This window comes from Parus major, chromosome 15 (genome assembly GCF_001522545.3).
Source record: "Parus major isolate Abel chromosome 15, Parus_major1.1, whole genome shotgun sequence".
Lineage (NCBI taxonomy): Eukaryota > Metazoa > Chordata > Aves > Passeriformes > Paridae > Parus > Parus major.
This window is the reverse complement of record NC_031784.1, coordinates 9,367,600-9,437,934: the sequence shown is the minus strand read 5'-3', so window position 1 is coordinate 9,437,934 and position 70,335 is coordinate 9,367,600. Positions and strand designations below refer to the sequence as shown.

Here is a 70,335-nt window from a genome sequence, read left to right as displayed (position 1 = left end):
GTGATAGTCTTTCACAAAAACAAGTCAAGATATAATCCAAGGATGCTCCTTGTCCGTCCTCCTTGGCTTTTCCCAGTCTCCAGAGGCTCCTGAAGAGCGCTCTCAGTGCTGGGATGTGCTGGGACATCCCTGTGGCAGCACCTGAGCTGTCCCAGCCAGGGTCACAGAGCCCTCTGGGCACAGAGGCCACTTCCCAGTGACATTTGAACACAGCCAGGGACCTTCTCCAGGGCTGCACGAGGTTCCCAGGCAGAGCCAGGCACTTCCCAAATTCCTGCACTGAGCTGGGACCAGCCACGTCCCTGCCCAGCCGTGTAAAGCACAGTAAATGGCACAGGTCAGGGGGGAAAATCCCTTTTCTGTGTTGGACCTATTGAAAACCAAATGTTTGGGTCAAAAGTTGGAAAATTGGTGTTTTTCAACTTGACTATTTTGTTTTCTGGCTGATAAGAAAACCCTGCTGTGCACAAAGCCCCATCCCACACCCCTTCTGTCACAAGACCCCTGCTCTGAACCATCACTGCAGCTGCCTGAAACCCCAACCATTTGTTTAGGATGTTTGAACAAAGAGGATTTCCTAGAGGGGAAAAAAAAAAAACCCAATAAATCCTATTTCTAAGCAGCTTTAATAGAGAGCCCAGCCCCTGTGCAACTGAGCCTGTTGTGTCTGAAGTATCAGGCACTTGAGATAGCCCAGGGAAGTCGTGGTCCCTGCCCTTTTTATATCTATTGCCTAGTTCTGGAAAGCATCCTGTGAGGAGCCACTTGGACTTTAATAGGATGAATCATTGTTAAAACCAGCATGTGCTTCCAAATGTTTACATGAGGGGGCCTGAAATGGAGATACCACGAGGAGAAAAAAAATAAATTCAGCCAAAAGCTGTGGGCAGAGCTGAAAGACACTTGTGTGGAAGGTTTCAGATCTGCTGGCTCCTTGTTTGAAATCAAAGTGTCACCTGAGGTAAAGAATTACAAAAAGCCAGCATTTGGGGGATGTCCAGAAGTTCTTTCACCTGCTGATAAATGACCCCAGGACCAGCAGTGCCTGATACAGAGGGAGGTAATTCAAAAGAATCTCCTGACACTGAGAACCATGGGATTATTCACCTGGTGGGAATGGCTCATGGAAGAGGCAAACCTGCAATGTGAAGCCCCCAGAAATCACTGAAAAGCAGCAAAGAGCAGAAATAGAGCAGCCTGGCAGTGCCTCCCTCCTGAAGAGCACCCAAAGCAGAACTATAACACAAATCTCACTCCAGGGAGTGATACTTTCCTCTGCCACCCGCCTTTAGGAGAAATTCCTATCATCCCCAGCCATCAATCCACGTTTTTCTTGCTTTATCTTTCACTCAAGGCATCACACTGGGTATCTGAGATCAATCCTAGCCTCAGACCAAAGTTTAGGAAACATTTTGAGGCTGTTCCTTGCAGCCACACGTGTTATTTTTAAACACCACGCGCACCCAGGGTACTGCCAGATAGGCTGGGTATGTTCGAGGGCACGGAAAAAAAAAGTTTCTGGGGGTTGGGGGTGAGATTCCCACCAAGTCCAGAAGCTTTCAGACCAAACCCTCCAGGAGATAAACCTTAGGCCCCTTGCAGACTGCTCTGGGATCTGGGAGCTTTGCCCTTGGCTTTGAGACTTTGAACCAGGGCCAAGCGATTGCAGCTCCTGGTTTAGGGGAAAAGGAAACAGAAAGGAACTACAGGCTTAAAGGATTAGAAGGAAGAGCTAAAAATAAAGTACCAGCAATGCCAGACCCCCAAATTTACTGCTTTCCTGCAAAGAGGATGGGTTTTCCTGTTGTTTTAGCAAGGGGAATCAGCTTTCTGCATGACTTGGAAGAGCAGGACACCGATGGAAAGCTGAGTGCTGTTACTCTCCAGTGTTCTTCCTTCTTCCTGGAACTCATCCTCTGGCTAAACATGAAGAGCAAATGGGTCTTGGGAAGCATTTCTCAGCTACTTCAGCTGATTCCAGTGAAGGGTTGCAGCCCACCGGTGCCAAAAGATGACACAATTAAAGATATTGGGCATTTCTGCTTGTGCAGCCTGGGATGGGGGCTCAACACCAGAGGAATATCCCTGCCTTGACTTTTCCTGCCCTGCTGTCCATCTCCTCCTGCCTTTTCCTTCAGCTCTGCATTGTCCTTCCAATCGGGTTGATCCTGTCTTGGGGCCTGGATGACCTTTTTGGGGTCCTCCAGATCCTATCTCCCCCCCAGTCCTTCTCCAGGGACCACAGCTCAAGGAGAACAGGAGCAGGTGCCACTGGGGCAGGCAATTGAGGCTCAACAAGGAATTTTCTGGGAATGAAAAGTTTGAGTGTGGCTCTGCTCTGTTCTGAGCAGACAGTTGGCTCTTGAGAGGAAGCCCAACACTCAGCCCTAAAAACTATACACACACAGATATGTTACATATTTATCTGAGGCAGAAATTGGCCAGGAAATGGCTATAAAACACACATTTTGAATAAAAGGAGGGAGATTTATGGTTCTTTTGTGAATCTGAGTCATATCTTTCTGCATCCCCCAGGCAGGAATACTCTAATCACTAACATACCCCAAACATGGACGCACAGTGGGCCGGGAATTGCTTCCTTCTGGCCACAGCTCCAGCTAAAGACGTGATAGGGATTGAGCTACTTTATCTGACAGTTGGTAAATGAATTGCCAATTCATTCTGAGCTCGGAGGGGGAGTTTTTCCCCTTGAAAAAAAAGGGTCCTTTTATATATGTCTTTGATCAGGCAGGGCCTTGACAAATTATTTTCCAAGGAATTTCTTGAGCCCTAATGCCATGAGAAGGAGAAGGGGGGGGTGAAAAATAAAAAAAAAAAAGTATTTGCTCTCTGAGAGAAGCTTTTATGTCTCCAAAAATCACAGCCATGTAAGGGATTTTCTGCCATTTCCCCTCATCCCCTCGGCTCCGAGGAAGGGAGGCAGGTAGCTTGAGGGTTTTTCCATCCCATGGAAAGCCAGAGGTGGATGGGGAGGAAGCAGTGCCAGGTCTCCCAGGCTGATTCCTCCCCGGAGAGGGGGAGCTCGGTGAACTCCGGCACAGACTGAACATAAAGGTCACGGCCATCAGTGACACTGAGAAAGAGCCCCTTCAGCACCAGCAGAGCCATGGGAGCAGGGGACAGCTCAGGGTCGTGGCACCACTGAGCTGCTCCTTGCCACGAGTGCTTTGGAAAGGTTGGGATTCAAGGGAGCATCTCCCTGCCAGGGTCACTCCCAAGTGTGAGGAGAGAGCAGCCTTTGCTTGTCTCTTACTGGAGTCTGGGGGGGCTTTTCCTGGCTTTGCCATTTTATTCCTTCCATCCTACTGTTTAATCCCTCTCCTCCAGGCAAGGATCATGTCCTTGATGGGAATCCCAAGTGAGTTGCACAAGCCAGGTCTGGACAATGGCTGAGCTTTCTATTATCCCTTATGTACAAATCACTTATTCCCCCGCTGTCCCACGCTTCTGTCCTGAAGGACAACAGATCCCTACAGCATTCAATTAACACATTTCTGCTACACTGAACTTACTCAGGATGGATTAAGCAAAAAAAAATAAATTAAAAAAACCTCACATGACTTTTTTTTCTCCAATCTAACTCTGCATGGGCCCATCTATAACCTGTGTAAAAGAATATTCCTGTTGGAATTCCCAGTAGCAGCCCTGCTGTGGACAAGGCTAAAACCTTCTGGTTAAGGAATAGTTGGTGCAGAGAGTTAGGAGTAGCTTAATTTCCTAAAGAAATGTGCCACTGCAGCTGTCTTTTGGGACTTTCATGAGCAAAATTCAACCACCTTCAACAAAAATCCCAGAGGAAATTCAGGTTGAATGTTGAGGGTCCTCAGTGAAATGCCATTGAGCTTGGAGAGCTTCTCCAGCCAATTCATTCTTTAAATAGTGCCTGGTGAACTTTTCCTGGCTCCCAAACTCTCCAGCTTTGGCTCTAGATGAAACCCTAATTTAGGTTATATTTAGCTACTGTCCCATCTCAGCCTGCTGCACCTCTCAGGCAAAGTTACCTGTCCTGAAATTCTCCTGGAATTTTGTCCCCCTGGGAAGAGCAGGATTCAGCTAATGATCCAAGGGGTTTCTGCCCCCATCCATCAATAACTGAACAAGTTGTTTATAAACCCTAAAAGCTGCCACAAACAGGTGAGAAAGGACATCTCAGTTTCCTGTACTTTATTAACAGCTTTGTTAACTGAACAAAAATCCAAGCAAACCAACCTTTAAAATAATCCCCAAATCAGGCTCAGGAATGCCCTGGGATGGTGATAACCCTGCTCAGACCCAGAGCTCCCTTCCTTATGGGTAAAAATCTTCAAGTAATGACATAGCCTGAACCCCAGTGTCTGAAAGAAAGTGGGGAAATACACGAGATTTCTTTTTTATTATTATTTCATATTATAACACAGCTAAAAATGTGTTGACCCTTTTTGGTTCCTGACTTCCCTGTGGTTTACTCCTTCTTTGAGTACTTTTTACAGCTGAGCAAAAGTTGGGATGCTGGGGTTGCCAGCAGCAATATTTTATGCCAAAAACGAAGAAGCTCTGATGCTTCCTCTTCTAGGAGATGCTTCACATAAAAATCAATTTATTGTTTCAGGTGATTGGCTTAAAAATGGAGGGAAAATTATAACTGGTCCCTTGTAAGTGAAGAAATTATGTCATGTAACCCTAAAAGCAGTGTTTTAGTGCTGGTTAAACACACCCAAAAAACTCAGATACCCACATGGGTCCAACAGTGGTATTTACTCTCCTTTGCAAGAGTTTTTGGAGGCTTTGAAGGTCACCCAGCAGTGCAAGGTTGCCTCAACCTGGAACTACGAGGTGGTTCTGCCTCCCTGCTTTGCTCCACAACCCCAGCACAGGACACTTGGAAATGTCCCAGACCAGTTTTATTATTTGCTCCCCATGTAGGCAAGGGCTGCAGTCAGGGCCAGCCTGGGTTTGTCATCACCACCCCAATATCAATACTGGTGCCTGTCTCTCACTCAGGCTGTGAAGTGTCTGTGCAGAGCCCCCCTCTCTCTCCCTGAGCAGCTCCAGAGTGTCCCAGCAGCACAGATCCACATCCCCAGAATCCCCTGCCTTCAATGAAAAGCTCTCCAAGTCCAGATTTACCTCTCCTTCCCTGCCCAGGCAGCACCTCCAACACTACTGGAACAGCCCCAAATTCATCATTCTACTCATCTTTGCAACCAGCCTTCAGCTGGGCTTGCTTTCTCCAGGTTGTGCCCCACAGAAGCCATCCTGGGTGGTTTTGGGACACTTTTTCCCTAATTAGAAGCTCTGATGAAGAAGTTGCACCCAGACATCTCAGATTTGCAGTGATCCAGAGATGGGAAATTCTGGGGCACTCCCCAGTCTGAATTTCTGATGAACATCAGGACCTGAAACTGCCTTTAATGGTGATCTCCAAGTCCAAACTGATGAGGTAGGGACTGGGTAAAGAGACAACAGAAAGTTGGCTGGGCCAGCAGGTGCCAAGGGGGATCTGCAGCAGCCAAAATTCCAGGTAGTGGTTGGCTCCAAGCAGCATCCCCCATGGCACCAATGGTTTGGAATAATTTCATTTATTAAACACTGGGATGATGGGACAGGATCCCCAGCTCAGGGAGCAAAAGACTGGAAGGCAGAGCTGCTGCTCAGATGGATCCCAAAAAACTGGAGAACTCCCCAAAGCTCAGAGGCAAAGCCCTACCTCTGGCATGGCCAATCCCATAAACCAGCTCAGGCTGGGGCTGGAGAGAAGCTCCTGGGGGATCTGGGGGTCCTGGAGAACACGTGGAGCAGAAGCCAACCATGGAGCAGAGATCCTGAGCTGGAGGAACACAATCCCAGCCAGGACTGGGATTTTAAAGGAGGCATTCAAATTCCTCACACCAAGAGCAGGAAAAGAGGAACTGGGATTCCATCTCAGTGATTTTTCAGGAGAATGGGAAGACCCAGGAGCAGCAAACAAATTCCTGATTCATAGTGCTGCGGGTCTGAGGAGCAGCTGAAGTGAAATGCTGATGCATTTAGGAGTTGGTGACAGGGACATCACCACAGCACACAGCTCCACGGGACACGAGGCATTCTCCACATGGCACCTCCCACAAGGCAGAGGAGCAGCAGCAGATTATTACAACAACAACAGTAATGATAATTAATAATAATCTGGTTTGATCTGACATGACAAAACCACGTTTATGGACACAGGTACCCCCCGAGCCCTCAGTCCCTTGCTGTTACAGGGTTCACTGTGCACTGCTGCAGGTGTTTGCCTCTTCCCCCCTCCCAGTTTAGGGCTGTACTTTCTGTCCATAACTCAAGAAACATTTTTTTTACCCTGGGGCAGATCACAACTCATTTCTTCAGTCTCTAGTAGAAGCAAACAGCCCTGAGAGCAGTGCACAGGTGACATCCACAGTGACCAATTCCCATTTTCTCACCACATCCCTTTTTTATCCTTTTACTCACTTGTGCTCCAATGTGCTCCCACTACAAGAAGGTGACACAAAACCTCCTCAAACCCCCACCCTCCTCTGCCCTCAATCCCTGTGGTGGGAGGGCTCATCCAGGTGCAAGTGGTGCTGGTGGGAAACCTTGGGACTGTCTCCAAGGCAGTGAGGGCTTTTCCCAGGTGTTCCCAGGAGAAGTTTGAGCCAGGATGTTCAAACCAACCCTTCTGATTGACTGTGGGAGCTGTTGAACCTTTATTTCTTGCCTTTATTTGTGTCAGGAACACTTTTAAATCCACTCCTCTGTAGCTGAGTCCTTACAGGTGCAGGGCAAAATCTCCAAACCCTACAGCCAGAACCAGGCACTGAGTCTGAAGGACTTTCTTCAACCAAAAAAAGGAGGTAGGAGATATTGGAGCCCCAGGGTGTGATGGGTTCAAGAGATGGTTCAAGTTTCAAGACGTGAAACACGTCCCTCTGAAGTGACCTCAGGTTGAAAAATTTCCTTGGAAATTTTGAAGGAGTAAAATCTACATGTGAATGAAGTATCACTCCTCTTTGGGGGTGGGAATTTATTCAAACCACTCTCTGAACATTTGCCATTCACTTCAGACTTTGTCGTTTTTATCACCCAAAAATTATGCAGCAAAGGCATTGACTTTAACAGGGAAAAATAATTTTAAAAAGAAAACAAACAAATTTTTAAAAAACCCAAAACTAAATATTTTTTGACCCATGATGACTTCTAGCCCCACCTCCCCAAGTCATATTTTCTTTGCTTCACTTTTCTCTCCAGTAAAATTTCCAGCTTTACAGTATGTTCTAAAATCAAACAAAAAAATCAAAAACAGGGCAGTGGGGGAAAGGCTCAGAATCCTTTGAGAGCCTCATATATTCACTGGTCTCCAGGAGCTGGAAATTTTAAGAGAAAAAACTAAACCACACTTTTGCAAATCACATGAGACCCATCATAAAATTGTCAGAGTTGGCAGCACTGTGAAATCTATGATATTGTGGGCTGGATTTATGGGCAAGAATCCTGAGGCTTTGGGATGTTTTTTCCCCTCAGCCCTCGAGTGCAGTTTTTGGGAGGTTGGCTCTGCCGTGGGAGCAGCCTGAGCAGCAGAGGGGGTGACTTTGCCCCTTCCAACATCCCTGCCTGTAGGAAAAGCTTCACCAGAGCAGGTTTGGGGGCTGCTGGAGGGGAAAAGTAATCTCCCAAACCCACCCAGCATCGTGGCTTGATGGGTTTTTCATCGAAACTTGAAATGTGGAGCGATTGATAGGGGCAGACAAAGAGCTCTCTGTGCCTCTCAGGGCATCAAAACCCTCCCCAGGTAGCAGGCACGGAGTGCAGGGAGTGTTTCAGCCCAGGGAGGCAGCTGGAAAAACAGCATTGTGACCACAGCCTGGGAATTGCTGCTTGCTCTTTCAAAGGTGTTCTCAGCACAGGTTGGGTTTCCTTGGGCTCTGAGGAATTGCTCAGCCTGCTCTTGTTTATTCTGCTTTATCCCTAAAGGCCTGTTTGCCTCCTGCCTGGTGATGTTCTGTGGCTCCTTTCCTCACCAGATTCCCTGTTTGTGGGGAGGATGGGCCTCCACTGCCTTCTCTGGACTCTCCTGGACTCTCGTTCCACCAGTGCTGTCCCAGACCTGGGGCAGGAGCAGCCCAGGTCCAGCCCACCCCCAACACCCCCAGTGGGGTTTATGGAACAGCACCAGAGGATGTTTTGGAATGGACTTCCTCAGGTTTCAAGGCTTCTTATTAAAGAATCATGGAATGGTTTGGACTGGAAGGGAACTTCAAGATCATGTTTTTCCAGCCCCTGCCATGGCCAGGAACACTTTCCACCATCCCAGGCTGCTCCAAGCCCCATCCAACCTTGGACACTTCCAGGGATCCAGGGACAGCTGCAGCTTCTCTGGGCACCCTGTGCCAGGGCCTCACCACCCTCACAGGGAACAGTTGCCAGTTAAGCTGTGAATAAGGTGAATTTTGCACCTCTTTTGTCCAGTTCCTCCACTGACAAATGTAATTTCCCCCCTAATTTTGCTGTTTGTTGTTATTGTCAGCATTATTATTCTTGGCTAAGAAATAAATTCATAAGAAAAGAAATCAAAGAAATAACATCAGGCTCTTTGAAACATAAAGTCACAATCAGAGGGAGAGGATGGCTTCTTCTTGACAGCTCCTGGTGTTGTTTTGGACCACTTGGGGAAAACTAGAAGCTCAGAACAGGCACACCCACATCCAGGCTGGGATCACCTCTTCCCTTCACATCCTGATTCCTCCCAGTCCTACCCATGGAAATGGAATTGCCATATGGAAATGCCACATTGACAAACTCCTCCAAAAGAGGAGGAAAAGGCTGGACTGGATCCTCCCACCACCTTTTCTTTGCATTCATCCCAGATTTCACTGCTGTGGCAAGTGATGATTCTGCCACTGATGGCCTCCCTGCTCCTCATACCAGTGTGGCTCCACAAGGCTGTGTCCTCAGGGATCTGCTGGCTTTTCAAGCCCCAAAACCCATCACAGAATCTCAACATAACCCCAAAGAGCCGAAAACCAAACCTGAGGAGCTCTGAGGAAATGAGGGGAGTTGGAAGCTTGAGGCTTTCCTCCCAACGCTTAAGAAGTAATTTTCCAAGGGATTTAGTTTTCCTTAATCCTCTTTGAGATGCCTGGCAGGCATTTCTGGGGAGACCTCTTTACTTACAGGGTAACCACTGCCCATCTAATGACATGGGAATCACCCCATGGGGATTAGATGATTACATGATCAGCAGTGGGATAACGAAGCTGGGAAAGCACAGTGTAGATGACAGCTAAATACAGCATAATTGTTGTGTTCCTTAACTCAAAATGTGATTTACCCAGCAGTCCTGGAGCACTGCATGCTCTGTGTGATTTAATGCAACGTTTGGGTGATTTCCTGGGGGTGGCTCCATGCAGACAAAAGGCTTTGCAAGAATTGAGGTCCCAGCCGTGCCCCACATGTGCTGCCCACGTCTCCCGCCCACAAATGTTGTTGATACCCAGAGTGAGCTCCAGCATCACACTTTGGCTGTGTCTAAGCCAACAATCATGAAAGGTTTTGAAGCAAAAAAATCAAGTAAAACCAGCCCAGTCCCAAAAATACATTAAAAATAGGTGGGCACTCCCTTGCCATGGAGAGTGTGTGGTATTTATTAGCCAAAAATTGGCACACAAAAATGGGAGATCAGAGCTGGGTAGGGCTTGTTTTTTCTCCTTTGCTCCATGGCTTTGGATACTTGTTTATATTCCCTCCCACATCAGAATTCCCACACATTCCCACCCACCTTCCCAATGGCTGACACACAGGTATACCTCTTTAGTTAATTAGAATTACTTTTAATTAAAAATATATGTAAATTATATAGAGTGTGCACAGCTTGGAGAGGAAAAAAAAAAAAAAAAGAAGAAAAGAAAGCAAACTTCCATTTCAATAAAAATTTTAACCTCTTGGAATCAGCTGCTTTTGTGACATCCTTGGAGTTATTGGAACTCCCACGTATAAATAAATAGGACCAGGAAATTTTACACCTGAAATATTCTGCAATAGACATTTTTCCTTGCACATATTTGCTTTTCCTTCTCTTTTTGACTCCACCACTCCCAGCTTCTCATGATGACTTTCTGCCCCTTTTAAACACATTTATTTAATATCTCACTTCACACGCCCAGACTGATATCCCTTTTTTATTTTTTCTTTTTCTTTTGGAGAGGGAGCAAAGGAACACGGGAGAAAATGAAAGCCTGGGATTGCAAACAAGCGTCATCATCATTTTGGTGAGCAAACTTTTTCCTCTCAGTGTCTGCATCCTCTCCCCCCGTGGCTGCTGGCTCAGAGCCTGGCTTTCCACACGCTGCTAAAAATCCAGCAGGACTCAAGCTGGAGATGTTTTCAAGCTTGGAAATAACCCCACGCTGCCGTCAGAGACGGCTGAAGAACCAGGAAAGACCAAGAGATGGGAAGGGAAGAGGAGTGAGAGAATTACAAGTGCGAAAGGAGAAGAGGGGACGGTTTATGGAATGGTTACTGGAGAGAATTTTTGGGTATTTGTAAGGAAACATAGCTCCCTGTGGGAGTAATTTCACTCTTGGTACAATGCCTAGGTGAGGAAGGTACTGGATTTATTCATTTGGGGGTTCTCAGTACCTCTTTCTGTTGAAAAGTAAAGATAATGCTAATTAAAAAAAAACAAAAAACACCACTCCAAAATCCACCCCTGGTAAAAAGGGCCGGTGTCTTTTTTTTTTTTTTTCTGAGAAAATGGAAAGAAAAAAAATATATATTATTATTTATTATATAACATTGTCAACATCAACACCACAAAAAAAAAAAAAGTAACATCCTAATTGTTCTCGTTCAAGCATTCTGACTGTGGTGAGAAAGGCAGCAGGAGTTCGGTGTCCCTTGGAGAACAAAAAGAGCAGAAGGCCGGGGGGGGGATGAGGGTGGTGGCAGCAACACAAACTGGGTGGGACCGTGGAGGGACAGAAGTGTGCTGGGCTGTTGGCTTTTCTTTTGAGACAAAAGAAAACGAAAGGGGGGTCAGGACAAGTCACACCGAGGCCGATGACTTCCAGCCGTGCTTTCAGTCAGTGTCCGTCCCTCTCGAGTGCTAGCGGTGAACATTCACTTCAAGGAGTCTTGCAAAACGCTTTGTTATCAACAGGGGGATTCTTTTCCTTTTCCTTCTCCCGTTTTCTCGGATTTCCCCGTGGCTCTGGCACTTCCCTGCCCCCCTGGTTAGCTGTTCTCGCTCCACTCTGGCACCATCCCCACGCCGTGCACAGAGTGGTACTGGTGGGGCGACAGGGTTCGAGGCACGCCGTGGGAATACAGGAATTCCGCGGGCTGGAGGCTGCTGGGAGGGGACTGGATGCCCGTTTGAGGTCCACACTGCCTCACGATGGGCTGGTGGGAGCTTTGGTGCTGGAACATGCTGTGGGTGTCTGCGATTTGGGGCGACGTGTGGTTGGTCACGCTGCCCAGGCGAGGCATGAGCGGCCCCGAGGTGAAGTGGGCAGAGAAATGCTGGTAGGGTAACCTGTCCATGGGCTGCATGGCAGACACTGTGCAACTGCTGTACGAGGGCACGCTGGGCCACGTGTTACAGCTGATGTCCTCCAGGCTGGGCACGGGCTCCGTGGGCGGCGCCGAGCTGGCGTACATGCAGGCCTGGCGCTGCGCCGACTCAGTCCTGTACGACGTGTTCAGTCCCTGCTGCTGAGGGTAACTGGACCTGTAGAAAGGGTCCTCGTCTGCTGGAGAGGTTTCCATGTAGGGCTTCTTGTAGGGATGCTCGGTGGTGGAACATTCCTCATCTGTGGGGAGAGAAAAGTGCTGGTAGGCACCAAGGAGAGTGAGGCCGCAGCTGAGCCTCCCTCTCGGCAGCCCTGGTGTTACCGAGGACAATCTGACACTTCCCTGGAAATGATCTCGGTCTATCCCATGGAAACCAAGCCTTGAGCTTGGCCCTCTCTGCTGGAGTGGGGAAGGGATTAGCCAGGAGCTCTGGGAGGAAAATCGAGATGCTGGAGGGATCCTGAAGTTTATCTTACTTGGTGATCCCCCCATATGCTCCCCATCTCCTTCCTGCTGCCACTTTTACCTGAGGAAAAACATCTACCTGTGACCTCTGCACCTACCAGGGTCTCCATTTCCCCCCAGGAGGCTCAGAGCTGATGCTGTCAACTCAAATCCATTACTACAAAACATTTCCATGATAAAAAGAGACAAAAAAAAGGAGATCACAATAAAAATCCTCCCAAGAGAGCACCAGGGATGGCACGGTTGGGACAATCAGATTTGGAGTTTGACAGCCCCAGCCTTCAGCTGTGCCAAGGCAGCTGAGCACTTAAATCCACACAGGGCTGTGGGCACATAAATCCACACAGGGCTGTGGGCACATAAATCCACACAGGGCTGTGGGCACATAAATCCACACAGGGCCGTGTGCTGGAGCCAAGGGGAACAAAGGAGAAAAGTAAATTTCACAGCTAGTAACAACAAGGCACATCTTGCAGAGCCCTTTGTTTCCTGCAGCATCCCAGGCCAGCAGAGGGAAGGAGATAAACAATTTAGGTGAATTCTCCAGGGTGAGGCCAAATGAATAAATGAATGTGCATTTATTTATTCATTCACAGGGTCATCAAATGAAATCCAGCTCTGCTGGAATGGATGGCAAAATTCCCAGGGATGAGCACTTCACCAAGAGATTTTAAGGACAGCGTGGCAAGGGAAGGGGAGCTGCTCTGACATGGATTAATTTTGCTGCTGCCTCAAAAACAAGATTTCTGGTGCAGGCAGGAAAACATCCCACTTGGTTAGAACTCTCCTGGCTGCACCCTTTGAACAGGGGTCAGATTTGAAAGAAATTTGGAACAAGTTGCCCTTTACTATTTTTCTCAACCAGGATGTTTTGAGTCCCCAAAATACAGTGGGGAAACAAACCCCAAAGAGTTGCACAGAAAGGAGGAATATCAGAGTATCTGCCCCACAAGAGGCACAGAGGTGTTGCTGCCAGGCTGCTCCGAGGGGAATGCTCATGTCACACCTTCAGGAGGGGCAGGTGGGCAGTGCAGGCATCTTTTGTTTCTTCTAAACACACACATGCACATAACTCTTATTGCTGTAAACAGCCATGAGGGCACTCCTGGAAGCTGCACCCTCTCCCTGCATGTAAAATAACCTGTTATTCCCACCCAGGGGGCTTCCAAGTCCAGCTGGAACAACTGCTGCTGTGCATCCTGGTCCAACAATCCCACAAAGAGCAGGTACTGAGGGTACTGAATGTGGGGACATTCCCCACAGTGGCCTTTGGCTCTGTAATAGCATAAATTCAGCTGCAAAGCCACAGGCCCATATCTTTCTTCCTGACAACATCAAAGCCTGGCTCCTTCACCTCAGCAATGCAGAGCCCTGATAACCAAGTTTCTCCTCTGCCTTCCCTGTAAATTGGGGTGGGAAGCAGGATGAGATAAATGAGCAATTCCATCCCATTTTTAAAACCAGCTGAAACAATGAGCAGGGAGATGCAGGAATGTGTCACCCTCCGTAATCCAGCTCAGGTCCAGTGTACATAGGAGCAGGGGAAGGATGGAGTCCCCTGAAAGCCAAAAGCTGTAGGCACAGGTCTAACCTCTCTCCTGATCTCAGCTCCATGACAGGAGGTACATCTGGAACAACAGCCTGAGCTTTTATGGACAGTGTAAAAAGTTTGGATTCCTGACCCACCGCTGAGTAATAAGAACACTGGGGTGGAAAAACAATGTCTTGTAAAATGCAGCATTGTTCTGCTAATAAAGTTTTCAGCATTAAACCGCATCACTCTGCTGGCACCAGAAATCATTGGCTTGGGGTTTGACTGTTTATTTTATTTTGATTTTTTTAAATATACAACACAAACCAGTCAAACTCTGTTTTTCCATGGTGTAAAACTGCCTGACTTACAACCTGAGCTTGCTGATTTTTCCATTTAGCTGAGACATTTCACTGCCCTCCACAGCCCAGCTGGGCAGAGCTGCAGTGTCACAGAACCACTTCCAGAATCCATCACAGGTGAAGAGGAAAAAACAAAGTCAACCATGATTTCAGTGGAAACCCCAGAAGTGCCCTCTGTCCTTCTGTAAGCTCTCAGGATCACTCTGCTGGTCCCTCTAGAGCCAGGTTCGCTGATGTTTTATATGGAAAGGGATTTTAAGGTGTCTAAGGACCTTCTTTCCATCTCCAAACAGGACCTAGGCACTAACAAAGGATTCCAGCCCGCCCTAACAGCTTCTGCCTGCCCTCCTGCCCCTCTTCCCAGTGATTGTCCCATCTGTGGAGCCTCAAAGTGCTAGAGAGGGAAGAGAAGGGTCCATGTACACCCTGAGGTGGGATGGTGCAGACCAGAGAGCCTCAGCTGGTGCTGCCTGAGGAATTTACAGCAGTCTAGGCTCTCTGGTCTTGTCCCACCACTCCTCCCAGAGGAGATCAGAGCCAGCACAGAGCAGCTGGAGGGCATCCCCAGGTTTGTCTAGAGCAGCTTTAGGGTGGACAGGGGACATCTTCAATGACAAAAGGAGCACAAGACAGACAGGTCTCTCATGCAAGGCCAAAGGCTGAGGTTTCAGTTCATCCTCACGGGCTCTGGAGCCTGGACAGTGCAGCTCAGGGCCATAATCCTGTCCCTGAAGGACCTCTTACCTTCTCCTAGCAATGTAAGCAGGAGATATGTAACTGCCTGCTCAGGGTTTGATTCCTAATGCTGATTCCTGATCACAGCTCCTTGTCCTTTTCCAGGTGCCACTGAGCCCTCAGAGGAGTTGTTGGCTATCCTGGGAGATATCCTGACCATCCCCCACTGCTGGTGCTATTCTTGGAGGCCAAGGGTGGTGCCCAGCTCTAGGGAGCAGCCCCTCCATGCTGCACAAGCCTCAAAAATCAGGAGGTGTTGCCAAGCAGGGGGAGCTGCCAGCACCAGGGAGAAGCTGCTCCGACGTGAATCCAAGGAAAACGGAGCCTGAAGAATGGGGTGGAAACTGGCTCCCTCACAAGGAATTTGATGATCTATCTAACGAAGGAGCTTGAGCGGGAGCATGAGCGCTTCCAAGATTGCCGGTATTTACTACTTCCAGCTGGGCTGTAAATACCACGCAAATGACTTTTAAAATGGAATTTTCCCAATTCCAAGATCCAGGCCATGTAGAATGAAATGCAAACATGGAAAGCCTCTGGACTTCAGGGTGCACAGGGCCTCCCTCTCCCCCCTGGTGTAAATCAGGAGAGCTCCTTTCCCACACATGACACTCAGCTCCCCAGGATGGAAGACAATGAAGACTGGGACACGACTTGTTTGGTTTTTAGAGCTCACCCACACTTCCAGGGCATTACAGGAGGTTCAGCCTGACTCTGTGAGGGAGACACAATGGGTGATTATCACTAACTCTGTTGTTTTATCCAGCATGGATTCCAGCATGAATCAGGCACGAGCCTGAAGAGCCACTACCAGGGTGCAAGAGTGACAAAGGTTGTCCAAGAAGAAAAGAACAAGGCAGATTCCATCAAGATGAACATCTCTAAAGGACAAATAAGCCCTAAATCCTAGGACATGGAACCTAAGACACACCAGCCATTCCAGCTATTGTACTGTTTGTGATATGGCTGTGTTGCATTGAACACGACAGGGCTGTGGGACAGGGACAATCCAAAAAAAATTCCCCAAAAGCTGGAATCTTTTCCACAGGCAGCAAATTGCCTGCACTCCCTGCAGAGGCTCAGGAGGCACCTCTGACAGGAGGTGGGGGATCAGAGAATGGATCAGGTCAGAAGGGACCACAGTGGGTTATCTCTCCAACCTCCCTGCTCCAGCAGGGTCAGCCCACAGCACATGGCACAGGATTGTGTCCAGAAAATTCTGGAATATCTCCAGTGAGGAGACTCCACACCCTCCTGGGCAGACACACTGATGCTTGGCCACAGGAAAGAAGTCCTTCCTCATGTTCAGGTGGGATTTCCCAGGAATTTCCTGCCTGTTGTCCTGTTGCTGGACACCATGGAGCAGAGCCTGGTCCATCCCCTGGCACCTCCCTGCAGACACTGACAGACACTGATGGGGTCCCCTCTTAGCCAAGGCTCACCAGCTCCCTCAGCCTTTCTTCATTAGGGGTATGAAACTACAGTGCCACAGGGGTGTGGCTGCACAGCAAGAGCTCTCTGAACACCTCCTGCCCACGCAGAGAGTCCCTTCCTCACCCTCAGTGTCCCACAGCCACCCTGCTCTGGGCTCCACTGGGTCTCTCCAGCTGCAGCACAGCCCAAGCCTTGGCCAGCTCATCACATCTCAAACATCAGCAGCATGAGCAGTGTGTCCTCCAGGGAGACATCCCATGCCTGAATTTTGTCCTGCAGATTCTTCAAGTGAAAAAACAAAGCTGGGTGAGATGTGGGAGAAGTTGGTTCAGTCAATAAAGAGGTCTGCCCAACCTGACAGTGCCTGTTCTTGAGGAGAAGGTGGAAAGGCATTGCTGTGTCAGCACTGAACTCATCAGAGCAGGAAGGAGATGAAAGATAAATCCTTCCCCAGGATTATGTCCAAGTTAGGGGGCTGAAGGACACGGTCCTCGCTGGTTGGAGCCAGTGGATTCTGCCACATCCCTCTACTCCCTCAGAGTGCCAACTTGACAACTTTTATAACCTCCCCAGGGAGAGGCTGTTCCAGTTGCCTCCTGTTCAGGATCACAAGCATCCCAGAAATCTGCCAAGTGGTTGGGATTGTGTAAGGCTGGGAGGGAGCAGAGGTTTAGAGGGATGACTATTTAGTCCACAGGATATCTGAGAGAGAAGATAATACAAGGGAAAACAAGGCCCAGTATCCTAACTGGGATGTGGGGCTAAATGAAAGACACAAGGCAAGCTGCCTGCTGGTGAGGCCTTCCGGGCTTCTCCAAGCACAACAATGGGAGAGGGAGAAGTGGAGAGCAACCAGAAGAAAGACAAAACTCCAACTGCTCTTTGTGTCAGCCTAAAAATCCATATCAAGAGCTGAGACCACTCCTTGATGAGATCCAGGGTTAGAGGTAGTCCATCCTCTCAAGACCAGTGACTGTCACATGCCATCAGCAATCCCAGTGTGGAGCTTGCATACAAGGCAGGATGATCCTTGCCATTCCCCATTCCTGGAAGAGTGACCCCGTTGCAGCACACTGGGGTCATTCCCAATGCTGTGACCCTGCCCTCCCACCTGCACACCAGGAATTACCAGATTAGGAGCTCTGGGATGTGTCCATCCTTCCCCAGCCAGGAGAACATCACCTCCCTGAAGCAGGGGAGCCTTCAGAGATAACATCCCCTGGCAGCCCTGCTGCTCTCCCCTAATGCAATTCCATATCAGATCTCCACAGTGAATCCATCTTGCCTTGACAGCTAAGAACAACACTGCCAACCTCAGAGAATAATCCTTGTTTTAGGTCACCAGGAAAGCAGAAGTTGAACAAGGTTCCTTTGAGCTGGGTGACCACAGACCTGTCTCTAACTGAGCCTAACCCAAGGCTTGGTTCTGATTGAAGAGGATGCAGAGAAACATCAGGAGATGTCAAAGCTGGAAGGAGACTGGCTTGGAAAACAGTGGTGGAATTCACCCAGAAGATGCAGACAGCAGCTGGTCTCAAACCCAGCTGAACTGCCCTCTGCCCCCAAGAGCACTTATCCATAACCACAGCCTTGGGAAAGGAAATAATCTGCTTGAGATAAATCCTAAACTGCCTGAGGAGGAGTCAATGCTTGGGGAGCGGATAATCCAATGCAATCAATAAGATTTCCAGCCCACAAAATGGACAGAGGGACAGTAGAAACAAACAAACTCTTGCTTTTGAGTTTTCTGAGGTGGTGAGGCTTGATAACTGTAAAGCAGAAATGTAAGAAAGGAGGAGAACTATGAGGGAAAACTCAGAAATGAGAGGCTGGAGCAGCAAAAAAAAAAAAAAAGAGGAATATCATACATAGGATTATTTTCCCATGTCCAACAAAGATCCTTGCTGGTGCTGGAAGGAAGTTCCGTGCTCAGTGACATGAAACCTTGGATCACACTCTGATTTATCCGACCCGAATTGCTCATCTCTAGTGAATTATTTTTTTTTTTTAATTTTAATTAATTTCACTTTGCAAAGAGCTGCTTGGCAGCTCAGGCTGGCTCTCTGGTTCCCATTAACTTTGTGTTTCTTTCCTCTAAGCCCTGGTGGCTGTTTTCGATTTACCAAAGGCACGGGGAGGGGAGAGAAAAGGCGCAGGGAGGAAGGCAGAGGCTCGGGCTCCCGGGACAGCCAGCCCCGCGGAAGAAGCCGCTGGTATCGGGCAGGACACCGCTCCTCTTTGATTAAAGCGTTTGGCGGCTTTGATAAAAGGCCCTTAACTGCTTGTGCCACTCAGGCCGTGGCAGAGATAAGGAGAGGCCATCGGGCCTGCAGACAAGGCCGCCCTGGGCCTGTCCCTGCGCTGTGGCGAGGGCCACGCAGGCCGAGAGGGGCCGGGGAGCTTTATTCCAGGGCAGATAGCCGTGTCTTTCGTGACAATAAGAGGAAGTGAGATAATTGGGGGATTGAGGGAAACCACCCATGGAGACACCACTTAGCGGGAATCCCAAAACTGGAAGGAAACCTCTGTTGATTCCTTATCACGTTACAATGCGGAGGCGAATGATGAATTGCCCCGCGGGGCTGGGACGCGCAGCAGTCAGGGACTGTCCCGAGGGCCGGTTGCCATTTGGGCCAGCTTGTTTTGGTTAGTTTTGGATAAAGGGGAAAGAGGAGAGGTGAGAGCTCAGCTCCCAGGACAGAGGAGCTGAGAAAGGACTCGCAGGAGCTGTAGCTCCCAGTGCTGAGGAGGGACCCTCTGTCACCAGCAGTGGGATTTTGCTGCAGCCCAGCCCCTCACACCCACGGCAGCGCAGGGTAAAACACCCCACACACCTCTGAGCTGGGGACACTTCGGGCACACACTGCACCTCCTCATTCCTGCCTCACAGCCAGCTCAAGGCCAGCATCCCCACTTCCAATCCCTGCTCTGACACATTCTGTGTGAGCACAGTCACCTGCGCAGCTGGAGGGGACAGAAAATGCCACCTGTTTTTCCTTGTTTGCCTCAATCTCGGGAAAATATTAGGATTTCTCAGTTTTTGTTTTACTTTGCATACCTGTACACAACCCACGTGCTCCTACAATATCCTGAGGATTCACCAAGGATGTGGAAGAGATTTCCACTGCTGCCCTGCCTCCTCTGCCAGCACTTCCCAACCTTAGAATGTGTGTCTGCACATCCCAGTGCTCCAGGGGTTATGTTGCTAAAAATAATGACATGTCTCTGACTGATAGGGCCGTGCAGGGAAGCGGGAAGGGATCTGCTGTGGGGAGAAATTCCTGGTGCCCTCAATGCCATGGTGCTTGCTTCCTTCTGGTAGCTTTTCCATGGAGTAAATCCTGAGAAAGCCAAGGGGATTGGCAGAGACCAGCTCTTGCCCACCAGTTTGTGTATCCAGCCCTGGAAATCCCCTATTCTTTTTCCAAGTAAAACTGACCTAAAGCTTTTGCTATCTCAGTCCTACAAGTGGTGCTGCATTGAAGCATTCCCTTTGTTTTGGGTGAGGAGGGCAGAGACCACAAACCCCTTGCTCCTGCCCAGAACAATTGTCCCATTGCTATCAGAGGGCCCTTCACACCGGGACGAGCCGAGCAGTCAGTGGAAAGCCCTCAGTTTGATCCCTAAAGCTCTGTCAAAGCAGGTCAGTGGCAGCAGAAGGGAAGGAACATGGATATCATGGGTTTCAATCCCAGGCACCCTTCATTAGCCCGAGCATTTCTGCAGACAGAAAACTGTCTCCCAACTGTGAGACAGCCCCAAGCTGAAAACTGGGCAAAATGCAAACTGTCAAGGTATCTCCACTTGGAGATTAGCCCTGTCTGGGGGGCTGCAGATAAGTCATCTTTATCTTCAGCACCAGCTATCTTTCCAAATGTGGATTCACAGTGTGTGAAAGGCACTGCCAGCCCCCCAAACAGCTCATTCCCAACCCAGCAGAAATGGGATTTTAGAGTTTCCCAGCCCAACCTGGGGGAGCTGCCCACAATCCTCATGCCCTGCTCATCCTCCAGCATCACTTATTGTGTGCTATTTTTGCCCAAAAAATCAACTATTGGAGGAGGGAGAAAATTAAAGTATTTTCTCACTGAATATCTAAAATATTTTCTTTCTTTCAGTTTAATGTTTTTCTATCCACAAAGGCCGTTATCCTTGGAGCTGTCCAAGGGGGAAACATCAGGAAGCAATGCTGACAGTCATGTTAGGAGGGGATAAACACAAAGCAGGGAGCAGCCAAGCTCTGACCTTTTCTCTTGGTGCAGTGGTAGATCTGGCCATGCTCCTGGGAGATGGGGTAGGGGTTGGCAGGAGGCAGCAGGTCCTGGGAGGTGCTGGACACCCCATTCTCACACTGGTACTGGGAGCCCAGGTTGGAGGAGGCTGAAAGGACCCTGGTCTCACCGCTGAAGGGGCTGTGGTTGGAGGACACTTTTTGTCTCACCGTGCTCCTGGGAACAACTGGGTACTCTTTACTACAAGTGAAGAAACAAAAGAGAGACAAGTCAGCAAAGCAATCAATTAATAAATAGATCAGAGGATTAATAAATGAAGGCAGCACATTAGTGTCATGGAGTTTGTTTAGGCTTTCAGGGAAATGGAGATATCCATCCCAGGAGGCTGCAGCCCTGTCACACTTTATACATTATTCCCTTTCCTTTTAGTCCTCTTAAATTCATGTCTTTTCCACCACCACTATTTTATACCCACACATAAAACAGATAAATGCAGTTTTAGCAAAATAAACAAGATTTCTGTTTACATATTGTAGCATTTATAAACTGTATACTGTTTGTGATGTATTTGTAATATGCACATGCATGTAAATAAAAACAATTTATGCCAAGCTGACTTGGAAATTAATTAAATATTTAGGTCTACTTTTTTCCACCCTTATAGTAGTTGTCCCCATTCCTTTTGTCTGGAGTCTGTCAGCCTGGTTGTCCTGGGTGGGGGATCCCTGCACCACAGACCAAGCTCAAAAAAGAGAAATAAATAAATCACTGAGATTTGATGTGCACCAGAGCCTCAGCAGAGCCAGAATGGGAGGGAAAGCCTGGATTGTTCCCTTGTCCCCAGATCTGGTTTGAAGTTGGGATGCTTTGCCAACAAGGCTGGAAATCCCCTCGCCTCAAAGACCCTGCGGGGTTTATTGGAGATGTTTCTCCAAACACATTGGCAGTGTGGCAACCCCAAAGGTGATTCCTGATCTGCAGGGAGAGCTGAAGCTGAATAGGGGGTCTCAGACAGTTCAGGTTGGGTAAAAGTCTTCTCCTGAACCCAAACACTTGCTAAAATGTGTAAAGATCAGGTAGTACAGCACCCCAAAGTGTCACCAAGCTCAGAGCAGCCACAAAGTGCTGATTCCAACACAAGTTTTCCCTCTGAGTCTGTAACAATTGGATCAAGCTGGCTTTGATGAGCCCCCCTCACGTGTCCGAAATCATTGTGCTGGAGCAAGGACAGCTCCTTAAACACCATCCACAGGCTCACCTGGCCACTTCCATGCAGGAGAGGAGCCCTGAACCTCCAGTGCCACCCCTCAGGGAGGACCTATCACCGTGGAACTCAAAACTTATTTACAAAATTTAACAATAGCAATCATATAAACCTACCCCAGCAGGGAGCTTTCATCCAAACCACTGCTGTGGTGGCTGCCAGAAACATCAGCAACCGAGCTGGAACAGAAGGGAAATTCATCCAGGAGCTCAAACCCAAAAAATGTGGCTCTGGTTGGGCCACAAAAGCTTTCCCAACCCCAGGAATTGGGGGCTTGCCAAGGAAAGCCTAATCCAAAGGTGGGGTTTCATCCCCTGGAAGCAGCATTTGCTCAGAACTAAAATCCAGGCTGTGCATGAGGAACAAAAGAGAGATGGACCAGGAGGAAGCAGAGATTTATCCCTCAGATATTCAGGGCAGCACTGGGTGCCAGGACATGTGGTGGGATTCAGAGGACCTGCCTGTGGACACCCAGTGCTTAATTCCACCAGGAGATTTAGCTGAAGGGCAACTTTGGTGGCTTCTGGAGAAGGTCAGACCTCAGGAATCCCTCAAATCTTCTGGGTTCTAAGGGATCTCCCAGCCCTCCCAGGTCATAGTTTTGAGCTGCCTGTTCTACCTTCACTGTGATCCACAATGAAAATGGTACCAACACGACAGCCCTAAGCTGCATCCCCACCTTGTTTCCCTTCCAAGGAGATCATCTGCGAGGAGGTGACTCCTGGATGTCTCTCCTGAGGAGAGGCTGCATGGACTGCCTGGGTTCATCTCTCTTAGCCCCACACAACCAACATCCAATTCCCAAAAAATGACAGAGCCTTGTTTTGTTTCCCAGTGGGAGCTTTGGTGGAGGAGAAAGAAGGACACCTCCAGGCATGATGCCAGGCCATGTGGCACGTCTTTTCCTGGTAGATTTGGCCATAGTGGGTAAATCTTGGATGAAATCCTAGAGGTGTTTTCCAACCTCACTGATTCTATGACCCTTTTAAAAGGATGAATCTTTGGAATGTGATCTCTGTGGGGGTTTCTTACCATAAATTCTCAGTGGGACCCCATAAAGGTCACAGCCTCGCTGTGCCAAGCCCCACACAAACACTGAGGAGCCATCCCCACCCCAGATACTCCTCACCCAAACCAACACTTTTCTCTCCTTCAACGGAGAGCTGAGAGCAGGAAAATATTACTAACCTGATTAGGGATTTTATTTCTTGATGAAAAACCATTTCCCTAGAATCATGAAGATCAGAAGAGACCTCCAAGGTCAAGTCCAACCTTTGATCAACACACTGTCAACTAAACCAGAGCACTGAGTGCCACGTCCAGCCATTCCTTGGACACCTCCGGGGATGGAGACATCACCAGCTCTGTGGGCAGCCCATCCCAATGCCTGACCACCCTTCCAGAGAAGGAATTCCTCTTGATGGCCAAAGTGAAGCTCAGCTCCTTTCTTGCCAAGAAGGAGCTGTTTGTCTGCAAGGGCAAGATTTTTACCCCAAGCGCCAGAGCACGGGGGTGTTGGGTTCCAAATTCCTTCCAGACTGCATTTCCCAGGGAACAGGACAATCTCCATGGCCAAAAGGGGGGACTGGGACAGCAGGAACTGGGAGTCACACAGGAGAGGGAACAGGTTGGAGCCACCAAGTTTCCAACCAGAAATTCCCAAGAGGTATCACAATAACTTCTTTCCAGACTGAAATATTTCCATTTCAGTCAAAACATGTTGGGTGCTATTTTTGCCAAAAAATCAGCTATTGGAGGAGGGAGACGAATGAAACTATTTTCTCACTAAATATCAAGAATATTCTCTTTCTTTGATGTTTTTCAATTCACAAAGGCTGTTATCTCTGTAATTCTACATATTCCTCCTTATAGGAGCTGAGCTGAAATAAATCTTTGGTATCTTCTAAAACAACAATCATCTCAAAATATTTCTATTTTTTCCTAAGCCCACTCAATATGTAGAGTGCACATCTCTCATTTTTAAGGACTGAAGGACAAACTAAAATGATGAAATTCTTTTTTTTTTATTTCTAAAAGTCACTATTCCCAAAGTAGAGGTTGTAATCCTGAGCTCTAGTTTAACAGAATGAAAGCTTTCTGTCATATCCAGAAATTTTGCTGTCCAAAAAAAAAAACCTACAGCAAAGTAAGAAGGGGGAAAAAAGTATTAAACTTCACTTAAGCAATGTAGGAAATTGTCCACATAGCAAGGGTGAGGTTGTTGATGCTCCTGGGCCAGAATGTTAGTTTTACCTGGGATGTTTATAATTTATCTTCACTTTTGCATTAAAAATTGCAAAACTAAAATAAGGTTTTTTAAAAAGTTGATTGGGAAAAGAATTTACAAGTAAAAACCTTTTCCAGGTCTATTTAAAGTCTGCCAGATGCTAATAATGAGTATTTAGTTACTATTCTAAAATAGCAGAGGGGGAGAGGGAGGAGTGGCATAAGGTGTTGTGTAATATTTTGATTTTTGTTAAAACCTGGGGAAAGAAATCATGGATGAGGTCCAAGATGATCAGTGTTGAGTCTGGACTCTGTTCTTGCCTCCCACCTGGCCAGAGGTTTCCCAAATCCACAGGACTGGACAGCAGCTCTGCAGAACTTTCCCGATAGCACCCACATTCCACTTCAAAATCCATCCTACAACTCCCACCCTAGAGATCAGGCCTGACAAGTGAATCCCTCCTGCAATTCCAAACCCCACCTCTGCCAGGTGGAACTGGAAACTCAGGCTCGTTTTCTCTCATGACAATTTCCCCTTTCCCTGGACAAGTGATGCTCTCACTATGACAGACTCAAGAGTTTTGTAAGGTCACTTCTGCCACAAACTCGTGGCCAGCAAAGAATTCAAAGGAGCAAATTCAAGATGGTTTTGCAATCTCAGAACCAAAACCTTGTTGGCTGCAGCAAATTAATAATAAGTGGAAAAATTATAAATACAGACCTGCACAGAGCAACATCCAGTTCACTTCTTGCTTATTACTACAGTCCAAGAGAATAATAATTTTCCATATATTTTCATGTGCAAAGCTGAAATTTCCTGATGTATCAGCCAAGGCATAGTAAATGCAGCTGCCAGACAAAAACCCAGTTAAAAAGCTCTTCAAAATACACAGTTTAGAATCAGGAAGCTCCTGCATTGAAGCACATAAATCCTACTGGCCCTAAACAAGTTATTTTAGATGTTCCTGATATTTCTGCAACAAAACATTGGATACCTCAAGGCTTTCCAGAGCTGCTGTAGCTCATGGCAATAAAGCTTCAAAAGACTCATTAAATATCAGATCCCAAGGATCTGTTGGAGGTCAAAGTGAAGCATGACATGGGAAAAGATTTCCTTTCCATGTTCTTACAGCAGCTCTGGAAAGCCTTGAGGTATCCAATGTTTTGTATCCTGAACTGTCTAAATCTTGTTCACAATATCAAACCTTAGTCTAAAACTTGACCTGAGGATGAACACAGGGAATCCCCTCCACTCTTCCCAAATTTCCAGGAGATTTTAACTCCTCCTTGGGCAGTCCCAACAAAAGGAGAAATATTTGTCACCCTATCAATGCTGTCCCCTCTGCCCAGCACAGAATCAACCCCCAGTTCCAGATGTGCAAACACAACTCAGTGGCTTTGGGGTTTATAGTTCCCAGACCACCAATTGTTGTCCTTCCTGCTGAGGCTCAAGAGCAGGGAAGAAGTGCAAGTCAGCCATAACAGACACAGCAAAAGGAAGAAGGGGAAAATAATTGTTCCTGGAATAAACAGATCATCTTCCAGGAAAAAAAATAAAAATCAAACCAAACCAAAACTTGTCAGTGTGCATTCATTTCAGCTGATTTCCAGCATATTGAAATAAAATTGAGCCACTCTCAAGAGGCTGCCTGGAAATGGATAAACTACAGCAGGAAGGGAGGTGGTAGGGGAGGAATTATTGAGTACTTCCTGCAGTCTCAGCCCCTGATTAAACACGACCCCTCTCCACGCGGAGACTGTGGATCCCAAGACTGGATGTGCAGCAGCACAAATGAAAACACCCACTGAGGAATATGGGAGGCTGTTCACTGCCCCACTCTCCTCCAACACAGCAAATGTCCTGACCTTCCTGCCAGGACCACAGAGGGTCCGAGATCCCTGGACTTGGTGTGTGCAAGGCAATCTCAGACAGCTGAACATGGCCAAGTGCTGCTGGTGCTGCTCTGGAGCAATCCCGGGATCAATCCAGGCTGGGGATGAAATGATGGAGCAGCCCTGAGGAGAAGGGATTGGGGATGCTGGTGGGGGAGAGCTGGACATGCCCCAGCACCCATAAAACCTCCCATGTGCTGGGCTGCCTCCCCAGCATCATGGGCAGGAGGAAGGGGAATTCTGCCCCCCTGCCCTGCCCAGGTGAGACCACACCTGCAGAGCCACCCCAGCCCTGGGGCCCAGCACAGGAGGGACCTGGAGCTGCTGGAACAGATCCAGAGGAGGCACCAGAGGGATGGAGCAGCTCTGATGGGAGGAAAGGAACTGGGATTGGAATTTGTCTCTGGAAAAGAGAAGGTTTCAGGGTGACCTACAAGAAAGTTGAAGAGCCACTGTTACAAGGGCCTGGAGTGACAGGTAAAGGGGAAATGGATTCACACTGACAGAATAGGTTTAGATCAGGTATCAGGGAAAAATCCACCCCTGTGAGGGTGGGCAGGCCCTGGCACAGGGTGTCCAGAGAGGCTGGGGCTGCCCCTGGATCCCTGGAGGTGTCCAAGGCCAGGCTGGAGAGGGCTTGGAGCAGCCTGGGACGGTGGAAGGTGTCCTGCCCATGGCAGGGGGTGCAATGAGATCGTCTTTAAGGTCTCTTCAACCCAAACCATTCCATGATCCTGTGGTCTGTTAGCAACCCCTCTGAGCAGTGCAGCCCAAAGCCAGCACTGCAACCAAGAAGCAGCAGTGAAAAGAACCAGGCAGAGACCAAGAGCTCTCATTAGCAGGCAAATATAAATTTCTCCAGAAAAATATGTTGGAGTAAGAGCACAAGAAGAGCTGGAGAATGGATATGAGCCAGAGGCAGCACTTCATCCCTTCTTGCTGGGCTGAGCTTCTGCTGATCAAATCCTGCTGCTCAGATCCCCCAAAGGAAGGTCAATGTCAGAAACTGCAGCTACCCTGTGTTTCTTGAGTGGCTTTCTCACTTCAAAAAAGCTGTGAATAAGTGAGGTCTGCCCAGCTTCTTTTTAAATTTCATCTGAATTCTGTCAAATTCTACAGAACACATTTCAAGCCTGCAGTTTCATCCAGGACCAGCAAGATTTCCTGGGGGATGTGTGCTGGAAGAAAACATCCTCTCCCCAGCAGATGTGATAACACCAAGTCTCACACTGAAAACGTTTCAGACAGAGGGTGACTCCTGGCAGATTTCAGTGACAGAGCTGGGAAATGGAGGTGGATTAAAGAAGCAGTGAGAGACACAAGAAGAACGAGGTCATTTGCAGCAGACCAAGACCAACAGGCACGAGTCACCTGGGTTCCTGTCAGTCCAACAGGATGATGGAATGCAGGAGCTCATCCATTCCTGCCCCAAAATGCACTCTCATCTCTGTCACTCTGGCTCTGACTCACAGATCTGGTTTTGTGTCCTCTGTGGCTGGCCCTGTTTCTGTTCTCAATGACACATGAAAATCTTTGGAATAATTCCTTTGGAGCCAAGAAGATTGCTGTGGATTAATGCCAACGGCAGCAAACTGGCTCGTGATCCTTGACAGCCACAACGTCAGACTGCGCTGTCACCCTTCCCTGTCACATGGATCATTCTGGATTTTTTGGTCACTTTTCAAGGGCTCAGAGGACCCAGCGAGGGAGCCAAGAGCCACCATCTCACAGCATCATCATCCCCCTCAAAAGCCTTCCCAATAAGAAGCTTCAAGGGCTGAACTGCATTAATTTGAACACAAAACAACGAGGGCCTTCCAGACTTCCAGAAGCCCCCATAAGAACCACCAGAGACAATGGGAGCTGCAGATGAGCAGCAAGAATTGGTCACAGGGTTGAGCAGAATTGCTCCCTCTCAGTGCTCCAGATCCACAAACTCTCCTCCCTGCTGTCCTTTGGCAGTCAAAGATGACAAAAATTAATATGATAAAAGCTGTGACTTGCATGCAACCCCCAAATCACCCCATGGTTTAGCAGCACAGCCCCATTTTGACTCATGAGTGGGGGATTTGAAGGGCAGAGCCCCACAATGCAGGTGTTGTCTCTGCATGAACTTCACCCTCTGTGGGTCCCTGGCACGTGTTTTGCTCTTGCACTGCACACCAAATTCCTCTTGGCACAGGCAGAAGCTCTCAGTGGAGACAAAATGATCCTTACAGCACAGAGGGGTAGGAGATCCAAAATGAACATTGCATCTAAAATTCCCACCATCACAACAGCATCATTTTTACCTGATTTGTGTTTTTAAACTGCAGCATTACCATGGGGTCATGCAGTACAACTCACATCCCTCATTGCATTTTCCTTTCTTTTTTAAAGTTTTTGTTTTGTTTTTTTTCCCTAATCAATAAAATAAAAAAGCTCAATCTCATGCTCAGAAACTTGAAAACTTTGAAAAACCTCTTTGTCCCAGAGGGTCCATCCTACCAAAAAAGCTGTTGAAGGCACCTCTTTTGCTTCAGGAAAGAAAGGTGGTGGGAGGAAAATGAACATTCCATGGAATATGGATTGCTCTGGAGCTCGTGACTTCTCTATTTCAATAAAATCCTCTGCTGCCAAAAGCCTTCACATCACTCCTGAATGAAGTTCTACCTGGACAGATTTAGTAACTTTTTTTCTGGGAAATTAGAGGGAAAAAACCAATATGTGAAGCCCTGAAAAGGAGAAAGCCATGGAGAGAGATGGACTCGAAGCCATGGTGAACGTCAGGTACAAAAGGCTGTGCACTGTCACAAAAATGTGGGGGTTTTCCAGCTGCTTTCTTTCATAATGAAGGAATAGCACTAAAAATGCATCCCACCACATTCTCCAAGGGCTTAAATGGACATCATTCCCCTAAAACCAGGACAGACTGTCTGGTCCATCACTGGGAAATGATGTCATAAACATACATTTATATATTAAAATATATACTATATACATTTAATTACATTTTAATACATATTTATATGTTAAATCTGTATAAACCCACAAAAGGCAGGGCATAGTTCTGCAACATTCTCAATCCTGAATGGCTCTTTATCTCATAGACACAACCTATTTTTTATAGCTACAATTTATTTACATATATGACTGATTTTATATATGGGTTTATATATTTTCATATATAATTTTGGATATATTCATATATCTACATAAAAAACCCACAAAGGTGGGCACATATTTGCAAGCTTGAATGGCTCTTTATTTTACTATAATCATCTTATCCTGCCCTCCCTTAAAAAAATGCCACCTTTGTAAAGGCACACAGCCATTCCTCTGCTAAGTTATAAAAATGAACATCAGAAATTATCCAGTAAAGGCAACGATTTTAACCCTTCCAGCCCTGCCAGGCCTGAGTGGGTGGATTGATATATTCCAAGTGTTTCTGTTCCCTGGATCATTGACCACAACCCCTGCATAAAAATGGCAATCAGTTTTTAGCAGGGGCTCAGCGTGGCTTGATGCCCTGCTCTTCACATGGCACCGAGCCCTTGCTAAGAATCCTCCCTGCTCCACCTCCTCCCTCCTGCTCCAAAAAAAAACCCCCCCATGAATCCAAACCTTCAAATCTTTCCAGTGCCTGTAGTGAAAGGCTGGTTTGGCAGCAGAGTAAGACTGGGGGGGACACATCATCACTCAAGTTCCAGCAGAAGTTGGGAGACTGGCACAGGCTGGAGGGAGTTATTTCAACTGGTAGTGCCACCATAAATAAATAAATATTGACAGATCCTGCCGGGATCTGTTGGAAAGGGCAGGCAGGGAACACAGGGCACATTCAGGAGACCACGGAGATGACTTGGATGGAGCAGATTAAGTGTTACATATACCTTTATACATCTATCTTGGCTTTGCTGGGGCTGAGCCTGAGCATGTTTGTACACAGGAGGACATTTGCCCAGTTTGAGGTGGGTTCTGGGCATGTTTGCAGGATTGTAGGAATTATTTGGTGCCTGACGGCATAATTTTCCTGGCTATGGAGAGCCACACTCAGGTCATCAGCTACAACAACCAGAAGTGACCACCTATGGCTGGCTCCTGGGTGGGCAGTGGGAAAAACCCTCCCAGCAGAAGATTCCAAAACAGGTCCCTCCAGCAGGAGCCAGAGAATAAAGGATCCCAGAGGCTCTTCCCCTCCTGGAAAACGCTCTGTTGAGAATCTCTGCCTCTCTTACTTAGAATTATGGGTATGGCACCATTCCTGCAAAACATTTGCACCAGGAAGCAGCTTGACACATGGAGAAAGTTCCAAGTGAAGGGAAAAGCACAAAGTTAATTACCAGCAGGACCTGACATTTAGAAAAGGACATTAAACAGGATTTTCAGACAAGATTTAGGCTTAGTTTTCAGCTTAAGTACTTGCAGCCAAACCCGAGATTCAAAAAGGTCTCCACAGCCACCTGGCCCTGGAGATCCCAACATTTTCTAACCTTTCCTTCTTCAACCTGAAACCACCACACCTCTGCACATCCAGAACCGAGCAGGCAAACACTCCCCTCCTGCCAAAGCCAGTAACAACAGAGCACAGGACTCTCCACCACCATCTCCAGAGGCAAGCGGAGCAGGCTTAAAAAACCTGCTCCCAAAACAAGGCTGGGAGCTTTGTCTTTAAAGCTCTGTCACCTGAGAGGAAAGAACACTCAGGAACTCTTCCACAGTGGCCTGGTGGCCAGAGCTCCTCCCAGCTGCTCCAAGTTTTTAATGGGTCCACGTGCAGCCTCAGGGGTGAGAGTTTAGTACAAAGCTAAAGGTTGTTCTGGATGGGAACTTGTCTGAAAGAAATGCGAAGTCCCACAGCTGAGGTCCTGCCTCTGCCACCTAGCAATTAAGAGCAGAAGGAGCAGAAGGTCCAGGATTTTGGCCCCACATCCTGGGAATATTCCAACAACCTGAGGGAGAACACCCATGCAGGTGTCAAGGCAGGGAGTGGCACCATGTCCTGGCTCAGGCCAAGCCTGGCAAGCAAAGCCCAGGTGTCTCTGGTGACCCTGGCAGGGTCCCCATGAGGGTGACACACATTACCTCTGCATCCTGGACATCCTGTGGAGCTCCATGTCGTCGCTGCCACGGAAGCCTTTGGCAAAGGGGTTGTTCTCAATCTTCAGCTGGGTGATCTGAAAGGGAGGAAACACAACGGGGTCATCACCAGTCCAAGGCATGGCCTGGGAGAGAGGGGAGAGTGGTTATTAAACCCAAGGCAGGTGGGATGAGAGGGAAAATGCAGCTTGCAGGAGCTCCAGCCATCCCTCAGCTCAGGCACTGACCACTCCAGAGGGCCTTTCCCTAGAATGCTCCACCAGAAAAATATCTCCTGTCAACAGCCTCTCACTTCCCCCAGGCTTGTCCCATAACTAACACGTGGGACTGCTCACACACATTTTTCTCTGGAGAAAATCTGCTTTCTGAGAGTTCTATACTTGCATTTTGCTGTTGGAACCGAAAGGGCCCCACTGTTCAGAGGACCAGGGATGGAAACTGGGACTGTGCTGCTCCAAGAGGTTCAATCCCTTCCTGCACTGCTTTTCCTGAGGGTTTTGGTGAGCAGGGTTTGTCATTTAAGCCAATATTAATTGTGGACCAGCAAAATCCTCTGCTGCCCTGTGGATTTTGTAAAAACTCACTCTGCCTTGCCAAATCTGAGGCAAATGCTTTGGTGCCTTGGCAGCACAGGACTGAGCCTGGATCAGGTGTGATAGTGCTGCAAAGCCCCAAAATTTGGGCAGAAGAGGGAAAAGTTCCCTTTTTTTCTCTTTTCTCCATCACTGCCTGGCAGTTTGAGCTCTCAGCATGGAATCAGGAGAGACACTTGTCCAGGAGGAAAGACAAAACTCCGTGTTTGCCACTTCATGCTCTCACCACGTCTTATGGAAACCCCATCCCTTCCTTCCTATCAAAAGCTGGCCAAGGGGAAGGGAAGAGCTCAGGATTAACAGAGGGAGAACAGAGAGAAGTTCATGTTCACCAAGTCAAGCACAAACAACTGGGCCCACCTTCCTGCCAAAATCCAAAGAGGAAAATCTGGCTCGCCCAGTGTCAATAGCAAGCCTCGCCAGGTGTATGCACAACCAGATTATTTTGCTCTTTTCTTGTATTTTTTGCATACTTTTTTCCAAGGACTGTTTGTTTATTTGCCATTTTTGCCTCGTTCAGCCCCAAATTTCTCACAGAGCCCCCCACCACACTTACACTTATCTCCACAGGCAATCCCATTAAATCAGGACCATACTTCAGCACATAAACAAGCCCTTGGCACTTTTTTTTTTTTTTGTTCCCTCATTTCAGATTTCAAAGAGACGGGTAAACAAACAATCTTTTGGGGTCAATTTGCCAGTTGAGCCATTCTCTAGCAATAAAACAGAGGTGTGTTTTGTAATTAAAAGCCCCAAATTATTACACAACCAGCTCTGTATTTTGCAAAGCCACTGCCTATCGGTTTGAAGGTGGTGACTCTTCTAGACTAATAGGCATTATTCAACATTTTGAATGTTCCTGAAGCCCTGTAAATGTAGGAGTTGTCCTCCCTCACCGACCCCAATGGCAATATTTGCTCACATAAGTGAAGTCCTTCAGCGAGTGAGGATTTACAGGATTGGCAGCAGCGCACAAAGGCACAAAGGGCCGGATTCATCCCAAGCTGACCGAAGGCATTTTAACCGAGGCGCCGGCACTGGGAGCCTCAGCTCCCTGCTCCAGTCCAGGGAGGGAGATGGGGACTGCCAGAGGGCTCAGGGGTGGGTGGCAGTGCCTTCACAGGTCCCCAGTGCACTCTGCTCACAGGAGGAGGAGCCAGCAGTGCTCCGGCCCCTCGTTTAAACGCCTCAGTTGAATGCCCTGTTTGATTCTTCAAGCTTTTAGTCACTCACGAAATAGCAGCCAAAATATCAAAATGGGACCCCAATATTGCAAATCTGTTGATTTAGGAGTAGAGAAGACCCCTAACCCACATGACAAACACACTTCCAAGCAAAGGCATTGATGCTGGTGGCCAAAAGCCCCAAGAGAATCACACCAACCTCAGCCTCCTTAAAATTAAGGCTCTTCTGGATTGAAAGCATCTAAAAACCAAGGATTGCAGGTTTAGAATTAATTCTCAGACCTTTGGTGTACTTCAGATGGATTGGAGCTTCCAGAACAAAGTTCCCCTAGGTGACAACTCATGGCATCAGCCACCACAAAGCCAGGAGAGCCCAAGCCAGATTTAACAGAACTGTACACAACAAACTAGAAAACAGAGAAAAAAATGGTGAATCCCTGCTTGAGCAAACAACCTGTGGAAGATATTTCGCTTGGCCACTTTTTTGCCTGACTTCCAAACTATTTCAGAGGTGGAAAAGCAAACACAGGGGTAGAAATAACCTCCTTCTGGATCAGCTTGGCCACAGCAAAACTGAGTTTAATTGACTATAACTCATGGGGGGACAGGGGGGAAGAAAAGCTGTCAGAAAGTCAAATGACAATTACCTCATGAAAAATAAAACAAAATACAACGTCCTGAGAGGTCATTAAGACAGAGTGCCCAGGGCTGAATTATACAGCAGAGCTTCAATAAAACTGAAGGGCTTTGTTTGTGTATTTGTTACTGACGGAAACCGACGGCAAAGCTTCACTGGTTCCTGAAGCTGCCACGACCCTTGGAGACCAGAGCTTTGCAGGGTGAAGCCTCCCAGATTTCCACTTTTCAGGGCTTGTCTGACCTATGGCTTCATCTTCACTTTAATGGGAAGTGACAGTTCCCAATGGAATTGGGAATCCTAAAGGAATCCCTGGGCTGCTCCCCTGCACTCCCTTCCCGTGGCTAATTGACCATGAAGTTCTTCTGCTGAGACCTTCCCAACAGCGGCTCCAGCTCCAGCATGACAAAATTAACTTTGCATTGAGTTAGGTTGAGGAAAGATGCTTTGCTTCTTTTTCCTTTTCCACAGACATGTATTTATATAGGATTTGTGCCTAAGGGCTCATGCATATCATCATGGCCAAAATCAAAACTACCATTTTGTATTATTTTCTGTCAAGAACTTGCCATTATAAGATTTTTCTCAAATGCTTCTCACTTTAGAAGTTGGAACAAAGTTAAAACATTGTTAGGGGTGATGTGCACCACGTGCTCTGGGCTCTATTTTATTTACTTATTTTGCAATCAACTGTTTTTAAGTACTTCAGCTAAGGGAAAACACTACAGCCTGATCTCTTTGGGCTCTTCTGAAAGTAAGAAAGGTTGGGCATTTTGGAAAAGGACTTCATGTTCTGCAAGGAATGTGGATCCTTAATTTCTGAGTTCTCTCTCAGATCTATGCCACTTGGACAACTTAAAACTGATGGGGGAAAAGAAAAATCACCATTTAGTGATGAAGAGATGCAGGTGATCACCCATGAGAGGTGCAGAGGTGCATGGACCTCCCCTCTCCGTGGGGATCCGTGTTCTCCCAGGCCTGCAGGTGGCTGTGGTCCTGCTCAGGGTGGCAGAGGGACCAGGACCAGCCGTGCCAGTGCTGGAGCTGGCAGTGCTGGAGCCACAGCAGGCTGGCCCTGAGGCTGGAGAGCACAGAGACTTTGTCTTTCCTGCTCTCGTGAAAGCCCAGGTGGAAACCAAGGGAGGATGGAGGAGCAGGGGAAGAATCCACTTCCCAGAGGAGTGGGAAGAAGAGAAATAGATGAAGACAAGGTGCCTGCTGAGCCCATGAACATCTGGGCCAAGCAGAGGAGCTGGATGGGAGCTGGGACTCGGAGCCCCAGGTAAAGGCCAGCAGAAGGGAGGAGAGGGGGGAGTTGTTGGCAGAAGGGAGAAGGTGCCAGACCCAAAGCCAGTGAAGGAAATGGGAGGGACTGGGAGGCTGGTTGGAGGTTCTGGGGTGACAGAGGGGCTCATTGGGGAGGCTGCTGGCTGGACTGGGACACAGGGATGAAGGATGGGAGGAGAGACTTGGCACAGTGCTTTGGGGGAAGGAAATGAGTCTGCAGGCAGGAAGGATCATGGGTCCAGAGGCTGTCCTTGCCAAGCTTGAGGACAGGGGCTGCTTTGGGGACCAAAAGGGTCCAGGGGCTCAGGGCTGGCAGGGAGCAGGGACAAGACTGGGGACAGGAGGAAACAAGGCTGGCCCAGCCACAGCTGTGAAGGGCATGAGACCTCTGGAAGGTCTTGTCCCACCAAGGCCTGGAACAGCACTGAGGATCTGAGAACAGAGATGTGAGGCACCCACAGAGGGTCAGGGACAGCTCACTGCCATCCTCAGGTGCCCGAGGGATGCACAGGAGCCACCAGATCTGGTGGTGAAGAGGAGCTACTTGGTCTCACCTTGCCTAAGCCCAGGGAGCTCTGTCTCCCTCAGCACCTGGGGGACCCCTCTTTGGAGAGGAGTCTGCCCTGGGTAAGGAGAGGGGCTGTCCCCTCTTGCCATCGAGATGGAGAAACACAGGAATGATGACCCCAGGTGGGGCAGGGAGAGCTGGGGGACTGCACAGAGGAATCCCATGAGATGCCAGCCAGGACACCACACTGGTGGCCACCTGCAACCTAAGACAAGGAAAATGGAGACACCTCACACCCAAGGACCTGCCCAGCTCCAGCCCTCAAACACAGAACAAGAAGCCACATCTCAGAGGGGACAGGCAGCTCTCCAGAATTCCCCAGAATGGAGCACCAGCTCACCCAGCAGCATGATTTTAGCCCTGGCTCTTTTTAGGGGGAGGATGAACCTCTCTATTCAGGAATCCCACCAGGTGTCTGGGAGTGAGTCCAGCCTTCAGCCATGCCCTGCCCTGCTCCTCTGCTTTGCCCTGCTGCACACTGCATTTCTGAGTGTCTGTAGCATCCCACCTAGGGCTAACGTTTCCTCAAAAGAATTTTGGCTACCAAGAGTGTTAAATAACTTAGGGTGGAGTAAAAAAAAAAAAAAAAAAAATCAGCATAAAACCGGATATCCTGAGGGGGGGAATCAATATAAAGCCCAAGTCCAACTAAGGGGGAAGGTAGGTTGTAAAAATTAATGAGAATAATTGTTGTGAATTCTTGTTTTTGAAAGAACCCTCGTGAGGGCAGAACCTTAATTATTTCTGTCTATTAGGTTCATTTCCTGGTCCTAAGCAGAGAGCTCGTACCTAATAAATACGAGCCAATGATTTAAGCTACAGAAAAACGGTGCTTAACTGCAGGAGAAGTTAATATTTGGGAATCAACCTGATTGCAAGCACCCATTGTGTAAATGGCAAGGAAATGAAATGTGCATGTGACCTTTTTTAACACCTCGATATTTCTGGGGTGTTTTTAAGGGTAGCAGAGAGGGGGGAGGTGACCAATGGAGCTGCTGACAACCGCCCTGAAAACTTCACCAAAACTCTCTTCATAGCTTAAGCCTCTTTTTGGGGAGTAGGGCTGAGGAGAGGGAGATCCCAGGGTGCTTAAATATCTTTTCAGGCTGTCTAAAATATCAGGGGAAATAAGCACAAGCCCTGCACTGGGACTGCAGCTGTGCTCTTGAAATAAATTGACCTATCTGGAAGCAGGCAGGTATTTCTATAAGCTGTGTGAGCATGGACTCAAATGCATTTTGGGGTGAGTCACACAATTAATTCTGTAATAGAATTCAGCTATAACAGAGCTCTTGAAACCTAAATCCCATGCAGGGATGGATTTGTGTGAGTAAAATACATGGGTGTATAAAACTTTGTGTAAAATATGCCAGAGGCTGGATAGGGTGGATGGGGAAGATTGCATGAGTGATGAGCTACAGGTGAGGGATGAAGGTGGGGGAGGAAAATGAGGAGAAATCAGCAGTGCACTGACACAAGAGCTGGGGATGCCCCACACACTGGGGGGCTGCCATCCTTTATGGCAGGGGGAAGTGCAGCCTGCTTTGCAAGAGGAAAATCTGGCTTTCCAAGCAACTTCTCAGCTGTGAGAGCTGAGCTCAGGTTTCTGTTGGTGGAAAAGGCTCCAACTCAGTTTCACCCACCTCAGCTGGAGGATGTTTCTCCTCAGCATTTGCATCAACCCCAATATCATTCCCCATCTGCACTAGGGCAAGCTACAAATTGTCTTCCCTCCCCTGCAGGGAGATGCCATTTAGGGAAGATCATCCCTGGTTTATTTTTATGACTCTATCTTTCCCAATTGGGATTTTATCTTGGGGCTACAGCCACTTTTCCTCCGTTCCCCCTCAATTCCAAGCAGCACAGGGAGGAATGTGTGTGTCAGGGGGCAGAGGGATGTCAGAGCCTGTAAAACGTGTCAGGGGTGTGTAAAATGTGTCCTGGTGGGTGCGAGTGTCTGCTGGGCTGGGAGTGTGTGTGGCTGTGGGGATTCCTGCCTGTGTCAGATGCACACATGTCATTTCTTATCACACAGATGTTGCTGATTTACAATCAAATATTCCTGCTCCTCCTAGCATGGCAGTTTTCCCAAACTACTGTACTTACATGTTCCTGCTTTGCTTTCATTTTATTTGCATGATCATTTCCTATAAAACAGCCCCATTTTTCTTCAAAGGAGAACAGTTCCATTCACGACTGTTTTCTCCTTGGCAAATGCCTTTAAAGCAGGCAGTGTGTCCTGTTTTATTAACTCCCACTTCTATTAATATTATATTCTTTCTCCAAATCCATCAAGCAGAAGTTAAACTTGATTTTATAGCATCCACAGTGGAGTTATAATTTAAGGCATAATTTGGCAAGGACTCAATTTGGATTCGGTTTGCTTGTCCCAGCTGTGCCAGCAGCTCCTATTTTAAAGGGCAGGGAAGTATTTTCCTTTCTCCCTAGTTATGGTGGAACACTCTTTCTTCTCCAGCCCAGCTCTGCTCTCTACATCTCGCTGGTCAGCTGGTGGATGGAGGAAATGCAATTGTTTCACACAGGTTTAGGAACCTGCATTTCCAGGAAAGCATCCAGGATTTATTTGGGGTGCTAAATGACTTTTCTCTGTCTGAGAAACAATTATTATACCGGGTACAGAGGAGCCACCCTACCTGCCTGCAAGTACAAGTTTATAGTAAGTGCTTTTTATGTGATTAAGAGAAGAATTACCTTTTTTTGCTGAAAGAAATTGAGTTTTCATGGGGCTGTGCCCCAGAGAGGGTCTGTGGGCGGTGGCAAGAGACAGTTGCTGAAAGACATCCCTGACTGATCTGAGGAGAACCACCCTGCCCTAAACCTTCAGCCTTCCTCCTCCTCCCCTGCTGGCTGGGGAAGCCCAAACCAGGCAGGGAAGGAGCGGGAGCAGCGGGCTCCTCACAGAGGGGCAGCGACAGCACACCAAGAAAACCCTTATTCCACCCAACCCTTTTCTATTCCAGCAGAAGACAAAGCCATCCCGTTATTTGCGTGCTTTGTTTGCCTGAACTCGGGAGCTGAGGCTCCCTTTCCTGCCGGGCCTCCCGGCTGCCGAGCCCGCAGCCCCCCGTGGGCAGCCGGGTTATCAGCGCCCGGCCGCCGAGGGGAGCGCCCGGCTCCCTCCTCCAGATTAGGAGCCTTTGACCCGTGGGGAGGGGGGAAGATAAAGCAAACTTCCTCGGTTGGTCGTCTCCGTGTGAGCAGAGCATCCTGGTGAGCTCATTCCCCCTTCCCCGGCTCGCCCCGAGCCGGGCTGTGGATGCTTTGTGTGGCCAGGAATAACAGAGGGGATGGGATGGGGATGTGAGGAGAGGAAAGGGAAAGGGAGAAGAGAGGAAGAAAAAGGGCAAGGGAGGGGAAAGGAAAAGGGGACAAGGATAGGAGAAAGAAGGGGACAAGGAAAAGAAAGGGGAAGAGAAAGGAGAAGGAAGGAAAGGAAAAGGATTGGGGGGGGAGGAGAGGAGAAGAAAGGACAAGAGGACAAGGAGAAGAAAAGGAAGGGGACAAGGAAGAGGAGGGGGGAAAGGAGAGGAAAAAGAAAGGGAAAAGGAGAAGTAAGGAAGGAAAGAAAAGGGGAAAAGAAAAAGAAGGAGTGAAAGGAGTAGGGAGGGAAGAGGAGCCGAGCCCCTCAGGAGGAGCAGCGGGAAGAGGGAAGGAGCGGGATGCGGTTTGCCGGGGCGGGGGCCGGCCCAGCCCCTCACCTTGTGGTTTTGGTAGGAGGTGACGGCGATGAAGGCGGTCTCCGGGAAAACGTGGGTGCAGAAGGCGGTGTTCTTGGAACCGAAGCCGTTGTTCTCGTCCGCTTTCACGATGTGAAGCCGGGGCTGGTACTTGTGCATGGAGTTCAGGATGATCTGGGCAAGGGGAGAAGGAGAGGACATGCCGTGGGAATGGAGGGGGCACAGCACGGCGCATCCCATCCCTTCCCAGGGGAGGAGAAGGACAGAGACCAGCAGGAACCCGCAGCACCTTCCCAAAGTCTTCGCCCTTTTCAGGGCTCCCTTCGGAGGGCAGGTTGAGGTGCTGGGGAAGGGGCAGGGATCCCTCCAGAACCCGCACCAGGAGCCCAGCAGGGCCGGGATGTGCTGGGAAAGGCGTTTCCTCACCTGCTCCCCCCTCCCCAGCCCTGCCCGCACAATCCCCTGAGGGCTCAGCTGCTCCCCCAACACCTGCTGGGGGCAAAGGGGCCCTGGGCATCTCAACACCCCCATCCATCCCACGGGGGGTAAAGAGAGAAGAAAGGGCGAGAGAAGAGAGCCGGAGGGATTTGGGGATTTAGGGACATCCGCCAGCAGAGGACGGTGGCGGAGCCGGGAGGGGCTGGAGCGCGGTGTTCCCGATAAAAAGCGGGTCCTACTCGGTACCGGGTTAATCTCGGGGGAAGATGGGGGGCGGTGGCGGCGGCGGGGGGCCGCTCGGGCCCGATAATGACTGCCGGACCCTGGCGACAGAGAGACGCAGCGCGTCCCGCCGCCGCCTCCCCCGTCCCGGGGGTTTAAGCAAATTGCTTTGACATCCAGGAAAGTCGTAGACATCAACGGTGAACGATCTAATGGTTTTTAATTTCATTACAGCGACTCTAATTGAGAGGCTCCTGGCGCAGCTCCTCCTCTGAAGTCCCTTATTGTCCCCTCAGCGTCTTCGGTTTGTTTAGAGGGACTTTTTCCCCAGAGCCGCCTGTTCCCAGCGGGGATGCCTGGCCCCTTCCCCCCGGGCCGGATCCCCCCCTTCTCCCCAAAAGCACCCCGGGGGTGGGATGGGTTCCCCCGGCTGCGCTGCTCCCCTCCCTCTTCCTGTCAGGAAAGGTCCTGATCCCTGGGAAGCGGCCCTTGCAAATCCCTTTGCCACCAGCTCGAGGTAGAATTAAACTAAAATTCGAATTATAAAACGAAAAAGGAAATCAACCCCCGCAAATGGAGGTGCAAAGGAGAGCTTGTAAAAGGATGCTCAGCACTGGGGTGGGCTGGGGACTCTGCCGGCTCCTCTCCCCTAAACCCCTCTCACTTCTTGGCTACCACGTGGGCGAGGATTTCATGGCACAAAATTTATCATTAAATAGCGAAGAAAAACAAACAAAAAAACTTGGAAAAAATGAAACTGAAGTGTTGAAACGAGACTGGAGAAAAAATCCGCTCTTGAAAAGGGCTGGTGGGATCTGGATTCACATATTCGTTCAATTACATATATGTATATATTACTCATACATGCACATATATATTTCCTCAGAGGAACCCGCATCTTTGGAGACCTTTGAAGGAAAACTGTTCCTGGCTGCACAACTCACACAAATTTTCCCGGCCCCACGAGCCTCGCAAAGACCTTTTTAATGCCCAAGAAGTTTTAGCGGAACTTCAGTTTTTCTAATTTTCTTTAATTATTGTTATTTTTTTTATTTCTCTTTTCCTGATCGAGGAATCCACATCGTTTTAGGTCCTATTTCCTCTGCTAATTATGCCTGATTGATTTTACCTGTTAGGCAAATTCCCGGAGGCAGCGGGCGGATTTTAACGATCCGGGACTCCCCGTGCAATTAAAATCAGGTACCAAATATTCAAGTAAACCAGGAGAGTTTCACCCACTCACGAACAACAGGCCCCGGGGGTCCGTAATCAATTCCCACCAAACAACCCGGGTATTTTTGGGGGGATGCTCGGTGGGGCTCATCCCGCTCTCTCAGGGGTGAAAACCCCACCCCACCGCCCCTGGGTTTGAGGGTGGGTGACACTCGGTAGGGGTGACACCCCTCGTGGCTGCTGGACACGCACGGAGCCCTCGTCCCAGCCCCGGTACTTACATGTCCGAAGGGATCCAGGTGGTTGTTGGTGAGTTTGAGCTTCTGGAAGGAAACCAGCTGCCTCATCCAGTGGGCACCGGTAGCCGGGGAATCGGGGTGCACGTACAGCCTGCCGGGCATGGCCGGCTCTGCCTTGCCTGTCACCGACCTGCGTGGGGACACGGGGCTCAGCTCCGGACACCTGGGGACGGCTCGGGGGCACCCGCTCCCATCCATCCGCTCCCGTCCATCCCCTCCCGGGGGCTCCCCGCTCCCGTCCATCCCCTCGCGGGGGCTCCCTCCCACTCAGGTACCCCGTGCCCGGGGAGAAAAGGCATTTCCAATGCCGCTGGCTCGCGGAATTACTGAGCTCTTTGGCACCTTTCCCCTCGGAGATGTCTCTCTCCCCTTGCCTTTAACCCCATCCTTCCCCCGATAAATAGCCATGGTGCCAGGAGCAAACAAATCCTTAAATATCTTCCTGCCCGGAGCTATTCCCTTCCTTAATACAATTAAACCATCAGCTCCACAACAACAAATAATCTCATCGTCGAACGGGATTCGTTAGTTGCGACAGAATTTCTGCGCTTTTTCCCATTTTTATTTTTGGATGCATTTCTCCCACAGGGGCTGTGGGAACATCCCACTACGCTCAGGTGATGCTCCCAACATTTTGCGTGGAAAAAGAAGGACGAGCCGCTGACTGAAGGGTTTCTGCCCAGCCCGGGCAGCCCAGGGATCTGGTCCCTCCCCTCTCTGGCTCTCCCCCACGCGTGCCTACCATTTATTATCCGCGAATTTGTATCTGTGGTCATCCGCCGGTACAATATCCATCAACAGGATGTACTTGGTTTTTGGATTGAGTCCAGTGACCTTCACTTTGTAACTGGGGAACATTCGCCTGTTGAATGAATAAATAAGTAAATAAATAGAAGTATAAAAGCAGAGAAAGTTTGCCAAGGTGGTTTCGCGTGCGGGGAGGAGACTCAGGGGAGGGGGGGGACATTTAACGAAAGGGCAGCGCAGCATTCCCAGGTAGATCGTCCCGAAACCCTGCCCTTGGCATGTGGGACAAGTTTGGGGGGTGCTGGGTCCCATCCGAGGAGAACCGGGTGATTTATCAAAGCAAAATCGGAATTTCGAGGCTGGTGGGTTTGTTTAGTCACCTCCTAGTGTGTCTGCTCGTCTATTCCTATTTTTACCTACTATTTATTTCACCGAGGTTTTGAATCTCAGTTTTTTTGAACAAATCTGAGCGTGAGAACTTCTGGAAGCAAGTTACTTCCCTCCCTCCATAAACTGCTGGAATAGGAGAGGAAATTTGCCAAAAAAAAAAAAAAGTTTTAAAATAAAAGTTATAGTATAGATACTTGTATAAAAAATATGTCTTTCTATAAATGTATATGTTTATAGAAATACTTTCTCATATATTACATATATAGAAATATAAACAGTTTAAAATACATTTATATGAACACCTTGAGGTTCTGGGGACAGATACGGAGGAAAAAAACCCTGCACGCACTCAGGTGTAAGAGAAAATCCGGGATCACCCTGAGAAAGCAGCAAACACATCTGACAAATCCTTGGAAACCCTGGGATACACACAAGGCAGGGGCTTTTCGAAATATTTTCCATTACTGCAAGGCAGGCACTTAAACCACTGCTGTTATTTTAGTTCGAGCTTTCCAAATATTTAAAAATAAAGCAGATGAAAATGGAGCCCCGGATTTAAAACAGGCATAAACAAGAAAAAAAAATCCCCAAAAATAAAACCCCCACACCTCTAAAAATATCGCGTTCTTCTGAGGCTCGGGATCTTATCTCTGCCGTGGGGCACCTGGGCTGGGCTTTAATTCGGTAGTAAAAAGGTGAAGGGGGGCGAGAAGCGCCCAACGAAGGAAGCGAGCCCTGAACTTTAAGATTTTAAGGGAGAAGAAACCAAATTCCTGGAGATTAATCTGTAACTCCATCGAAAACACCTGAGCAGCAGAACCAGGGACTTCAACAATAAACACGGGCAATGATATAAATGAGGAAACCGAGCCCGCATCTCCCCTCAAACCCCTGCCCTGTAAATGTCTCTTTTATGGCTCTCCAGATGAGATCTCTGTCCACAGCGATTTTTGTTTGGAATTTCTGCAAGGTGGTTTCTGTCTCCCTTCGAGGGTTGGATTTTTTATTATTTTTTTTTTTTTTCCCTGTGAACCGGGTTGGTTTTTTTTTTTCGGGAGATCCCAACACTGACTTCATCCCCCCCACTTCATCCCACGTCCCCTTGGCCACAAACCCCTTTGAAATCCGTTTTTGCAGGAGCGAGGTTCAAGGGGAAGGCGAGATCTATTCGCTAAAACTTTATCCAACCAGCTCGGTATTTATTTTCCCCCTCCCTCTTCAGGCAAATTTTGGAAGACCACAACAAATGCCAGATGACAGAGGCAAAATGAAAGTTGTTGCCTGTGTCCCTACAATCTAAAACTATTCCTACACTTGGAAGCTTTTTCTCCTTTTCGCCAAGGATTCTAATTGAAAATCACAACGAAAAATCCTCCCTCGGGCTGCCCCAAATTTGTTGATAGGACTGGAGAGACTCTTTTACTGCGTCTCGCTGGCCACTCTTCAATTTAACAACCCTCCACCACATTAATATCCAGGATAATGTTAAATCCCCTCAAAAATACCCGCGTCCACATATAAATATCTGCGGATCAGGTTTACACAGCCGGTCATGGAATAGATTAGAACCCCAATAAAGTTGGATTTGCAAGGCTGCATATTTTCCCGCACACCCACGCAGATAAACACCCGCATAGAAATACACCCACATGATATTGATTTGCGGACGCATCTATCTCTGCATCTAAACAGCTTTGTTATCTCTCTATAAACAGTAGCTTGAGACCGCATAGATTTTTAAAAGGGGTGAAGTGGCTGGGCTGGGAATATTCGCCCCAGAGTCAGCAAAAATAAATTTAAAACTCTGTAAAACAGCATAAAACTTGGGAGGGGGGGAGCAGAAGAGCCAAACTGTAGTAGTAGTAATAATAATAATAATAATAATAATAATAATAATAGTAGTGGCCCACCGAGCTGCTCTAAACAAAGTTTGCTTTTTGGCCAAGTGGTTGCAACTCGCGTTCGCCTGGAAAGTTTCCAAAGGCCTGAAGTCGGAATTAATGATCCAACTGTTCTGGTTTAGAAAGGAGCCAGAAGAAACACTTCGTGCCGCGTCTGTGCAGGCAGGGCGGGCTCTCCATGGCCGGGCAGTGGCACACACTCACACACACACACTCACACTCACACACACACTCACACTCACACACACACTCACACTCACTCACACTCACACACACACACACACTCACACACACACACACACACACTCACACTCACTCACACACACGAACACACACGGGACTCCAGAGCTGTGCCCGTGCCAGGGAGGTGCCCACTGCCCCCCATCCGGCCGGGTGTGTCCCCTCCGTCCCCGCAAACACGGAGGGCACCGCGGACCCCCCTGCTCTTACCTCCCGGCCTTTGTTATGATCATCTCCGTGCCCACTTCGTGGAACTTCAGCCACAGCTCGCGTTCGTGCAAAAACACCTTGATGCCCTCCATGCCCTGCGGAGCGGGGTGGCACAGAGCGTCAGCCCCGGGAGGAGCGGGGACAGCCCCGGGAGGAGCGGGGACAGCCCCGGGGGGAGCGGGGACAGCCCCGGGAGGAGCGGGGACATCCCGGCCGGGCCCCTCTCGGCCCCGCAGGGGAAAGGCCTCGCTCTGCGGGCCGGAGCTCGGGGCATTCCCGGGAAAACCCTGCCCTAAAGCCGGCCAGAGCGAGGTTCCAGGCCTGAGCGCGGGGATGCTGCTTAGGGCAGGCCTGGAGCGGGGTCCGGTGGGGCGGGGAGGTGATGGGAGGGAGCCCCCGGAGCCGGCTCCAACTGCATCCTCCCAGAGAAATCCCCGGGTGCTCCGGCCCTGCTGGTCCCAGAGCCAACCGGAGGAGATTAACACCCTCCCACGAGTGATTTACACCCCCCCGGCTGCGCTCTGCAGGCTGGAGCGGAGTGGGGTGTCACCCTGCACCCCTCGCCCCCTGATTTTCTCTTTCCCACCCAAGAGCTGCGAGCCCTGGGCTGGGGCAGATGCCACTGTGGGGACAACACATCCCTCCACCCTGGCTGGGAGGCACAGGGGACACCCCCAGCCAAACCAAGCACCTCTCCCCCTCTCTAAAACGCAGCCGAAGCGCCCCGTCAGACTTCGGGGGGCACTTTCCAAACACCTTCGGTGGCCCAGAGCCCCCCGTGCCGGTCCCAGTGCCCACCCTGGCCCTGCCGAGCCTTCTCCTCACCCCGTGGGCAGCGGGGCTCATCGGGGGGTACCTGCCAGGGGACAAGCGGGGCTCTGCGGGGGGACCCCACAGTCGGGATCGCGGTGGAAAAATCCCCTCTCCCCCCCGCATTTGTCCCCCTCCGCTGCCAGGGCTGCCCGAGCCGGCCGGGAGAAGCCGAGGGACGGCTCGGAGCGCTCGGAGCCCACGCGTGTCCCGGCACAGGCAGCGCCAGGGGGACGAGGGCTGCGGGAGGGGATGGCGGACACCCCAAACTCCCCGTATTGCCCTGGGGGTGCCCACGCGTGACAGCCCTGAGTGCCCGCTGGGGGTGTGGGGTGTAGCCGTGTCCGCCTGGGCGTGCGAGGGGCGCACACAGATGTGGGTATGTATAAAATATATACATTTATATATATATATGTAAAGGTATCTCCACTCCGTGGGTGTTCGCCCGTGCATTTGCCCACCCGGGCGCGGACACTCGTGGGTGTGGGGGTGCCGCTGCAAGGGGGGGTTCCCCTCGCTGTTTTTTCGGGTCCTGTTCCCTCTTCCACACCCCCAAAACTCTCACGGGCACATCCCTGCAGCTTTAGCGCTCGAGCACGACCTTAAATAACACTAAAGCAGGACGGAGCCCACGGCCAGGTGAGGCTTCGCCCTCGCGTGGGGCCTAAAATAAGCCAGCCACCCCGCCGAGACAGGGGCAAAACGTGGAGAAAAGGGGGAAATAACCAAAGGAAAGAGTGACGGGGTGGAAGGAGAGGAGTGTGGGTGCTTACCTGCTGGGTGAAGGCTGCTTGCGGTGAGGTGGGCGACTTGCTGGTGGCCCCCAGCTGCGTGTCCTGCTTGGCCTCAGCCTGGAGCTCCTTGGCCTCCGGATCGGCCGGCGTGCTGGGCAGCCCGAAGCCTTCCTCGCTATCCGCCATGTTACGAGCTTCCTTGGCCGAATCCCCCACTGCAGGCACACATCGGGAGAGAGCAGAGATAAGAGACGCTCGAGTCAATGCTGACGTTTAATAAAATATAGATTTTTATGCAGCGGGGTGGCTCCGAGCGAGCGCCGGCCGGGGCTGCCCCGACCATCCCAACACTCACTTCCAGCTGCCCAGGGAAGGGAGCGAGGCCCTTTAACTTCGGGAGAGGGAGAAATAAAGACTTTTATTTATTATCGCAGCCCGCAAGGGATGATAGGATTTGGGGGGGGCTCGGGGGGGTGGAGAGGGAGGGGAAGGGGGAGGCGGTATTATTGAATGCATCTTTTGCGAAAGGTAAACAGCGCGTTTTAGGGCTGCCTCCAGCACGCGGAGAGCGAGGCACCCGAGGGGCTGTGGAACACTCAGCTCATCGCACAAATGACTCTGGAGCTCGGGGGATTCGAGGTGAGGGCTCCAGAGCCTCCCCCGAGGCTTGGCCACCTCCAATTCCTCCGGGCTCGCCAAGGCCCAGGGGGTTTAAAGTCCCAGCTTTCCTCCCAGGGAAGTGGAAGCTTTCACCCCGCTCCAGTTTGGAGCAGGAAAACATCGCTGACACACGAGGCCGCTTCTAGCACCCAATTCCCAAGGAAAATTCAACTTATAACTCTTATAACAAATGAAAAAATTTAAAAGCCGGTTCTTCTCTTACTCCGTGCAGTTACAAGAAAAACAAAGGATGGACGAGAAAATTAAAATCTAAAAGTCCAAATAAATCAATCGGACAAACGCTGTGCGAGGAAACGAGGACTCAGGCTGCTGAACAGGGGCTGGAATTGGGACTGGAGCGAACTGAGCCATAACATTTAGGATAAAACTGCACCAGCAGAGAAAACGAGTTTAAAAATTACATGGTTTATATCTGATGCGAGTAACCGCAGTGAGTTTTAAAAGCTGTATTTTGACTTAGCTTTAAAGGCTCTATCAGGAATGGTAAAAGTTTCATAGCAACATAAAAAAAAAAAAACAAACCCAAAAATATAAAAGCAATTGAATTATCTGTTAGGTTTTTATTGTTCTTAAGGAGTTCAGAGTTTTAACTGCTTTAAAAAAATATTTCTTGCATGTTTCGAAGAAGGGGATTCAGTTTCGAAAGGCCAACCATATGGAGGCAATATTGGGTTTAAATACATGAGAATGTTTTTAAATGAGTTCTTCGCTCTGCAACGATATTTGAAAGCTGTTAAAAATCAAGGAGAGCGAAAAAAAAAAAAAAGCCAATTCTCCTTTAAAAGCGAAGGAAAATTGGGAGTGGAAAGGAGGGGGGAGAAAATGGTCTTCCCCGCTAGTGGTGGGTAACACACACACGGACGGATATATAATTTAAAAGTACAAAAAGCGAGGGGACTCCAGGTCCGCACCTCTGGAGCTGCAGCTCGTGCAGACACGGCCCGTGCCCGATCCCTCCCTCCTTCCCTCCCTTCCCAAAGGGTTTTTTCCCAGCGCGCAGAGCCAGGGGCGAAGCGAGAGCGCTGCGGGCGCGGAAAGTGCGCGGGGGCTGCGGGAGCCGCTGCGCCGGGCCCGGGCCCAGCCCGTGGGGGCAGAGCCGCAGCTCCAGGGACCATTTAAGGCTTTTCTCTTCCCCTCCTCCTCCTCCTCCTTTTTTTTTTTTTTTTCCCTCCCTGGACTGTTGTGGTGTCTTGTTTGTTTGGGTTTTTTTTTTTTCCTTGGGAAGTGCCGCTTATGCATTTTTTAATCGATTTCTCTCCAGCTTGGAGCTATGATTCCCCCAGAGCTGGCACTGTTAGGGGGTAGAGCGAGGGAAAATAATAATAAAAACCCCTAAAGCATGTTTATTAAAACAAAGAGAGACCCAGCCACGGCAGCCCAGCCCAGCCCAGTGAAGCCTCCTCGATGCTCTCCGCGCCCAGACATAATTAAGCAGATATAAAAATAATCATAATTTTAAAAACAGAGGGTGTGACGACAAAAAATAACCCCACAACTAAGAGCATTTGGCGGTCCGTGGCTTCTAATTTCCTTTTTTTTTTTTTTTTCCCCTTAAAAGAGCGTCTGAGAAGAAATGGAGCTTGACAGAACCAGGCCGCGGTGGCTGGATGAAAAATGCATCTCGCTTTGCTAAAGTAGCGCCGAGTGGGTTTGCGGGAGATAAAAAAAAAACACAAGGGGGGAAATTTAAGAAAAAAAAAATATATATAAAAATGAAAATCACCACCCTCTGCTTTTGTTCCGGCTTCGCCCCGGCCCCCACCCCCAGCCCGAGGGAGCGCCGGGCAGAGCAGCCCCCGCTCCCCGAGGCTCCCGAGGCCTCGCAGCTCCCCGGTACCCCCGGGCAGCGCCTCTCGCTCTGCCTCGCTCCCGCACCCGCACACAGGAAGGACAGACCCCGACGGACAGACATGGCAATGGAAGAGCCGTTACCTTGCTCGTTGAATTCCATGCAATCAATGCATCTCCACATATATAATGTGTGGCTCTATTTCCCCCGTTTGCAATGGAAATTACAATGGGATCAGGCTTCTCGTGTGCATATTTCCTTTTATTTATTTATATTTGCGGATCAGCATGTGAAAACCCAGCCTGGAAGAAAAAAGTCTATCCAATGCAAGCCTGCTTCTCTCTCTCTCTCTCTCCTGCTCTCTCCAAACACTTCCAGGTTGTCAGACGCACTAGAAAGGATCCTGAGACCAAGATAAAGCCCCCACCCCCACCCTTTTCTCAGCCTGATCTGATGCAGCTCTCCCCAGCCCACTCTTGCTGCTGCCCACCTAAAAATAACTTAAAAATTAAAAATAGTAATTTAAAAAAAAAAAAAAAAAAAAAAAAAAAAAGAGTGAGAGGGCGAAAGAGCGGAAAAAGAAAACAGCACCCTCTTGGAAAAAAAAAAAAAATTAAGAAGAGGAAAAAAGTTTCTGCCGGCTGGTAACCCCCGCTCCTCCGGGCAGGTTCGCGGCGCTGCCGCTGTGCGCGGAGCCGGGCGCGGAGCGCGGAGGAGCCGAGCGGAGCGCGGAGGTGACGTGGGCTCGTCCAGCTCCGTTCGCCAAGTGCCGGGACCCAGTGCCCAACCAGCTGGGATCCTGCTCCGGAGAGACTCCCTCTCCCACAGCCCTCCCTCCCGCCCCCTCCCCCCCAAACCTCCTTTTCCAGCCTATTTTTCTGGCCGGCAAACAAGAACAAGGCACAAAGACAATCATCAAACTCCCCAGCAACCCTCCCCCTCTCCTTTACCTCCTTCCCCGCTCCCTCCCTCCTTCCCTCCCTCCCTCCTCCATCCATCTCTCCCAACCAAAGAGAAAATTCAGCGTCTGGGAATATCCTGCCCCCCCCTCCCCGCTAAAATAAATCGCTGGCTCCGCTAACCTCGCACCACCCCCAGTTCCCCCCTCCCGCCCTCAAAGGCAGCCCAGAGGTGTGGATTTAAACCCAGCTCTAAATTTGCTGGTGCTCACAGAGGCCTTTTATTGGGGGGTGGGGGGTGTTCCCCTAAAATAGCTTTTCCTAATGAGTACAACCCCCCCAAAAAAACGCTGCGGAGCGGGACCGAAAGCCGCGGGGTGTGTGCGCGGGGCTGTGGCCTTGTCCCCGCTTGTGGCCGCATCCAGGCTCCTTCCCCTGCCCTTTCCCATCCTCTTCCTCACCCCTCGCCTCGCAGCCACGGCTCAGGGCCGCAGCCCCCCGGAGCTCAAATAATCAAGCCGTCAGCGAGGAGCGGGGCTGGGGGTTTATCTGCATCTTCCTTCGCTCTCCCTTTTTTTTTTTTTTTTTTTTAATGTATTATTGGGAGGGTAAAGTTGAATAGGTCAGCGCAGGGTAAACAGCCTCCCTGTCGCATTCTGCAGGCTGAAGAGAACCAGATTGGCGAGGCGGATTTTTGATAAGACTCGGAATAAATGGCATGGTTCAGATCTGCTCTGCCCACCCTCCTCCTCCTCCTGCTGCTGCTGCTGCTGCCCCCACCCTCTGCTCGCCGCTCTGTCCCGTCCCCCCACCCAAGAATCCTCCTCTATCTAGAAATGTGGGTCAAAAAAGAAGATGTGAAAAAAAAAAAAAAAATCAAAAAAAAAAAAAAAAAAAAAAAGAAAGAAAATATCCCTCACTCTTTTCTGCCTCTCAGACAATTTTTTTTTTTTTCGTTTCGAGGAAGTTTTCAGCAAATCCACCCTCGCTCCCAGCTCTCGCAGGGCGCGATAACACCGGAGCCCTCTGAAAGTTTGAGGTGAGGAAGGGGAAAGTCTGGGGGCGAGCGGCTCTTGGGGAGGGGGGTGAATCTGCGGGTGTAGTTTGGCATCTCCCAAACCCTTCCCATGTGCACGCCAGTCCCAACAGCTACTTGAGAAGAAACAGCCAACAGTAAACGCTTGCAAATAAGAATAATAAAATAACTGCACTTGTAGCCGCAGAGAATAAGCCAGAGAATGCTACTTAAACAAACAGAGCGAAGCTTGTCCCATATTTCATTATTTTTCGAGGGGAAAGGAGCAGTGGAGCCCTTCCAAACACAAATAAACGAGGCAGCAAAGCGGGCGCTTGTTCCCCCGCGGGGAAGGCGGCGGCCGCAGGAGCGGCCCCAGCCCCGGCCTGGGGCGAGAGGGCAGCGGCGGCTCCGAGGAGCCCTTCCCCTGGCCTGAGCTCTGCCCCGAAAGGTGCAAATCCGAGGGGAAAGTGGGGAAAGGAGATGGAGCAGGCGGGCACGGCGGTGCGGGGAAGCCGCGGAAGCACGCGGGGAGCGCGGCCGGCCCCGCTCCGCACGTGTGCTCCGAGCATCCCCGAAAGCACCGGGAGGGTTTGCCTTGAAAAAGAAGCAAAAGCAACGAGGAGAAAGGTTTCTCTCAACTGCGAGCGAGAGAGAGCTCGAGCTTCCCTCCCCTCGGCGGAAAGAAAGGGAGAAGTGAAAATCCCTGAAGTTCGGAAGAGCGAACCCGAGCGCGGCCGCTGCCTAGAAAAGCACTCACCTCTCCAGTGCCAAACTAGCTCTCAAACACCTTGAAGACAAGTTGAAAACGATGCAAATAAATCGAATTTATTTCCGTCTGCAGGTTGGGGGGGGAGGAGTGGACAAGGAGGGAAAGAAAAAAAATAATAATAAAAAAATAAAGCAGCTTGGGAAAAAAAAGGACGGCAATTTCAGGCTCCCCCAGGACTGGAAGGGCAAGGCGAGGAGCCTTCCAGCTCGAAGCCGGTTTGTGGTCTCAGACAAATTAAATATTACTGTTTATTACCAGCCATACTCCGATAAAATAAAGAGAGTTCAAGGCGATAGCTGCTATCTCACGAGCTTTGCTCCTATAGGACACGGAGACGTCACCAACCACGCAACTGGCCTATTCTGTCATGGTTGACTGCAGCAGTAATGGAAGGTTAATTTGTATTATTCTCCTTTTTTTAAAGCTCTATCAGGGAGATTCCTGCTCTTTTTTGCTTTTTTTTTTTTTTTCTTTTTTCCCCCAAAAGAAATCCATTCGGTGAAATGTAAAATACACGGTGGCTGGGTGTGCGTGACCTCTATATGATGTATACATATAAATATAGATATTCACAAGGCAGACTTCTACACGCGGGTGTTGGGGGTGGTTTGTATCGTATATGAGCAGGCACGGAGCCGCTGGAAACTTCAGGAAAACCCACTCAGCCTCGGAGCAGAAAAGGGGAAAGCAGAAGAAAAACTCCCACTTCACCACAAGTTTAATAATCCAACGGGATTGGCATTATTCGGCTGAATTTCTTTTTCTAAACAAATAATTCTGCCAGGGTGAACAGGAAACTTGTGCGATGAACGCTCAGGCGCCTCTGGAAGCAAGCACGCTGGGCTATATATAGTAAATGATAACCTGGTTATTTGCACGGATTCGAGTGTGCTTCGGGAACCAATTATTTGCTCTGATTAAATTTAAAAAAAAATAGGGGGAAAAAAGGAAAGGAAAAAAAAAGGAGTAGTAAGTCCAGGCGATTATTTGCCAATGAGATTGACAAGGGAAAAAAAAAAAAATCAAAAACGTCCAGATCCCTCCAAGTTCAGACAGTGGCAGCAGAGATGCCGCTGGTGCTGCCCCGTGTCCCAGCTCCCCCTTAATCTGGAGGAATTTTGGGATGCACATGCGGTGGCAGCAGGAAGATTTCACCAAATTTATAAAAAATAAAAAAAGAAATTTAAAAAAAGGGGAAAAAAAAAGAAAAAGGAAAACAAATATACACACACAGAGTAAAAGATGCTAAAGCGTTTTTTCCTCCAACAGAAAAAAGAGGAGGAGAAATAGGGAGCGAGGAAATAAAGACACCACCTAAAGAAGAGCGAGGAGACGGTGCAGGAGTGGAGGATGCCAAGGTGAGTGTTCCCAGCGGGCAGCCCAGCCCTGCTCGGGCCGAGGGGCCGGGGCAGCAGCCTCAGCAAGCCCTGCCCGAGCTGCCCTGGCCTCCCCAGGCTGAGCTCTGCAGGCTCCCGGGGAACCGGGACCGCAGGAAAAGCACCAGCAAGGATGGCGGAAAGAAATAAAAAGGAAGGGAGGAAAAGCCCTCCTTAACCCTGATGCGCCCCATTTGCTGGATCTGGCCGTCAGCTCGGAATCCTCCCAGGTATCCGGGATGGAGGGAAAATACCCCCAGAGAAGGGAGAAAACCCAGCGAGGATGATTCTCCGGCTGGCACCGACCGCCCAAAGTGCTGGCGCTGCCAGAGCAGGATAGGGCCTCACCCAAAGTGAGAACTAAAACATTCTCCCCCGCACACGGCAGCATCTCCTGCTGTCCCCTGAGGTCCCCCCGCAGCCCCTGAGGCCGCTGCAGCCCAGGGATGGGAATCGCTTCCCACTGCCCTCCCGGGCACCGCTCGATCTCGGCCTCCGAGCCTGGAACAGCCCGGATCCTGCCGGGAATGCGGGAACAGCCGGGAGCGGGAAGGGATGAGGGGTCAGAGAAGCAGCGCAAACAGGAATGCAGATAAAGATACACGGAAATACATCTATTTAGGTACAGATGTGCATGTATGAGTGCGGACACCCCGTTTGCAAACACGCCCCCACACACGGTGCCTCAAAACTTGGGTAAAAAAATCCTTGGGGTTTTTATACCCCATGTATTCCATATATTATTTGTTTGATATCTTTAGACTAAACGTGCAGTGTAACTGCACGAGCACTGAGATCCAAGAGATCCACGTGAATAAACGTGGCTGTTTGCACACGGAGATATCCACGGGCACAGCAGAAAAATCGCGTGTGCGTGGATGTGCAGGTGATGAGATCTCCACAAACACTTGTCCAAACAGTGGTTCTGCCAGCTCAAGCACCCCTGCCCCATCCGCTATAGGTTTTATATGGGTATTTACGTTTTACCCGGGGTTTAAAGACGGAGTTTTGGGTGCACGCAAGCCTTCATCTGCCCCCACCCTCCTCACAGCTCAGTGGGAGTGGGCGCAAATCTGCGCACATCGGCAGAAGGCGGGCGAGGGGATCAGCGTGGATGCACCGCCTATGCACCACACTCTCTCCTATATATATATTTATATGTTCTACATAAATATAACCCCCCCACACGCATTCTCCAGCAGCCACGGCCCCAAGCTCCGTGGAGCACTTACCTCCGTGGGGGTGGCGGGTGCGTGGCAGCCCCCCCCTCCCTCCCCGAGCTCTGTGCAGCCCTTCCAGGCTCGATCCCGGTTTTTCAGCTCCTCTCCGGCGGCTCCGGGAGCGCAGGACCCGGCCCGAGCAGCCCCGGCCGCAGCGCCCGGCCCCGGAGCCTCGGGCCTCGGGGAGCCCCGGCTTTGTGGCCCCGCATGGCCGGAGCCCCGCACGGCCCCTCCGCCCTCCCGCTGCCTTTGCAGGGTGTCCCGGCCCCGGAGCTTTCTCCTTGCGGGATTTCCCCGGGAGAGCCGCAGGGCGGGGATGGCCGGGGTGCCGGCTCGCAGTGGGGTCGAGGTGTCAGCAGTAAGAAATAGTGCCGAGCGTGAACTCGCTCCCCCCCCGCCCGCCCTCCACACCCCTTTAAAATCACTTTTTGGGTCGGCTTAACCAAATCGAAGAGGCTTTTGCTTTTCTCTCGCGGCTCCTCGGCAGCCACCCTGCCCAAGGACGGGGCAGCGCGGCCGCCCGGCTGGTAAAATACAGATACATCAGCACTTGTGGCTTCCCAACGCTCTTTTTTTTTTCTCCTTCCCGTATTTGCAGAGAAAATCAGCTCCCTCCTAGCAGGGATTATTATTTTTCCTTTCCATTTTTAGATAATTTACTTCCCCTCTCGGACCAGTTCTCTCTTTGCTTTTATTTCCCTTTTGTTGGCCGCTTTTCGCTTTGGTGAAATACACACCTGGGAGCAAACAAGTGTTTAAAATAATCCTCCTGTCTTGAAGCATTTTTGTCCATTCACTTATTGGGTTTTGGGGGGTTTTTGGGTTTTTTTTTTTTGTTTGTTTGTTTTTTTAATGTGCGTTAGTTTTTTTTTTTTCTCCCAATTGTTTCCTCAAAATTTTTTCTCAATACTTTTTTCCCCTCAGTCATGGGGGCAGGGACTGACTGCATTGACCTGAGAGTTGATATCAAAAAAATATTTGTATAAAACTCCCGCCAATACAGTTGTGTCATGTCATTATTTCCATTACAAAATCCTGCATTTAGTGCTGGAGAATTGCTTTAGACGAGCCTTTGGGGGTAGATACCTGCATCAGATTTATTTTTTGGTTTTTTTTTAATTACAGGTGACTGGCGTTTTTCTTTTAAACTTTGTGGTTTCGGGTGTTTTGGATTTGTTTTTTGTTGGTTTGTTGTTTGGTGTTTTTTTTTGGTTTTGGTTTTTTTTTTTTTATTCCCGCCCTTCTGGCTACCTTAAGGGGAAAAAAAAAAATAGTTTGCAATTAAAGCCCTTTTCCCCTCCCTGCAGCCCATTAATTTCCCAGGCGAGCTGCAGGCTTTAAAATAGTGACGAAAATGAGACAGAAGGAGCCGGGCAGAGGCAGGGCTTGGCGTGGAGCGGGCACCCCTGGGGATGAAGATCCCTTTTCCTCCTGCAGGCCAAGCAGAGCGTGAGGATCCCCAAATTAATCTCGGAGCACCCCTGGAGCAAAAGGGATCCATTCTCTTTTCCCTGTTCCCTCCAAAAGGCGGCTCTCAGGGAGACAGGAGTCCATCCCCTCCCCAGCTTTCCCGCAGTGCTGCCCAAGAAAAGAGGGAATTGGGCTGCATTTCGCTTTGCCATTATCAGCGGGTGATTTTTTGGCACGGGGTGCCCATGGGGTCCCCGCACCATTCCCGATGGATCCCGGTGCCCCCTTTGGAGAGGGGCGCACGGCCGGGCTCATCTGCTCTTCCCAAGTAGGGCGTCAATCAGAGCCTTATCTCGGCCCCGGGGAGAAAATCACAGCAGAAAAGGCCTTCGCTCTCTTCGCTCCCTGGGAAAAAACTAAACAGGGCAAGAGGGGGAAATCCTCAGCACCCCGCGCTCCCCCTGGGAGAGATCTCGCCATGACCTTGAGGGGGAAGCGGGGCTGCCAAAAGGAGCCCGATCCCGAAGAGTTCGAGTCAGGCACTGATAAAAGGCCTCAAAGTAGCACCTGTGAATGTTCTTCTCTTCCCTCGCCCTCCTGCTCAGCCCCGGATCTCCCCGGGAGAGGAGCACCCCGGGCATCCCCACAGTTCCCTCATCCCGGCCGACTTTCTCCCTCCCTTTCTCTCCAACTCATTTTTCTTTGCCTCTTTCCTCCTTTCCAAGCCCTCTCGCCTCTTTTCTTCCCCATTTTCCGTTTCTCCCCCCTTCTCTCGCCCCCGGTCCCTTTTCTTCCACTGCCCTAAATAACGCCGAGCGACAGCGCAGCCCGGCCGCTCTGTTTTATTCAGATTATCTTTTGTATTCCCGGCTATCCGTGAATTTTGGAAGAGGGAGACGCTCCCAGGGAGGCGGGGGGATGGCTGTGGGCCCCCAGCACGGGAACCGCATTAAACCGGCTTTGGAGTGGTGTCGTGGACATCCTAAAATCCATTTTTATCAAATCCATTTTTATCTGTGCGGGAAAAGTACAGATGACATCGATAACCCAAAGAGTTACTGAGATTTCTTTCGTTTGTGTCTTCACTAAACATTAAATACCTCAAAATTATCACAGGAGGAATAGAAAAGAAAAGAAAGTGGGAAAAAAGAGTATTTCCCGTGTTGTTCCAGGGCTGGGCGAGGTCCCAGATTGTAACTTCAGGGCCCTGAGCTACCCGAGAGCAGAAGAGAAATCGGTTTTGGAGGGGCAGAGCCCCGCGGGTTATCAGCGATATTTGGGAGCAGTGGGATGCCCTATCCTGCCTCCCGAAGTGTCAGGAAGTTAATTCTGAGGGCAGCAGGTACCTTCCCTGGAGAGTTGTTGCACACAAACAGAGGTGGGAATGGGATCTGAATATTTGGGTGGTGTCAGTACTCGCTGCAGGAAACCCCATTTTTTTATAAGCCCACGTGTGCTTCCATCCATAAATTCCTATAGATTTATACCTGTTCCACGGATATCAACAGCAAAGTTCTTCTCTGTCCTGTGGTTTGGGGCACAAAAAATCCCAGATTCACCCTACGGAGAAAATTCCAGGAGCTCGTTTTGTTCCTGCCTGGGATTTTTGGGGGGCAGCCAGGCGTGTTTACCTGCCCCGTGTGTGTCTGCCAGGCTGCCACCACAGGGGCAGTGGGTTAATGCCTTTGCCAGCTCATTTTGGGTTGAAAATCGTTCATTTCCAACGAAAAATTCTTTTCAGGGGAAAGAAGGGCTCGAATCTCTGCAGGAAAAAGCTCCCCTGGAGCCCGGGTGGGACCTGCGGAGACGAGCCCGGGTCCCCCCGCAGGCTGCGGGCACAGGAGCCACCAACCTCCCCACTGCGGGTGCCCGAGGAACCACTGTTCATGACAATGTCTATTTTCTGTCATTAATAACTCGTTTCTTCCTTAAAAAAAAAAAAAATCTCGTTTGGATCCAAGATTGTTTTTATGATTCAGTCGGACAAGACGGAACACATGTTAGTTTAAGCAGGTTCATGAAATAGCTGTAAATCAAATAAAGTTTACGAGTTTAGCAGGAAATACTGAAAAGATGAGGGGGAGGGAAAAAAAAATCCGCCGAGGCAGAGAGCAGCAGGCTGAAATAGTCGGTGGAGTTTTGTCCTGCTCTGTGTTTCTCTCTGTTCTCTTGTGCATCTTGCCGATTAAAGGCCTCGAGACCCCGTGTTGGCGCCAAGTGGCATGTTATTAATCAGTTATCCCGAGGTTCAGTCCACAGAAGAGAGAAATTTAATCACCAGAAACCAGACCCGACATAAAAGAGAAATCTAAAATCAATTCCCTCCCGTCGTCCCGTCTCCCCCTCCCCTTCCCCACCTCCGAAGCGAGCAGAACGAGCAGGAGCAATCAAGATCGTGCTCCCTCTCCCTCTTAATTGCGGCGGGAGAACCGCAAATTTCTCCTAACATTTTACCGCGAAAAGAATTTTGGGGGGAAAAAAAATTTAAAAAATCTACAGGAAAAAAAGATCCCAAAGACCCGCAACAAGTTTGTCCTTGATCTCGCTATAAAAACGTGCTGGGGGAGAAATATCCCAAGCGGAGCCTTTTGTAATGGAACCGGGGGTGTGGGACGGGGGCTGCGGGTGGAAATCACATCTAGCGCTGGGGAAATGATCTCTGAAGGCTCCCAGGCCTGGCGGGGAGGGGTCCCCTCACCCCAGATGCCCCCCAGCCTCTGCCTCCTTCCCCCAGGTTTCACTCCCGGACAGGAATTCTGAGGGGAATTCTGGGGTGTCTGTCCCCAAAGCTGGGTGTCCCCCCCTCCCCGCGGGAGCTGAGCGCACTTCTGGACACGGCACACCTTCCTGCCAGGGCGTTTTGGGCTGGGAATGGACAGCTTTGGGTTAGGGCAGGAAAAGAAACCCTTGGCCCTCCTTGCTGGCCCGGGACAGCGCAGAGGGGACGGTGCCACCCTCGGGGAACGACCGGAGGTGACAGCAGGACAGAAGGGACCAAAAAAAACCCATTCGCTCCCAAAAAGATAACCCTGCTCGGAGTCCAGGGTAAACGGAGAGCGATGGGGATCGGCCCGGCAGCTTCCACGCGTGTTTCCATGGGAGTCACTCCGTGCCCGTTTCCTCCCCGCTGCCGGGGTCGCGCTTGTCCCCCTGGGCTGCGTGAAGGGCACACGGAGGAGCTGCGAGCCGGGCGGCCGCCCCGGGGCTATATTTGGAAAAGAATTTAGAAGCCCTTCCAGCAAGTCTATGCGAAAGGTACCGGGCCTCTTCCCCGAGCCCCGCAAGGGTCGCCCCACGCCCCGTGGCACCGCTGCTGGCAGCGTCCTGCTCCTCTCCATGCGCGTGTTTATTCCTCGAAAGAGAAACCACTCCGCAAAAACCCCAGCTCGAAGTTTTGCCTGCCCAAGCCCCAAGAGAGGCGACTTCACCCCATGCCAGGCAAAGCTCTCACTTTGTGCCAGCCAGATTTGCTTGTTTTGCCCTTAAAAACAATAAGAGCAGGAGGGAGTCCTGTGGGCCTGGGTCTGGAGGGGATGAAGGACGAGGGGGGAACAGCTGCCTCTCTGCCCTCTTTCCAACCCAGCAAAACTGCTTGGCGGTTTTCTTTTTTTGGTTTTTTTGTTGTTGTTTTTTTTTTTTTTTTTTTTAACGAAAACCATATTTTCCCCACATTTCTCTCTTCCCCAACAGCCTCTCAAAAACCTAGAAAGCAGCGCTGTGAGTTGGGTTGCCTGATGGGTTTCTTTTCCCCCTCCACGCTCTATCTGCTCGTTTTCCTACAGCCCAAACAGCCTGGAAACCACAGAAAAAATAATCAAAGTGCAGCATGTTTTCCCACAGTAGGAATTCATGTTAGCACTCTCTCCACGTCTTGATCCTCTGTTTGCGTGTGGGGATCCGGGCGGAGATGCCTTCAGATGCACAGGCACAGATGCAGGAATAGATTTTGGGGCGTTCAGAAAACACCCAGCCCCACGCACGTGTCCGCCCACGGCCTCGGGGGGAGGATGGATCCCCCTGGATCTGAGTATTTCCATGTAAATTCGGGAATATCGGTGTCCCAAGGGGAGTGGAGCAGTTCCCACCCACCTAGCAGCCCGCGGCACCCTCCGTCCCCGTGGGTGCCCCTTCCCCACTCGATGTCTGCCACCTGGCCGAGCCCCACCCGCGGCATCACACCGGGAAAAAAGGGGTGAAAATGAGAAGAAAAGGGAAGATTTGGATTCCCCACCCAGGCAGACTGCGGCTAGGAGAGCTGGTGGGCTCCGGGGGGAAGAGAGGTGAGGGGAGAGGGCTCGTTCTCCAGCAGAAGAAGGTTTTCCAAGCCCCCCTGGCTGTCAAGCCCATCCGAAACTCCTCCTCTGTCTGCGGAGCGGCTCCGCTTCCCCCTCCCGGCTCCCGCAGCTGGGCGGCGTAGGTAGCTCCAGATAAGTGAAAGTGGTATTTTTATAGGCTGATAAAAGGGACTTATCTCGGCTTTCCCGAATCTGACAAAGATTCCCTAATTGGTCATTTGCCCACAGCAGCCTGCCCCAGCCCAGGGCCCGGCTGACGCTATTTTCAGCCTCCAACGGGGGTGTCGCGCCCCCGGGACCCCCTCGGCTGCTGCTTCCCGGCCCCTTCCCGTCCCAAATCCACGGCGGTAGCTTCTCCTCACTCCCACTCACCCGCACGCGCTGGGGAAGCCGAGGAAATCCCGCATCCCAAAGAAGCGCAGCCTCACACGCAGCATCATTCCCCAGGGATTGCCCGCCGAGGGCGGCTCGTCCCACTGACCACCCTCTGTGTCTTGGCTGAGCACTCCCACAATCTGATTATTCGGCCTTTTAGCGACACCAAATACGTTTTATCAGCTGGGAAAAATAACCCCTATCGCATGCAAAGGCACATTCAAGCAGACAAAAGCTCTGTACAGATAGAAAACGGGTGGTGATGCTCGGTTCTGCACCAAACCTTCCTCTTCCAAACTCCAGCTGCCGAGATTAGATGGAAACGGAATCCCTGGGATTAAATGCAAACGGCAAAGCAGAGAGAGCCCCTTTCTAGCACAGCTCCCCAGGCAGCCCAGGTCCCCAAGAAGCAGGCTGCAACCACCTCACACCAGACTGCTCCACGCATCAGCTGAGGTTTTTTTTCCTTCCAATGCATTTTAGTCACCAGGCTACTGAAAAAAAATAACAAACCAACAAAAAACCCAAATGACAAAATGCCCCAAAAGAAACGAAATGAGGAGGAGGAAATGCGTTTCTGAGCACCCAGAGCTCGCAGCCAGTTGGCACCACCAGCCTCGAAGCGAGCTGGGAAGTTTCTCACTAAACTTATTTCTCATTTTCCTTTTTTTCTTTCCTCTGTGGAAGGGGGAAGGGGCTCTGGGATTAACGGCCCATCTGACCTACCAGTGGTGTCGGGACATGAATCAAACACAATCAAAGGCCCCAGTGTCAGCATTAGCTTGACCCCTACAACTGGCTCAGGCTCGGAGCTCGGCGAGGCCGGTTCTGGCCAGAGCAGCGTGAACCTTGCCCAGGGTTATTGGTGCCTGCCCAGGGCTCTGCCCAGCCCAGTCCCTGGGGCTGGGGTTGGGATGCAGCCACCCCAGCCCAGCAGGGTGCAGGGCCCATGGGGATGGACCCAGCTCTGCCCCACCATGGCAGGATGGCCCCGCTCCTGAGTGAAAACAGATCTCCCCCCTGGAACCAGCCACTCCAAACCATGGAGAAGGGGCAGGGAGCTGTGGACTTAGGGGTTTGTCAGTGATTTTTAGGGGTTTTTTGTTTCTTTTAATTCTCACACACCTTTTTCCATTCCATGACTTTTTGGGTCTGATTTCCCTTGAGCAGGTTCGGAAGGAACAGCTTGGCAAGGCCCAGCCCTATGGGAAAAGGCCAAATCTTGGTCCCACCCTGGGACTTGTCACATCCCAGACAATGTCCCCAGACCCAGCCTTGAGGCTCAGCAGGTGCTGAAAAATGCAGGAACTGAGCTTTATTAAAGTCCAAACGCCTCATGTCACCTTCAGTCACAGGATGGCACCTGAGCACACCCTTGATTACCCTTTTCCCACCACAAAAAGGAGGAAAGAGGAGCACATCAGTTATTCCTAAATGAGATCTCCAGCAGGAGAGTGGTTTGCCTGTAGGAGCTGATTTTGATAGTGGTACTTCAGGAAAAAAAATCTGGTTATTTTTCTTTTCAGTGAACCCACACTCAAAAGAGACAAAAAAATCAGGAAAGGGATCATCGGCAGGGAAAACTGTTCTATCCTGGCTCAGCAGGAGCAGGCTCCAAAGGGGGTGGACGTGGTCCTGTCAAAGTTTCAAGTTCACTTTCCATTTAAATGTCATTTTTAATGGAAATGGTGCAAGCTCCCCTTCTCCCCACCAAACCCATCACTGGCTATTTTTATTTCTTGTATGCACGCTCTAGCTTAACTCTGACTTGTGCTTTTAACCTGCTCTTTCAAATACATAGAAATGAAATCCTCCTATTAAAAAAGAAATGGATGCCAACACTCTCCCCACAACACCCAGCACTCCCTCCACAACACTTGGCTCTCCAGCTTTACCAGGTGAGCTGGCATTAAATCTTTTTTTCTGCAGCTACTGGATGAGAGAGGGATCCTTTGGGAATCCCCAGAGAGAGCTGGCTCTGCTGGATCTGCTGATGTTCCTCCTGGCTCCCTCCAGGCACAAGAAGGGAGCCTGCAGCGAGGTTCCCACCAAAGCCAAGCTGCCTGAGAGCTCAGCATGCTCAGAAATCAGAGAGGGAATTCAGGGTGGGGATGTCCACCCAGATTAATTTGGGGCCAGGCAGGACCGTGAAGCTGCAGCTGCTTGAGCCAGTTGCCCTGCCTTGGATATCACTGCTGGACAGCCAGGGATGCTGGAAACACCGTGCTGGTCACAGCCCTGCCTCTGCCAAAGCTTTCCTGCCCCCAGGTTTCAGTGGAGATTGGATTCCAGAGCGCAGCCACTGCCCCAGCTGCCTGTGAGACACCTCCTGTGGCCAGAGGGGCTCCTCAGCTCAGCCAGAACAGAGCCCAAGGTCGCTGGGATGGAGCAGGAAGGACAGATCTCCCCATGACAAACACCACTGCTGCAGGCCCAACACCTCGCCCTAAGGAAGTCTCCAGCCAGGAACATCCTGCCCCAAACTTTTGTGTGTGCCTTCACCTACAGACCTGAAGATATCGGTTCTCTGTATGTGTCACCTGTGCCATGACACAGTCGTGAGAAAAGATCACAGGGATTTGGTATCCGCTGCAATTTCAGTGGGATGCAAATTCCCACATTTCATCCAGTTTGGGAAGCCCTGGGTGTAAGAGCTGCTGCTCATCCTGGGCAGTAGATTCCCAAGTGGATTGGTGGTGTCTGTGCAGTCCCTAGTGCACGAGTGTCCTTATTCCACATCCCACACTTCCAGAGTTTCCCAAATCTGTATCCAGTCATGTCAGCCCTGATTCCCTTCCTAGGAAAGGCAAAATTTCAGGCTCTCTGACAGAAAATTCCAACACCTCTGTGGGATTTTGATCCCTTTTTTTAACAATTGTGAACCTATCTGTAAAATAACAGAGTAGTTATCACATATCTTTTGTGATGCCATTTGGGTGGAACAAATGCTTTGAGATTTTGAGGTGGGCTCATCCCCTATGAAAGTATGGAATTTCAGCTCTGCAAAAGGAAGAGAAGAAAGCAAAACAACCTCTATTCATTCACTCTCAGCCCCTCTTAATTCTATCCAGAGCACAGAACTGGCTCTTTAGCAAGGCTGGAAGCTCTAATTTGGATAAGTCTTTCTGGCAAATGCTCTAAAATCCATCTGCTTCCGCAGACACGGTGGGACGGCAGCCTGAGAGAGCTCTGACTGCCACTGCTGCCTGAACTGAGAGCAGAGAGTGCAATCAAAGGGAACAGAGATGGAAAAGAGAGAAATGGGGTTGGGACTGCAGGAAACAGAAGCAGATTTGCCTTAAGAACAAGTCCTTCAGTCTCGTTAGTCAGGTTGAAGTGCTTGGGACTTTTACAAGCCCTGTGCATCAGAGAGGATTTCATCAGAGGCACAGAGTGGCTGCTTTGTGCTCAACCAGCCATGGTGGATTCTCCAACCCTGAGCAAGGTTCCTCAGGCCAGGACCTTGAGGAAACCCTTCACAAAGCTTTGTCTCGCTTTCAGGAGGCTGACATTGGTTCTAAGCATCAATCCAATGCACCACGGCTGGCAGGCGACTCCTGCAAGAAAAAAAAAGCAGCTCCAGCGAAGTCAAACCTCATTTCCCAAGAAATCTGAGGTGTTACAGGGGTCCTCCCTCTAGGACCAGCCAGGCTGTGTGGGATGGAGGTCCCTCACTCATCCCAGCATCTCTGCAAAGCTCCACAGCCCTTCCACTTCTCCTTCTACGGAAAGACCTCGGCACACATTTGGCGCAGTTTACAGGATGATGATGACAATGTGTTTCTCCTAAATAAAATCCATTTTTAAAGAGTACATATGCAATTACTTTGGGTTTTGGCCTGTATTCAGGAAAGAATTTCCCCTCGGGTCAGATTTGGCAGGGACTGATGGGGTTTTCTTGCTTTTCCTCTGTAGGGTGGGCCATGGTCCACTTCCTAAGATCGTCTGGACATTTTCACCTCACAATTTCCCTGCTACTGCTGGGACCCAGGACACTGGCAATGCCCTTGATCTCTCCTGCATGTTCAAGGTTTTGCGGCTTTTGGTCTTTTGTACTAAAGGTCTTAAATTTGTTATAGGGTGTTGGGAAGTGTTTTACAGCCTGCAGCATGCGCTGGATGTGCTGGGGACCCCTCTGGATTAAGCAGCTCTTCCATGGTCACCTGTAATTGCCAGAGCCTGGGCTCCATGAGGCAGGTGGTCCCTTCCCAGGCTCTGTCAGCCCTCCCTGATCTTGCAGCAGCAAGGCTCTGGCATCTGACTGCCAGGAATTCCACCCCCAGCAGGGTCAGGTGGGACATCTCCCCTTGCTCTCATTTGAGGTGTGATGCTTATAAACCAAGGTGAGAGGGGGTATTGGTGTCATAAACAAGGTGGAAGTCCTGGGACTGGGAAATTATGGAAGCTGGGCTCTGCTCCTGTCCTTCAGGACACTTCACTCCTCCTCCATCAGACCACACTGGTTACTCCAGGCTCACCTGAAGTCAGAAGAAAGGGGTTTTATCTGCTTTTGAAGCAGAGAATCTTGCATAGCTCGGTCCCAAATTGCCAAATCTCAGCCCAGACAAAGCCAATAGCTGTGGATCAGGAGGACTTTATGGATGATGCACCTTTCTAAAGTTCAAACCTGCCTGATCCGTGTTCTTCTGGTGGTCATGTTTCATTCACTTCTCACCAACCGCAGCAATTTTGTTTAAAGCTCCTTCAGATCCCTACAACCCTCACCTAGGGAAGCCACAGCTCCAAGATCACCTCCAGAAACACAAAATTCCCCATGGATTTTGGACAGGAGTGCTGCTGGGTCTGCTTGGGATCAAAGGCTGCGTGCTGAAGACCTTGGCTGTGTCCTGAGCTCCACTGCTCAAACAGGCTCTGCACAGCCAGGAAATCTGCTCCAAACTGGCACCAGAAACACCCCCCTGCTACCAGATCCAATGTGCAGCACAGATCCATTTCCCCCTAATCCTCCAAAGAGAAAAACAAACAAGCACACAAATGCCAAAACATTAACTAGTCCCCAGATTACTCAGCCTTCTGCTAATTAGTAGAAATTTACAGCAGCTGCACTACTGGAAGTGAGCTCAGCCTTTAGCCCTGGAAATTACTGGGGAGGATAATTTTCTACAGTTTTTCTGGACTTACAGAAATCTAAAGGAATGTTCCAATATACTAACTAACTTCAGCAGCATTTCTAAGCCCTCTTTATTCTGCTCCTGCTGGGGTAACTGTGAAGCTCACAGGCATGAAATCCACAACTGCCTTCCCTCTCAAAGACCCCTGCACAGCAAATCCAGGGATGTGTGTCTGGAGAACCACAGAGGAAGGAGCTCTCTGCCTGCTGTTTCCACCTGGTCCATAGCTCTTCCTCATCAGCACAGATCAACGCTGAGAGCCCGCCAGGGGTTCCTCACACTCGGATTTCGTGTCCCAGTTTCCTGGTGGAATTAGCAAGCAGTGATTTTCTGTGTGCACCCTGAAGGCTGGGTCTCCACAGAACACAGTGCAATGTGGGACTCTTTTGGCAGGGTGAGCTCTAGATCTGTTTGTCACTGCTCTTTGGAAAGCTGGGAAGGTGCTTTGGGTAACAGAAGCCTGGATAATGCAACAATTCACCAGGCTGAGAGTGCAGCACCCATCAGGGTTTGCTATCACCCACCTGCCTGATGGGTCTCAGCAAGACAACAGGGCTTCTGTAAATAAAATATAAATAAAATGTAACCACCCATCTGACATGGCATTGCCCAGCAGATCATTTGGCCACACTGAGACCCCAGCTATTACATTCTAACAGACTTTCCTCCCTGAGTAATCCTCACCCATTTAGACCCCACTTTCTGCTCCAGAATGGGAGACCAGCTCATGAAAAGCTCATTCGTGCTCCAAAACTGGACCCTGCAGGAGCAGCAGGTAGGCAGCCAGGTAGACAGACAGACAGACATGATGATAAGCCATACATCTGGCATGTGAGGATCATGGCAGTGGAATTACCATTCCCCAGCCAAGTTTCACGCTTTGGGGAGTTGTTTTGACATGCTGTCAATGCCGCACCAGAATAACCTGATTTATTTCTCTCGTTCTCTTTGAAAAGGTCTATTTGGTGCCATTTATTTTGCACTCACTTACTCGCCATCCTATCAGGAGGTGGAGGGTCAGGAGGGTCACTCCTGAGAGAGTATCACGTTCTGTACAGAATAGAGAAAATGCTCCAACTTAGTGGGAAGGGAAGAATTCGTGCTGGGGCCTCCTTTCAGCCTCTGCTCTCCCACAGTGGACTCAGAGACCTCTTCCCTTCCCACATCCTTGCTCTTCCTTTCAGATGGAAAAGCCAGTTCCACTGTCACTGATATCCCACCACTATCAATCCCTCCTCTGCTTCGGTTTTGCTTCATTTTCACCTCTGCCAGTCCTTGGCTGGGAATTCTCAATCCGTCCTTCATGTATCACACCATAAAACCCTTCAGTCTTTTCTGTCTTTGGGTCTGGAATGGACGTCGGGTCCCAAGTGGCTGCGAGAGGAACTGGAGGCACAGCAGCAGACAGGAATGAGATGCATTGCTCATTTCCACAGAGATCAGGATCATTACAACAGGCTGAGGCATTTTTAGGTATGAAATATGTGGTGAGTACCCATACTGGTGTACACACACTTGTATTTGCAGCCCTCGGCTTGTGTCAGTGGGCACACTGGTTTTGCTCTGGGATGGCAAATCTCACATTCCTCCAGGCCCACCTCGACTAGGCAGGAACCATGGAAGCAAAAAACTGTTGTGACAACAGATCTGGGGCTGAGACCCCCTGAGCCTGCCAAGCATCGCAGCAAAAGTGAGCTCTGTGATCGCGATGCAGCGGCTTCAAGGGCAGATGACAGAAGAGAGAAACCATCCCTGAGTTATGGGATCTTTTTCTTCTTCTGCACCGTGATGTGGATGGGCCAGGAGTGGCAATAGTCAGAGCCTGATGGGTCCATCTGCAGCAGAAGGAGAAGTCCAGGGAAGCAGAGAGCACAGGCAACAGTCCAAGGCACTCGAGTTCAGCAGCAGAAGCTCAGAGCTGCTCGGTAGCAAGGCAGGACCTCTCTCCCTCTGGATAAATCCTGTTTTATCGCTGCCTCCCGCACACAACCCGCCTTTTGCACTCTTCCCATCAGTCAGAAAGGTTCCCCACACGAGTCCAGCTGAGGCTCTAGCAGGACAATTTTAACTGGAGGCTTCAGCTGGCACCTTGGCTTTGTTTAGTTCCTTAGCTGGGGCACATCTAAGCCGAGCACGAGGGGGTGAGCGGGCATTAGATCATGGAATAACACGAGCTCCGTGCACAGCTGAGAGCCAGCACTTGACACTTGTCTTCTTCCATCCTCACAGCCCTGTACTCGTGCTGCTCCAGCCTGGAGGCCTCCATCCAGTTAATCACCCTCACACTTGATAGCTCCTGCCTGCCCGGCTGTCCTGGTGTTTCCAAACACGTGGACCTGGTCCTCCCCGCCCAGGAATGAGCGGCTCACAGATCATGGAGCACTGGGAGAGCTATGTATGGTTGAGATAAGCATGGAGGCAAAGTATAGGCATTTATGCAAAGGTCTCCTTCCCCCCAGCAAAGGAGAAAAGGTGACCTCATTGGCTCAAAAAAAAAAAAAAACCTAAAAAAACTTCATTAAAAATAAGAAGCCAGCAGTCAAAAATAGAAAGAAAATACTACTAGGAATAGAATTTCCTTTCTATTTTTAGAAAGACTAGCACCCCAGAAGAAGCAGTCCAAGAACCCAAGATCATGATCTAAAGTAACGTAAAAATAGCCACAGAGTCCAAGGGAAAAGAGGGAGATATTTCCAGCCTGCACACTGCGGAATTCCCTCTGGAAATGCAGACGGGTTTGCTTCATTTCCTCTTCAGCTTTTGCTGAAACATCAAGCAAAGCCCCCTCTTTGCACTGGAATACAACTGTTGAGTGCATAAGCTCTCCCCACATCACATCAGGCACTTTTCCATTCAGCAACCAGCCTCCTTCGGCTCCCATCCCTGTGTCAAGAGGATGGAATGCTGAAGAGCTGATTTTTGACAGTCCTTTTTTTGCAAACCTGTTTGTTTTTCAAAGGCATTTCGGCTACAAAACTTCTCTGAATGAGAGAAGAAACCCCTCAGCAATTGGTGCATCTGTCCAGAGCAAGGACTTCCCTAGAGGAGGAATGGAGCTCACTGAGGAGGTTTCTCCTCCTGTTCCCTGCTGACATCGCCTCTTTCCCCGTTCCCACTATTCAGTCTGAGCTCTCCCACATCCTTATGTAAAATCCAGCTGCTCTTCCAGTCTCTCCTACCCAGACCTGTCTCAGCTTCCCCTCACAGTGCTGCTTCCAAAGCTGCCTAAGGACCATTTCCTACGCCATGTGTTCCTTTTAAATTAATGCAGTGGCTAGAAAAAAACAAAAAAATAAAAAAAAAGGGAAGGGAGGAAAAATGACAGCTGAGCTTACAGATGAGTTTGCAGGATATAAATCGAGAGGCAGGACTGATAACCAGCACTGTAAAATCTGGTTTTACAGGGGGGGAGGTGTGGGGAGCCTTCCTCCCCATTTCACAGCTCCAGGAGCAGGAGGGGACATGGGGCCACTTCGCTGTAAAACAGCCGGGCTGGTTGAGATCCCCAAACCAATCTCTTGAAGACAAGAGTTGAATGAATCCTTCAGTACCCTCCTAATTACTCCTTTTATGGTGGTGTTTTGGTTAGCTGGAACGGAGGCTGCGAGAGGATTAGTAAATAACGCTTTCCTTTGTTAACCTCTCTGTCTACTTTTCGCTGCTCCGACACCCTCCAAAACAAACAGAAACCACACGAATAAATAAAGGCTTCATTAGCTCCACGAGGTGTCGAAACAAGAGCGGTGAGAGAACACCCTCAGGATTCCCTTTACGGGATCTCTTCCCAGCAGGTCCCACAGTGACAGCAGAAGGGACCGCTGGATATTTGTCCTTCCTCTGGTGCCAACAGCTCCTGAGAGATGCAGGATGTATCTCTGCCCTGCCCGGGAGAACACGGCCATCCTCCAGCTGAGCTCAGGGAAAGCTGGACAGGCTCCTGCCAGCAGCCCTCACCCTCCTGGTGTGATCTCAGCCTGCTTTATGCACCTCCATCTCCCGGGATGAGCCCTGCTGCTGGCTGTGGGCCGGGGCAGCACCAAGCCCACCTCATCCCGGGCTTTTTTCTTCACTCCCCACTCTGCATCGACATCCCAGCCCCGTTTCTTGCCAGTTTGCTCTTCCCTGTAGTGAGGGAAAGGGGAAAGGGAGTTTCAGTGCCCAAACCTCAAGGTCCTTCTGAGAACTCTCTCCTGCCGCAGAAAGTCCCTTCATCATCCCTGAGATTCACATAAAAGCAGTTGAGGTTAATATTGGAGAAGCCAAACTATAAACTGAGAATTACGCTTTAGCCTAAATAAATCATCGCCTCCGAGGCCGGTCTGTGGCTGGGTGGGGAGAGAAAGGGGGGAAACCCCTCGGACTTCCCGGGACTGGGAGAGAAGGAGTTCGGCATTTTGAACACTCAGAGGCTTCCTCCACTTTACTGGGATCAACCTCCTCGCTGTTCCCCGGGGGAATCTGTGCTGGTTTTCGGGGGCTCATGGAGGGAGGGAGAGCCTCCCCCGGCACCCCGGGGCCGTTTCCTCTCTCCCTGCGGGAAATGTCCCTCTAATGATTCCCCTGCCCCGCTGCTCTGCAGTTTGTCAGGCTGCCTGACTTCAAGCCATCCTGCATCTGTTTCGCCTAGAGAGCCACGCTCGCCTACATTTTAATAAACCCTATAATTTACACATTTCCCTCGTACCCTGTAATTTCACCACCCCGAGACGCAGCGAAGGGAGAAAGCGCAGAGCTGGGAGCAGCTTGCAGAGAGCGCTGCCAGAGAATCAAGAAATAAGTAGAAGGGCTTAAATCTGCAGCAGTAAAATAATCCAGGGGAGGGAGCCAACAATGACTGAAAAATAAACATCTCCCCCTGCGAACGCCCGCAGCCAGCCCCGCTCCTCGCAGCCTGGCGCTGCCAAGAGATCGGCTGCGCTGGGAAACGCGCCTGAGGACTCCAGGAAAAAAATGGATGTGGGTTATATGGACCCCTTTTATAAGGCAACGGTTAGCGGTAACTAAGTTTAAATTTATATGTTCAATAAAGTCCCCTTTCCCCCCCCTCCACCCCTTTCCAAGTGCCAGAACCACTCAAGGAAGCCGACACACGCTTCCCATTTGAAAATGTGTTATTTGAGCATTTTTATTCTCCGCTTTTGTTCTCGGGGCTGTAGCCCCTGCGAAGGCGAGGGGGGGCATTTCTGCGCCGAGATCAAAGCGGCTCCGTGTATACACACACTCGTGCAAATTATGTATTTGTGATCAAGTAACGCAGCATCAGGAAAAGCCAGGCGGGCATGTGGGAGAGTGAGATATTTACACAGGCCTGGCCAGAGGCAGAGGCATTATTTTAAGTGTTTTTCGCCGGTGCCAAGTCATCTGTTCACATATCCGTGTGTGCGTGTAAAAATGATGGAGAGAACAGCTCGCCAGAGCCAGGAAATTCAGCATTAACCCCCCCAGTTCCCAAGTGTA

At 50.0% G+C, this 70,335-nt stretch overlaps 1 protein-coding gene and 1 long non-coding RNA gene across 5 annotated transcripts; one reads left to right on the top strand and one right to left on the bottom strand.

Moving 5' to 3' along the window:
• Nucleotides 1-10,815: 10,815 nt before the first annotated feature.
• Nucleotides 10,816-51,331, bottom strand: TBX5 (T-box transcription factor 5). 3 transcript variants are annotated; one of them, XM_019008394.1, is made up of 9 exons: nt 51,059-51,331; nt 45,954-46,129; nt 44,371-44,465; nt 41,625-41,744; nt 40,865-41,012; nt 38,772-38,924; nt 30,769-30,860; nt 20,338-20,564; nt 10,816-11,804 (listed from the first exon to the last, which is right to left on the bottom strand). In XM_019008394.1, exons 2-9 carry the CDS (start codon nt 46,098-46,100, stop codon nt 11,227-11,229), a joined length of 1,560 nt encoding a protein of 519 aa, XP_018863939.1. In that variant the 5' UTR covers nt 46,101-46,129; nt 51,059-51,331; the 3' UTR covers nt 10,816-11,226. The 3 variants fall into 3 exon arrangements, with proteins under 3 accessions (XP_018863939.1, XP_018863938.1, XP_015499070.1); XM_019008393.2 differs by lacking the exon at nt 51,059-51,331 and adding an exon at nt 48,528-48,877; XM_015643584.2 differs by lacking the exon at nt 51,059-51,331 and adding an exon at nt 46,270-46,293.
• LOC109022881 lies at nt 49,521-57,442 on the top strand. Of its 2 annotated transcripts, XR_002002297.2 has the most exons (4): nt 49,521-49,660; nt 50,251-50,322; nt 52,340-52,428; nt 56,818-57,442. It is a non-coding gene; the product is annotated as an uncharacterized LOC109022881 (long non-coding RNA). The 2 variants fall into 2 exon arrangements; XR_002002296.1 differs by lacking the exon at nt 49,521-49,660 and having other exon boundaries at nt 50,185-50,322.
• The last annotated feature ends 12,893 nt before the right edge of the window (nt 57,443-70,335 follow it).

Excerpts from the sequence above, each read along its gene's own strand:
- TBX5 (XM_019008393.2), bottom strand. The coding sequence starts at position 48,567 with ATGTGGAGATGCATTGATTGCATGGAATTCAACGAGCAAG. Across the intron at positions 41,013-41,624 it reads AAATTCGCGGATAATAAATG|GTCGGTGACAGGCAAGGCAG; the intron begins GTAGGCACGCGT and ends GTCCCCACGCAG. Across the intron at positions 11,805-20,337 it reads CCACTGCACCAAGAGAAAAG|ATGAGGAATGTTCCACCACC; the intron begins GTCAGAGCTTGG and ends CTCTCCCCACAG.